At 54.3% G+C, this 69213-nt stretch overlaps 2 protein-coding genes and 2 pseudogenes across 4 annotated transcripts; 1 reads left to right on the top strand and 3 right to left on the bottom strand.

Moving 5' to 3' along the window:
- Positions 1–1650: 1650 nt before the first annotated feature.
- On the top strand, positions 1651–7484 carry LOC306670018 (DDB1- and CUL4-associated factor 8-like; annotated as a pseudogene). Its single transcript, XR_013766768.1, has 2 exons — positions 1651–2517; positions 4295–7484. The product of XR_013766768.1 is annotated as a DDB1- and CUL4-associated factor 8-like (transcript).
- Positions 7485–16507: 9023 nt separating this feature from the next.
- MRFAP1 (Morf4 family associated protein 1) lies at positions 16508–18239 on the bottom strand. The gene is made up of 2 exons (XM_079153630.1): positions 17670–18239; positions 16508–17541 (listed from the first exon to the last, which is right to left on the bottom strand). Exon 1 carries the CDS (start codon positions 18057–18059, stop codon positions 17676–17678), a length of 384 nt encoding a protein of 127 aa, XP_079009756.1. The 5' UTR covers positions 18060–18239; the 3' UTR covers positions 16508–17541; positions 17670–17675.
- Positions 18240–20121: 1882 nt separating this feature from the next.
- Positions 20122–24431, bottom strand: LOC306669295 (cullin-3-like; annotated as a pseudogene). Its single transcript has 2 exons — positions 24410–24431; positions 20122–23249 (listed from the first exon to the last, which is right to left on the bottom strand). The product of its transcript is annotated as a cullin-3-like (transcript).
- A 1468-nt stretch (positions 24432–25899) lies between these two features.
- MAN2B2 (mannosidase alpha class 2B member 2) lies at positions 25900–62333 on the bottom strand. Its single transcript, XM_079153625.1, has 19 exons — positions 61902–62333; positions 59464–59610; positions 57369–57474; positions 47341–47513; positions 45912–46027; positions 45294–45471; positions 44284–44482; positions 40641–40831; positions 39596–39755; positions 38043–38209; positions 35448–35707; positions 32978–33169; positions 32358–32610; positions 31808–31918; positions 31503–31716; positions 29192–29329; positions 27733–27845; positions 27079–27196; positions 25900–26184 (listed from the first exon to the last, which is right to left on the bottom strand). Exons 1-19 carry the CDS (start codon positions 62040–62042, stop codon positions 26087–26089), a joined length of 3075 nt encoding a protein of 1024 aa, XP_079009751.1. The 5' UTR covers positions 62043–62333; the 3' UTR covers positions 25900–26086.
- Positions 62334–69213: the final 6880 nt, after the last annotated feature.

The raw sequence follows: 69213 nt of genomic DNA, 5'->3' as shown, positions 1-69213 counted from the left end.
GAAAGCGGGGGATCAAGTACTACGTAGCTGTGAGTCAGGGGCCATCTCCCAGCCCCCATGCACCAGTTCTGGCCGAATGATATTTCATTGAGGGTAGCAGGAGACTGGCCTCAATGGATAACAAGGGAGCCGCAGCCCTTCTGCCCTCTGCCTTCCTGGCAGCGGCTACGGAGAGGCAGCAGCCCTTTGCAACTCTGTGGGTGGCTGAGCCCACGGGAGGTTTCTGCTGCTTGTTCCTGAGAACATTCCAAACGTGATGTTTTCTTAGCGGCTGCGGTGACCAATCACCACAAACCAGGCGACCGAACACGACAGAAATTGTTCTCTCACAGCTCTGGAGGCCCGAAGTCTAAAATCAAGGTGTCAGGGGGCCAGTCTCTTCACGGGCTCTGGCAGGGGGATCCGCTCCTGGACCCACCCCGAAACTGTGAGGCGTTTGGGCCCTCCTTGCCTTGCAGCTGCCTCCTTCCTGGTCTCTGCCTTGGTCACGTGGCCATCTTCCCCAAGTCTTTTCAGAAAGACACCAGTCACACTGGATTAGGAGCCCATCCTTGAGGTCCAGCATAACCTTATCTGAACTCATTACATCTGCAATGACCCCATTTCCAAAGAAGGAGACATTACCAATGTTCAAAAAGAAGATTCCACCTTCCAAGAACGTAGATTTCTAACTTGAAAATCAGAGATCCAACCACACTGGAAGTCCACCTGCCAGCGCTGGGCAGCCAAACTCCTGCTGGACCTTCCTGGGGCATTTGGGTTCCTCCAGCTCCTGTCTGGCTCTGGGTTCAGTGAAGCAAATATCTGTGGGAATTCTCCTACTGGACGCTGGGGGTATTGGAGAGAATCAAGTGTGCCCATCTCTTAGGGGACCAATCAGCAAGCTCAGGTGCAGGTAAGAGGGTGGAGTTGGGAGCAGCAACACATAGCTTGGGGGTGCTAATGAGCGCAGCAGGAAGACTCCACCGCAGGGCTGGATGGGAGAAGCTGGCTTGGGCCTGGGGTCAACATGGGGTCACAGAGCCTGCTTCCTGGAATTGAGTTTGGGAGGTGCAGAGGTTCTGGAAGCCAAGGGGAGACCCGCCTCCCTGGACTCTGACCATCTCTCACCCACAAAGCGCCCCCAGCACCGGTTTCACAGGGGTGTTGTGCAGAGCACTAACAAGATGCAGGCAGAGCTGCCTGAGTTGCAGCGATGGTGGCCCAGACCACCTGCGAGCACCCGCCCTGCCTGCCAGCCTGACCACCGTGCTTCTTTTCTTTCCACAGACCCCCAAGAGATGGGACTAGCGAGAAAAGGAGCCTGAAGGTTTCGAAGACAGCTGAACATTTTACCTTTACTCTTTATTTTAAAATTTAAATTTTTAAAAAGTACTTGGAAGTGTAAAGAACAAAAACAAAAAAAAAAAAAATGGAGCCTGATCTTACCCAAATAACTTCTGTTGTCTTTAATAAATAAACTGGCGCCTGAGCAGGTTAAGAAAATTCAACCACTGGAAGTCACCGGGGGAAACCCCACCCCTTGTCCCGCTCACCGCGGCCCGGCCCGCCCACGCCCCGCCCACGCCCCGCCCCATCCTCAGCCCCGCCCGATTTCAGCCCTACACTATCAACTCCTCCCAGCCCCGCCCCATCATCGGCCACGCCCAGTCTCAGCCCCACCAGCCTCAACCTGCGGAGCGCCTCAACGTGCCCCTTGCGGGGCGGCAACCCAGTGTGTGCGCATGTCCCCTTGCAGGCTGTGGGGGCCAGCTTTCTGCCTCAGCACCCATGAGCCTCGGCTTCCTCTCCTGGCCCCATTGGCGAGGGCCGTCCTCCCCAATGGCGCCAGCCTCGCAGCCCTGCCCTGCAGGTGCCCGTTTCCCTCTGATAGACTTCGGTGACTGACAGTTGAGGCGCCGCCCCGGTGGGCGGCTGTGTGGCTAAGAGCGCTGATCTGAGTGCGGAGTTCAGCTTGCACCTAGGACTGTGGAGTGAAGAATAAGCCCGGACGGCCGACTACCCGGGCACCTCAAGGGTGTCACGGTGGCCATGGGAGCAAGACCGAAGATGGACTGCATTTTTCTGCAGCTTCTGTTTAGTGGGGGAGGTCTCAGGGCATCTCTGCAACCAGGAATTTTGTGCTGCCCAGTGAGGCTCAGGCCAGACACGGGACCAACGTGGAAGTGCCAGAGTGACTGGATCACAGTTAAATTCCCAGACTCAGAAAGGTCCAGGACATCTGTCCTCAAAGTGCGGCTTGAGGCAGACTACAGTTGTCCAGGAGGCGGCCACTTCACATGAGCCCAAACCCAGTGGAATGCCCTGCTCCAAGGTACCTAAGGGACACAACAGTTTGAACGTCATTTTAGAGACAGTTGCTTGTTTGAAGCCACAGGGCGGTGTGCAGCAGGGCTGGTGTCCCTTCTGGGGAGTCAGATCTTCCTCCACGAGCACCTTCCCTTGCTCTGGGCGCAGATGCGGATCCTGGCTGCTGAGAGAAGAGGAGGAGGATCCCGGGGAGCAGCTGGTGGTGTAGTGAGCTCTGCATCAAATGAACACTCTGCAGGTTTTTCAGGGGTTTTTCTCCCTCTCTCTCTCTCTCTCCCTCTCTCTCTCTCTCTCTCTCTCTTAGTACTGGGGATTGAACCCGGGAGTGCTTTATCACTAAGTCACATTCTGGATACTTTGTTTTTTATTTTGAGATAAGACCTCTCTAGATTGCTAAGGCTGTCCTTGAACTTTGCAATCCTCCTGCCTCAGCCTCCTGAGAGGCTGGGATTACAGGCATGCATCATGGAACCCAGCAGTCTGTCTCTTCACTGCAAACAGGCTTGCCTTAGCAGACATAATACATGGGGTTGCAGACCCTCGCTTGCTTCCTGCCCCTGCCCTTGTCCATGTGACAGTACTGTATAATCACCCAAGGTCTGGCCTCTGTGCACAGTCAGGAAAGGGACCTTGGAGGCTGGGGCTCCCCAAAGGGGTGCAGACCTCAGTCCTCAACGCTGGCAAGCCCAGCCCTGTTTCTTTTGTTCCGGGTGGCTCCTGGTTGTCCATTGGTTAAGCCATGACATAAGACACATTTGTATTTCTGATGCGATAAATAAAGAGTATAGATTTGGGGGTGGGAAGTGGGTGTCTGAAGTTGGTGGCAAATGCAGCATAATGGTCACAGCAGGCTGGGGGTGCGATGACAGAGGCAGGTCAGGTGTCCACTTCCCTCTGTACATCCCCAGTTCCTCTCCCCACCACAAACCTGAGTGCTGTGGACCTGCTCAGACTGTTTCCCCATCGCTCTGCTTCTCTAAGGTTTTCAAACCACCCTTAACTTCCAAGGCCCTGGCACCTTGTCCAGCAGTGAGGCCTCACTTGGGAGCTTATCAGAAACCAGCTGCTTAGGCACTGGCCCAGAACCTGCAGTTAAGCAAGACCAGGGGTTCAGGTGCACTTGAAGTTTGGATAGCACCGTGTGAAGGGCTGTGCACAGAGCGACTTCTTTGGCCGTTGGTATTTCATTTCACAAGTTAAGAAGTATTTTTCCACCAAACATCAAAGAAGCTGCCCATTGAGAATGCGTCAGGACCTCCCTCAGCGTGAGCCGCTGCCCACACCTCCAGACACACAGACTGCAGGCGCAACCTCCACCCTGCTCCCCGCCCCTGCCCAGCCACATTCCCGGACGAGGCTGGGCTCTGGCCATGTGGGCCCTGACCCGCTCCTTAGCTCTTTCCTCTGCCTGTGCTCACGCTTCTGCCAAGCAGGTCCCCTGGTCTGAAAAGCTTCCTCCCACTATCTGGTCCTGGATGCTGCTGCCAAACCTGAGGCATCCCTGTCTTTGCCTGCCTGCAATGGTGGCCCAGTTTGTTTGACACATGCTACAGCCATCCTAGATTCAGGCTCAGGCCACAAGCCTCAGAACCTCATTGAGCAGTCCTGTGCCCAGGCCCAGGTGACACTTTCCCAGCCCCGTCTGCACGCACCAAAGATGCCCACATCCTAATCCCTGGCTGGGCTCTGTGATTGCGTCGAGTTGCATATATTTTATAATTATGAATACATCATATATTGCATGGCAAAAGGGAATATGTCGAAGCAGTTAAAATTAAGGATCTTTCTGGGCATGGCCCTTGCCCAGCATGCACAAGGCCCTGGGTTCAATCCCTAGTACCAGGAAAAATAAAAATGAAATTAAGGGTCTTGGGTGGGGATGCTTGCCGAGCATGTGGGAGACCCTGGGTTCCATCCCCCCAACCACAGAAAAATTCATTTATTGCTTTTTTAAAATTTTACAGAAATAACCTGCATCATACAGGTGGACCAATCTAATCACAGAGCCCTTAAGAGCAGAGAGCTCTTGGAATCGAGTCAGAGAGAGAAAAAGGAAGACAGAAGAAAGCAGGCTCTTCCAAGTATGAGATGGCTGGACCCGCGCCCACTGACGCAGGTCCAGAGGATGTGGACCCTAGCTTCACAGCTTGTTGGTTGACTGGTTGGTTCTGGACAAATCCAAAACATAAGAAGGATATGATAAACCACTGCTGGTTCTGAGATTCAGGTAACCCCATGCAAAGACCAGAGTGGCCTCTAGGAGTGGACAGTGGTCCCTTGCTGATGGTCAGCTACCTGCATCCTACAGCCACCTGCATCCTACAGTCACAGGATCTGCGTTCTGCTGACAACCTGAGCGAGTGGGGAAGCAGTTGCCTCCCACAGCCTCCCCTGAGAGCCCAGAAGCCCAAGCCCCTGATTTGGGCCACATGAGACCCAGAGTGGAGACGCCTGCTGATCCCACTGGTGCTTCTGACTGTCAAATCTGCGATAATACCGTTGTGTTGTTTTGTGCTGCAGGGTTGTGGTAAGTGATTATGTTTGCAGTAGAAATGAGTGAAGGAAGGGTCTGGTTGAGGTGGGCTTGAAGTGTATGTGCAGAACATTTAAAGGTGTTTAGGAGAGAGGCGGTGTCCTTATCTTTCTAAGTGTGGGAGAAAGTGCGTCCAGTCCTGGAAGACTTCCCTGGAGAATCTCCCCTGGGCTCTTTTTATACAGCGTAAACTCTTTCTCCAGAGTGTGTGTTGCAAATATCTTCTCCCAGTTGAGGCTGACTACCTTTTTAAAAGTAGACTTTTTCTTAGATGTTTTAGGTTTATAGAAAGACTGAGAAGATAGTATTCTATTTTTTTTCATGATCAATATTTTACTTGAAATTCTGTGGCAAAATATGCACAACCTAAAGCTACCGTTTGGACCTGAGTGCGTAGTTCAAGGCTTTGAGCAATGAACACCGCTGTGCCACATCACCACCATCCAGTTCCAGAATGTTCCGTCTTCCCAAACAGAAGCCTGTCCCCATTAAACACGAGTTCCCTGTCCCCCCCCCCCCGCCCCCCAGCCCTGGCAGCTGCCATTCCACTTTCTGGCTCTAGTTTTTTAAAAATTCAAGGTGAAATTCATGTAATATACCACGAACCACTTTAAAGTGTAAGTTTCTGTGCTTTTTAAATTTTTAAAAAAATTTTAGTTGTAGATGGACACAACACCTTTATTTTACTTATTTATGTGGTGCTGAGAATCAAACCCAGTGCCCTGCATGTGCAGGCCAAGCGGTCTGCCACAAGCCCTGGCCCCAGCCCAGATCCCGCGCAGTTTAGTGTAATGACAATGTTCTGCAGCCGCCAGCTCCCTCTCGCCGCGACACTTTTTCATCACCCCGTGAGAATATCTGTCACCCAACAATCTTCTCATCACACTTAGAACCTGGAAGCCCCCTGGCATCTCAGAGGAGGGGTCGGGCAGGGAGGCGGGAGAGAGCGGAGTGTGAAACCGACTGAAGATGGCCGTGACAGCCGCGAGGTTGTGTCCCCATCCGCGTCAGCACTGAGTGAAGGAGCAGACCCAGAAAGTCCACGCGACACCTTGGATTTCCACCCGGAGGAGGACTTTGGCCGCTTTGTCAGCAGTGAGGAGAGCCTGCTCCCTCACCACTCAGAGGAAGACGGGGAGGCAGAGGCGGGAGTGGAGAAGAACAGCTTCAGGTACGCGCACAGCACAGCAAGGACAACGTGAGGGTGAGGACGGGCCCTGGAGAGACGTCGCCCGCCGGGAGCGGCCGCTGGTCCAGGTGCTGCTTTTGTACATGAGGCCCGTGGGCCGGGAATCTCTGCGCAGCGTTCGGCTTACAGTACGGTCTTGAAGGCCATTTAGGTTGTGTGAACACTGCGCATTGTAATCAGTGTGGCACCTGGTTGGCTAGGGGTAGCGATGACCTGACGGTGATAGTGAGGGACGCTGCCAGTACTGGACTTTGAGAGTGGCTACAATAACGCCTTCCAGGCTAAGTTCCTTCCTGGTTGTGCTGGTTCCATCCTGGTGGGTGTTCCCATGATGGCCAGGTGTGGGTAGCAGAACTATCTGCTCCAACACGTGGGAAGAACATTAAATGAGTGGCCAGACACGGGAGCTTCACATGTTGGCTCTGGAGCCAGACTCCCCTTTTAAGTTCCTAACTTCAGGTGAAGATGCCGTTGCTTTTACCCTTGATCTCAGACAAGGGCAGCCAGCTTCAAAAGAGGAGAGGGATCCCAGTGAGTCCCGTTTGCAGTGGGTGGACGGGACCAGTTTGTAAGGGTTAGTGAGATGAGAACAGTGGAGCACCGAGAAATTCCGTCCTCATCACGGGTCAGCTGTGATTCCAAAATCAGTGTCGGCAGTCCTGTGTGCAGCCCTGATGGCACAGGGCTCTGCGTGAGCTGCAGTGAAGATATTCACCTCTGCAGCTCCTCCGACAGTGACGGAGCTCAGGTCAGGAGATGTAAGGGCCACAGAAATGATGCCACAGTGAGAGGTGTGGTTTCTATGGCCCCAGAAGCGAGTTTTTGGGGAGCGGCAGTGACTGGGGCACATCTTTCTCTGGGAGAAAGCATCTTGCCAGATCACTCAGTTCATGTGGGAGACAAGGGAGGTGCAGTCAACTATCTCGAAGCCTGACCTCACCTACCTGTGATGGCAACCAGTGGCCTGGACCACGATGCCACCATCTGGGCACCGGCAGCTACAGCTTCCACCCAGCTTACCGGGTTAAAGAATGTGCTTAAGCAGAACCAGCAAAAGGAGCTGCAGGTCACTAGCGCCACCCTGACCTGTTTGACAGTCCCATGCTTTGGTTCTTCCTGAGTCACCTACACAGGTGGATCATCACCAGCACTGGGGAGTCCTGGCCTTGGGGGTATGAATGCAGACTTCCTTGAGTCTCCCAGCACCTCCCATACATCTAGGAAGAATGGTGTGACTGAGGGCAGGGCCGGCCACCCTGAGAGGTTCACCCGTCCAGCTAGCGCACCTCAGTAGCTGAAGTATAGGCTGGCCTTCGTCTTCTGTTCTCCATGAGACATTCTAGAAAACATTTTTATTACTTCCTTCTCTCCGCGTTGCTTGCGCACATCTTCCTCTCCTTTTTTTACTCTTCTCTTTACCCGGGGTCCTTGTGTGAGTAAATTAGTTATGTCTGTCTCCTAATTCTGGTATCTATTCTCTTGTTTCTGACACTCTAGAAACTGCCAGTTTTAAATCTCCCCTGCTGCCTCTTCCTCTTCTCGCAAGCGGACTAGTCACATTGCTTAGGAACCCCATCTTAATTAACTCACTTAACTTTAATCACTTCTCACAGAGGTTGCATCTCTGTTGTGGTCTAGATGTGAGGTGTCCCCCAAAAGCTCACTGTTTGTGAGACAATGCAAGAAAGTCCAGTGGCAAAGTGATTGGGTCATGAGAGCCCGAACCTGACCAGCGCGTCGATCCCCTGACCAATGGGGACTAACCGGGTGGTGACTGGTAGGTGGGGTGTGGCTGGAGGAGGGCACTGGGGGTGTGCCTTTGGGTATGTATTTTGTCCCTGGCGAGCGGAGCTGTCTCTGGGTCTTGGATGACATGTCCTGAGCCGCTTTCCTGTGCCACTCCCTCTAACACCGTGTTCTACCTCCCCCTGGGCTACAGCCATGGAGTCGGCTGTCTCTAGGACCTCTGAAACGGCCAGCACCAAATAAACTTTTCCTTCTCTAAAATCGTGCTTGTCAGACCCTTTGGTCACAGCAACGCCAAGCTGACTAAAACAATTTCCAAATCCAGTTAGGGCTTCAACGGGAGTTTGGTGAAGACACAGTCCAGTTCATAATGTGACATGCAAGGTGTCACACCAGGCTGGGGGTAGCTCAGTGGGAGTGTCTGCCTCACAAGGGGGAGTCTCTGGGTTCCATCTTCACCACGGGGGGAAAAAGAGGAACTATACAAATGTGGCCTTTTGTGTCTGGGTTCCTAGTGTGTGTGCGCAGGGTGCTGGGGGTACCCAGCGCCGCACACGTGGCAGGCACGGGCTCCACCACTGAGCCCTGTCCTGAGCCCTTACTACAGTATGCTTGGGCTCATCAGCTTGTGGCGTGTGACTTACGTGGCTGAAAGGGGTTCCGTGGTATGGGTATTTCACAGTTTGTTTTTGCAATCACCCATCAGTGGCCTTGGGGTTGGTGCTATCCTTGCACTATGGTGAAAAGTGTTGCTATAAACATTTGCCTAGCATGTGTGAAGCACTGGGTTCGATTCTCAGTACCACATATAAATAAAATAAAATGAAAGTCCACTGACAACTAAAAAAAAATAAAAAATAAAGTATCATAAAAAACTAGTCTTCATTAAAAAAATTCATGTATAAGATTTTAGTTGGTGAAGACAAAATATCAACTCTTCTTTTATGCTTTGTTGTTTTGGCCTTAAGAAATCCTTTCCTACCCTGAGGTCATAACATTTTTCCTTTATAGTATGAAATACTTAGTCCTTAGATTTTCCTATTTGTGGCTAACCATCTGGAGATGATTCTCGAGCTGTTTGGGGTGGGGCCCTAATTGCAGGGTCCCCCCCACGTACAGCTGGTGGTCCCCATGCCACACATGGACTCTCCTCCACGGCCCTGGGCTGCAGCGCAGCACCAGTCGGTGCTTCGAGCCTCTGCGTGTGACACGTGTGTCGGGTCACCCGTGCTGTGGTTGGTCTCCGTCTCCTGGCCACTGCTGCACTGACTGAGTTCCCACTCGCTCCACAGAGGGCTGGTGCTCCCGACGGTGTGGAAGTGCCCCAGCTGGCTCCCTCTCAGGGGAGTTCTGGTTCTGCCGAGGAGACTTCGTCGGGGCTGCGGACTCCTTAGACTAGCCTGCAGTGTCGTCAGATGAGGGTCGGCCTCTCAGGAAGGAAGCGAGTGCGACGGTTGCCCTCAACTCAGACGCCGGGAGCAGGTTCTGTGACGCAGACTTTATTCAGGAAGTGCAGTAGTTTATATATGGAGTGAGAACCAATCATTTTAACGTGACAGCCAGGCCACTGCTCAGGTTACACGTTTACAATACCATACTAAAGGGAAGAGCAGACTTCTCCCAAGAGGCACCGGGTCATCACAGAGTGTGCTCATGTGACATGAAGGGAGCCCAGTCCATACCTTGGATCCATGCTGGTACGCCCCAGGATTCTCCTCATGCAGGACCACGATGCCCATCCAGTCTACTCAGTGTTCTCAGTGCGTCTTCTGTGATTTCACGCATAAGGATGTTTCACACATTACGATTTATACACATACTCTCCCAGCCACCCCTGGAGCTGGGCCTAATGGCGTCCCTCCAAGACTCATCATGTTCACCTGGAACCTCTGTATGTGGCATTGAAAACAGAGGTGATCATGTGCTGGGTGAGGGTGAGCCCCAGTGACTGGTGTTCTCCTGCGAAGGCCATGTGCGAGGCCACTAGACTGAAGATCCGCCACACAAGGAAAGCCAAGGATTTCCTCTTTGATTCTGGTGAAGAGAGACACTCCTGACTTTATGTGCTGGTTTTGTCTCTAGAGACCTTGAAATGCTAGAAGCTCTGTTGTTAATACTGGTGATCTGTCTCAGATTTTTGGACTCAATGGCATTTTAAAAAACAGGCCATGACTGGAATGCAATGGCGGTGCTGGCAGTGGTTCTAAAACACCCACAGATTCTTTGCTACTCCTCTCCTCCACACGAGCTGATCTCCTCTCCTGGAGTGCGGCTGGACTTGCCAACAGTGCCACCGGATACCGCGCTGTGCAACGCGGCCTCCGTGTGGGCGCTCTCTGGTTCTCTTGGGTCACTTCCTCTGCAGGGGCCATAGTTACTGGGTTGGGAGTTCCTCGGAAAGCTCCGAGTGGCAAGAAGTCCATGTGGGACAGCCCTCTACAGCTTCCTTTCAGAAAGAACAGGGAACACACAGTCTATGAGAGTCATCAAAGGCCACTGGGCAGGAAGAGCAGAAGCCCTGGAGGGCCCTGAGCACCTGGTCCTCTTTCTAGGGGACCTGCTTTGCCTCTTCCTCAGGTGGCCTGCCATGCCCCGCAAGGCTCTTCTTCATTTATTTTCTTCCCCGGCCACATACGAAGCCCACCTGGGAGGTGTGCCCCTGCGGGGTGGTGCAGCTTCTGAGGCCTGCTGCCTGCGTCCTGCGGTGTGGGCAAGGCTCCGCACTGCCCTGGGGTAGAATGGCCACAGGTTTCAACACACCCGGCTTGGAATTTTCTTTGGCAATAAAATGTTTTCAAAATCCTAGGATGCCTCCTGTCCACTCCCAACATCGCAGAAACTGTAACAGAAAATATCCAATTCCTCTGCTGCTTGATAAGGCCAGGGACTCGAGAGATAGGGTGGCAGAAGAGCGAGCTTCATTCAGTGGAGAATGGAGGAGGGGGCTTTGCTCACAAATTAGCTTTTTGCACCAGGGAGTGGAGGAATTAAAGAGATCCAGGACAGGAGTCATGAGGGAGGGAGCTGGGCTCCCAAAGGGAGCAGTGTCTGAGTCTTTCCTGGGAATAGGCAGAGGTCCCCTGGGAACTCAGGTGCTACCTCTTTTGGCTCCTTCTGTGGTCAAGTGTTTCGGATCATGGTGGCTGGTAGGTGCCTTTAGCCCAAAAGTTCAGGCCGAAAAGCAGAGAGACCTTATATGAAGACATCTTCCTCCTGTTCTGGTTGCCCTACTGGATATTTGCAGCTCAAGTGAAGAGTCAATGTTTTTAGTAAAAGTGGCCTCAGGTCCCTGAATGACCCAGGCCACCATTACCAGCATGACCCACACAGCAGAGTTGGCAGAGGTGGCAGAGATATCCTCGATAGTGAACTAGTGGGAGACAATGTATTGTCCAGCTGTGTGACCTCCAAAATTAGTGATTTTTAAGTCAGCTAAAAGCAAGGGAAGCTAGAGCGTTTATTTAGGCTTCTCCTTAGTGACATAATCACACCCAAATCTCATGAAGTCTTTGGATTAGTTCCTGGTCTCTGCTCTGTCCTTGCCCTACTCTCTCAACTTGGGGACGTCCCAGTGGAACAAGCAATGGCTTTGATGGAAGGGGAAGGTCCTCATCTGGTCTTGCTGGCTTGGTGGGGGCCCACCAGCTGGGAGGGAAGTCCGAGGGAGCTGCTCAGGCTCTAGCCTCTGCCCCTCCCGAGGTGGCTTCTGGTGCCATATTCCATAATCGCTTTGACTTGGGTGCAGAACACCTGCAATTTCCAAATCTTTGAGGCCCAGAGTGACCATGCTGGTGGTCTCTCAGACCTGTCATAGAAACTACTGTGCGGTGTGTTGAGTGGCGTCCTCTGGCTACAGCGTCTTTGGCTCTTCCATGTCGGTTATGCCAAGGCCATGCCCACCCGTCAGGGGGACCAAAGGACTGAGCTTGCTGTGCACGTCACTGTTGTTTCTCCCACTGAGGAGAAAGAAGATCCCGATGCCGTCCTTACGACAAGTGTCCAGCAAGGCTCTCCACTCCTCTGGCCCCACGCCTGTTTCTGGCCTTTCAGAGATTGTGAGCCACTGCGAGACTGGCCCGATTCTTGGAGGAACCCTGCCCTCCACCCCTCCTCGCCCCTTGCTGTTTGGTCCTCAGGCCTGTGAAGGGAAAGCCACGCATTTTCCCACGTCCTTGTGGGCCAGCTGGGAGCTGGGTCAGGGTTCTATGCCATGCCTTGCCCTCCTCCTGCCACATGGGTTCCTCTGGGCACTTGCTGACCATCTTCCAGCCTCCCTACCACACCCACCCGGACTCCATCTTTCTCTGCCGACTTTGCAACGTGCTGTCCTGCCACTGCCCCAGTAAGTCATGCTCACAGGACCACTGGTCCCACACCGGGGCTTCACATCCTAGGCACTCCTCCACTCCCTGCCACTCACTCCCAGGGAGACTTGGGGCTTGTCACTGCCTTGAACCTGCCTGATCTCCACAAGCACTAGACTTGCTTCTTTTCTGACCACATTGCATCCTTCCAGGGGTCATTTCCACTATAGTCACCAACACGTTTTTAATTCCCTGACCCTCCTGTTCATAGCAGCTCTTTCTCCATCTTGCTTTCCTGCTCATCATTTCCCCAAGTACATAGCCCACCACTGCAAAAACATCCTTGCCCAAACTCTTCTTGTGTTGGCTCAGCTTTTCATTGCTGTGACAAAATACTTGAGAAAATCAGCTTAGAGGGAAGGTTTATTTTGGCTCACAATTTCAGAAGTTTCATTCCATTGTCAGCTGGCTCCATTGTTTCTGGGTCTGAGGTGAGACAGACCATCACGGTGAAGGGGCATGGCAGAGGAAAGCTGTTCACCTCATGGTGGCCCAGAGGGAGGGAGAGAGGGAGGGGTTGGGTACAGGATGTAGTTCCCAAGAGTACATCCCCAAGGACCCACTCCCTTCACTAGGGCTCATCTCCTATACTTTCCACCTTCCGAGTCCATTCAGTTGAGTCCTTCAATGGATGATTCCACTGATGAGGTCAAAGGCCTCATATCCAATCACTTCCCAAGAACTCCACCTCTGAATATTGCCACTTAGGGACTGAGCCTTCAACACGAGCCTTTGGGGGACATTACAGTTCCCAAACATGGTACTTTGACCCCCCTTTTTCTCTCTTCACTCCTCTCTGGTAAAAATGCAGCCCTGACGAACCCAGGTGACCTATCATTGGTCAGCATCATGCAGCAGAGTGCCTCTGGGGCCATCAACAGGGCTGCAGGACAGCCAGGGCTTGGAGAAGGGTGGCCTCAGCTGTGAGAGCTGGTGAAGGATGTTTTCTGAAGAGGCAAAGAAGATGGATGAGTTTGGGAATAACAGAATGGTGTATCCTGTGAGCCAAGGATTAGTGAGTTTGAAGAAGGGGGGAGTATTCTGGGGACCTGGGTAGAGTGACATTTTGGGGAGCAACTGAAGCAAGCCCTGGGTGGTTTTAGTGGATTTACCTGGCCACAGTTGTAAACCAGGATAGCAAACCACTCATCTGCGGAGACGGCAGAAACCTAAGCTGCTCCATGTTTGAGGTCTGTATGGGAGGGGGTGGTCAGAGCCAGGGATTGACTGGGCTTCCTGCCCTACCCCCTGGAGTCATTAGAGGGCGGAGAAAAGAGAACTTGAGTGAGACAGGAGGTATTTATTGGACCCAGGCGGGTGGGAGGAATAAGACACAACAGAGGATATAGGTCTCAGGAGAAAGGTTGGCCTTTTCCTGGCCTTTGGGCCAGGAAAGGAAAAAGGCATCTTTTTAGTCACTTTAGTCTAGGTTGTTCTTTTAACAATCCCCAAACCTCAGGGGTTTAAAACCACTAGTTTTTCCTCATTTTGCTACAGCTTTATCATAGGTTTTTGGGGCTTACCAAAGGCACACAAGCTGACATACAACCACCATTCCAACTGTTGCTGTTCCCCGTGGCAGAAGGGACAGAGTGGACAGAGTGCTCTGCAGGCCAACTTGAAGGTTCTGACTTGAATATGACAGGTATCATGGGCCAGTCAGTCGCATGGCCCCACTCAAACACAAGGGAGCCAGGCAGTACAATCTACTGTGTGCCCAGAATGTCAAGAACTGGAACTTATTTGGTGAAAGCACTAATGATCCCTACAGCAATTTAATGCAGAACAGCTTCCGTTCTAGAAGTCATACGGAATGCCAGGGCTGCAAAGAACCCGAGACAGGCCATGTCAGCCAAGATCCCCGAGAGCAGGCAGGTTGAAGGGTGGCCAGGTCTCCCCACTCCTGTCTCTGGCACTGCCCTGAGGCTTTACCTTCAGCAGGATCCACGGCTCTGGGTTAGACACCTGTCAGTGTTTTTTTGTCCCTGAGAGTTGTGCCACGGCTGTTCCAGTCCTGGCATGCCTGTCAGAAATAAACCTGCTTTGTTCCAAGGGGCCTTGGCAGCTCGTCACGGCCTCCTTGGCTCTCCGCTGACCAAGCGTGGACCTGCAGGGTTCACGCTCTCCACACTGCCTGCTTCTCCTCGGCTTGTCACACACCTGTCCCAGATGCCTTTCCTGATCTTCACATTAGGTGAGGGGACACCCTGTGCTCCCTCAGCCCGTGTCTTCTCTAGCAGCACTGGTTTTTTCTTTCCCCTTTCTGCAGTGCTGGGAATCGAACTCAGAGCCTCGAGCTGTCAAGGCAAGCGCTCTACAAGCTGAGCTGTATCCCCAGCCCCTCTGAGGGCACTCTGATGAGGACACGCCACACCTGACACTGATTACTGAGCAGGTAAGTCCCAGCCTGAGATGGCCTCTGCAGTCAGGAGTCCAGGAACCCCAAGAGGCCTTCTGCACAGCTATCCACAAAGGACAGAGCCTAAGGCTCGTGATGACATGGATCTACCGTAAAAACTTGAGGCAGGGCTGGGCTTGTGGTTAAGCGGCAGAGCGCTTGCCTAGCACGCGTGGGGCACTGGGTTCAATCCCCAGCACCACATAAAAATAAACAAATAAAGGTATTGTGTCCGTCTACAATAAGAAAACATTTAAAAAAAAAACCCAAAACTTGTGGCGATCCTATCCAGATACGACTTAATGATTACACAGACATAAGACTGCCTGTTGGTGGATTCCTCATTGGTTTACTTAGAAAGTGCTAGATTCGATTGATCCTTTTTTTTTTTTTGGCAGCACTGGGGATCAAACACAGGGCCTTGCACATGCTAAGCAAGTGCGCCCTCACTAACCCCCCAACTGCTAGCAACTTGGGAGGATGGACTTCAGGAATTGGGGGATGTTGGCTGTGCTGCAATTGTGACCAGAAATATAAGGAAGAGAAACTAAGGAGTCATGGAAAGAATTCAGACAGGAGCTCAAACTTTGGTGTAAGAACACCTGTACAATGAATACCATGTAATCTTAAAAAAATAACCTGGGGATGCAAGTCAAAGTGTGTGGCTCTGCACACACAAGGCCCTGGTCCATCTCTAGCCCTGCAGGAGGGAAAACAGACACTGACAGGTTGCACAGTATAAATGTCTGGGAGTTACACACACACACACACACACACACACACACACACACACACACAGAGTCCTGTACTGTCAGGTTACTGGTCAAAGGTTGTCATTTAGGTGAACTGAGAAGCAGGGGAGAGAGGATGGATCACTCTTTTATCCTAAATAGTGTGTCATTATTATCCACTAAAAAAAGAATCAACTACCCAATGCAATGTGGTGTCCTGAACAGAAAAGGGCATTAGTAGAAAACTGGTAAAATAAGAATAAATGCTACCTTTTGAAATGGTCAGGAAAATAAAAAAAAGAATAAAGTCTGCAGTCCCTTAGTAGTACATCAATTTCTGGTTATGACAGTGTACCAAATATAGCTTTTAGGTGGTCGTTTCTCCATCCATAATTCCACTGGGCCCAGTTCTGCCCACTACAGAAACACGCCGAGCAAAAACACTCTGGATCTCTGGCATTTTCTTACACTGTTCCCTGTGACTGGCAGGTCTACCGTTCTTCCTCATCTTGGAAGCTAAGTTCACCAATTACTTGCTCTGGACAGGTTTTCTTGGACACTCCCTCAGTACTCTCCTTAGATATAGTAATAGAGCTGTGACACCCAACTTAGATTTGTTTACCAACTAGGTCCCCCAGGGTCCCCAGGAAGCAGACTTCCTGCTGCTAGTTTCCTAGATGAAAACAGAATGCAGGTTAAGTTCTTTAGGAACCAACACCTGTGGAAGGTAAGGAATGTAACACTGGGCTGTGATGCAGTCCTAACCAAAGCTTCAGGAGACCTCACTGGAGTTCTGAAGCAGAGAGAAATTCATATCGCCACAAACTGGGAGGAGAGTCCACGCAGGAGCTGGGGCCTGACTACAGCAGCTGTTCTGCAGAGGCACTTCTCACGGAGGGCCAACCTTAGCAGACGGCTGTCAGCAACACTTGAACAGCTAAGAGAATCAGTCCTTCACTTCTGAAGGAGGGGGGATGACGATCCATTATCACGCTGTACATCAGTCCCACTCCACTATATTTTATCACTACATTCCCAGTGCAAAGACTACAGCCTGGACCACAGGATTACATGAAGCGCCTTCCTACACCAAGAGCCATCTGTGTTTTTCCTCACCCTGGTCCCTAAGAGCACACAACTGAACCTCCCTTTGACCCGCAGCTCGCTGAGAGCCTAGAAGACCATAGGATGCTCGCCCCCAATCAGGAACGAGGACAGTCAAGAAAAAAGACTTAATTTTTAAAGAAAAAAAATTCGTTAAGAAGTTTCTAGGTACTCTCTTTTCAAGCAAATGAACACTTTTATTAACATGGTAAGGTTGTTTGTTTTTTTTAAACATGGTAGGGTTTTGACCTCAAATATTTACCAGGCCTGCTACTCAAATAAACTAACAGCTGGACAACATATGAACCTTGAAGATGCCTCTTCCCTGTCCAGTTCAGTCCAATGCAGAAAGTTCCAGGCTTTCCTTCCCAGCCCCTGAAGGGTCTTTGCAAATATCTTTCATTTTATGTCCAGAATTCCCTAAAATACATAAAGGTATTACATCAACCCATACAGAAAACTGAGATCTCACCTCCTACTCTAGGTTCCATGGCAAATAGAATTGAGTTGGGTTGTTCACACAAACCCACGAGACAGGTTACATCTAGATAGTGTACCACATAAAATTTAAACTTTGAACAAAATACATCTCTCTGCCTTTGGTCTCACACAGAAATTAAAGTCCCCCAATACAAACAATGCTATCCTTCACCCGTTCTCCAGATTCATCAGTCCTAGCCAGATCAGGCCCGTGGGCACTCCCAGTTCAAGTCCGGTCCCTTCTTCAGCAGTTGCTGCATGGAGTGGTCTTCTGGAGTCCAGGCGGCTCCTTCAGCACCTCCCGTCTGGAGAACTCCACTGGGTCTCATGCGTCGCACACAGACCCACAGTTCCAGGGAGCTATCAGGTCACACTAGAAAGAGCAAAGCACCTCGACATTTAGAAACAACCACCAAAGCCCAGGAACAAACGTGACTGCCGCAGGAGCTCACCATCTAGCCTAATTCCTGTATGCGAGAGCTTTTTCCAAACAAAAGTTACTTCCCCAAACAAAAACAAATAACGATCAAAACTCATATTGAGGTCATCAACCACAGACCGGCGGAAACGTAGTGTGAGTGAGGACAGTGTGGACAGAGGAAAGGGGCAACAGAAGGCGCTCTGGTTTCAGCTTCTCCAGGGTGTCAGCCAGTCTCCATCTCCGGACCGAACCGCTGGCCGGAAACCTGCAGCACAGACGGGAGAGACGCGTCAGGGAGGGGCGCACAAAGCGGCCGGCGGACGCCCCCCGCGGGGCCCGCCCCCCGCGCCCAGGGCGGCCTCCCCACCGCGCCCACGTGGCCGCGCCGCTCACCGCGCGTCACGCCGACTCGCCCTTCTCTATCCGCCGCACCAGCGCCACCAGCATCTCTGCCATCTTGGCCAGCTCCTTGGCCTTCTCCTCCGCCTTCTCGCAGCGCGGGGCCGCCCTGGGCGCCGCGCCGCCGTCCGCGCCCTGCAGGTGGTTCAGCGCGCTCTCCTCCGAGGCCTCCACCTGCGTCTTGATCTGGATGAGCATATTGTCCATCTCCCACAGCTTGCCGCGGTTGCGCGCCTGCGCCCGGCCGCGCTCGCGGGTCAGCGCCGCGATGTCCTCGCGCATCTCGTTGATGACCGGCAGCAGGAACTGCTCGAAGTCCTCCTCGGGCTCCAGCACCTCCACCTCCTCGGGCTCGGCCAGCTCCACCACGTCCAGGGGCCGCATCTCGCGCTCGGGCCGCGCTGCCGACGTCTGCGGGGGCAAGGTGGACGCTCGCGGCGCTCAGCCACGCAGCCGCAGGGCGGGCTGTGCAACTTTGGCCCTTTTAAAACTTTTCCCCTCAGAGCAGCCACGGAAACGGCGACTCGAGAGCGAGAGGCGGCGAACAAAATGGAGTCCTGGCCGTCAACCAGCGCTCTGCGCGTTGCGTCCCCTTTCACGACTCGGCCACGCCTCGCTTTACGGTCACGCTGCGAGGTGCGGGGGCGCGCACGTCCGCAAAGGGGCGTGGCGAGCCCCGCCGCGGCCGCGCGCTAGCCGGCACGCACGAGCACGCACGAGCACGCACGCAGCCCTCCTCCCGCTTGCCTCACCCGAGCTCCGCCCCGTTCTGTCCAGTCCTGCAGGTGTGGGCTTCTGCCGGGTCCGCCTGCGGCCGCGTTTCTCTGGCGCGGAAGTTTACAGTGAAAACGCGGTTTTCCTGTACTGGACGCTCGGGGCCCCTTCCTCCTGGACTCGGCCGTTGAAGTGCGCCTGGGTCTCCCCGGGGCTTGCAGTCTGCGCCTGGGGGTCTTTTCTCCCCGCCGACCCGCACCCTCGCCCAGCGGGGCGCCCTTCCGCGGCTGCCCCGCTTCGGCCTCGCTTCGGCAACACAGAGCCACACGTGAACTGTGACCTAGCTGGTGTTTTGACCAGGACCCCCAGCAGCGATGGGAGCTGAGGAATCCGGCTTCCGAGCTTGGCTGGCTCTCCAGTTAACAGATGAAGTTGCAGTTCTGAGTGCAGCACAGCTGGGGGCTAAAAGTCATGACAGTACTTTGCACGCAGAAAGCACACACGTGTGAAGTGCATCTCTTTTCTTTAGGCCTTTGTCAGATTTTGTTTTGTTTTGTTTTTGAGCGGGGACGGTCCTGGGGTTCCTGGAGGTTGAATCCAGGGGTGCTCTATCACTGAGCCACGTCCCCAGCCCTATTTTTTTTGTGGTTCCAGTGTCTTGCTGAGAAGTTGAGGGCCTTTCCGACGCTGATGGGGAACTTGGAATCCTCTTGCCTCAGCCTCCAGAGTCACTGGGATTACAGGGCAGTGCCACCACGCCTGGCTTCAAATTCGTTACACTTTTGTTGCTCTTGTAAAAATCCAGCTTTTGGGCTTTCTTTCTTTCTTTTTTTAATTTTTAGTTGTGAATGGACACAATACCTTTATTTATTTTTATATGGTGCTGAGACATATAGTATATGTCTCACATATACTAGGCAAGTACCTTACTGCTGAGCCACAACCCCAGGCCCTGGGCTTTCTTCATGTGTCAGTAGCACCTGTCTCAATTTTCTAAAAAATAAGAATTAATGGCCCAGATGACCATGAGATCCCATTACACACTTATTAACATAGTCAAAATGAGAAATATTAACAACACTCAACACTGGTGAGGATGTGGCTCAACAGAAACTCTTATTCCTTGCTGGTAGGAACGCAAGATGGCACAGGCACACCCAAAGACAGTGTGGTAGTTTATTATTATCATTTTGTGTGCCGGAAATTGAACCAGAGACCCATACCAGCTTGGCAAGTGCTTTACCACTGAGCTACATCCCCAGGACTGGTAGTTTCTTTTTAAAACTAAAGAGACTCTTACTATGTGATTCTGCAGTCACACTGTGATATTTTTTCAACTGGGTTGAGCTGGTTTGTTCTGACAAAAACTTGTACATAGATGTTTATGCCAGCTTTATTCATAACTGCCCAACTCAGAAGCAAGTGGCCTTTAGCAGGTGAATGGATAACCTTTATTCCAGATATTGGAATATTATTCAGTGCTAAAAGGAAATCAGTTATCAAGCCATGAATGATATTGAGGAAACTTCAGTGCACCTAAGTAAAGGAAGCCGATACGTATGATTCCAAATACTATCGAGACAGCAGGAAGCTCAGTGGTTGCTCCTGGAGGAAAGGATGTCCAGGCAGAGCATGGAGGATGCTCAGGGCAGTGAAACTACTGTGTACAAGACTATCGTGGTGGACACGTGTCTGAACCCACAGAATGTGTACCACCAAGAGTGAACCCTAAGGTGAAGGCAAGGCTGGGTGACAAGGGTGTGGCAGCATAGTTTCATTGATTGTACAAATGCTGTGCTCTGCTCAGAGATGTCGGTGGTGGTGTAGGAACTCTGTGCTTGCGGCTTGGTTTTGCTGCAAACCTAAACCTACTCTAAAATAGAAAGCTGATTTAAAGCGGGATGAGGGGCAGATGGCTCACACCCTGCCAGTGAACTGAGAAACGTTGCCTCTTCTCTGGGATGAGATGAGGTGGGTCCCCTCAGCCAGGTACTTTCATGCTGGGCATAAAATACCAGGTGGCCGATGTTCAGTAGGGACCAGATCGCCAGCATTTCTTTATTTTCTCTGTTAGTGGTTTCTGTTCTTTAATATCTCCTTCTTTCTTACTTTATTTGGTTTATTTGACTTCTCCGGTGAAACTCATGAATGCTGTTGTTTCTGATTAACATTTAAGATCTCAGGTTCTCATCAGGTATGACTTCAGCTGTATCACACAACATTTCCTTTTCCTTTTTTGTTTTCTTTCATGGTACTAGGGATGGAACCCAGGGCCTCACACATGCTGGACAAGTGCTGGACCCTGAGATGTATCCCCAATCCCCTCACCCTACATTTGTTTTTGCATTTTCATTATTATTTATTTCTAGGTGCACTTATTCCCATGGTAATTTTTTATCCATAAATTATTAGAACTTTTAAAAATGTTTTTCAACCACCTGAGAGCTGTTTATGCTCTTTTTTTTTATTTTCTAAAGTTTTGTTTTATTTTTTCCTGTTTTTATACGGTATTGAAAACAAAATGCAGCACATTCACATTTTCCCGAGGAACTGTAAAGGTGATCTACAGGGATAAATGTTGTAAAGCCTGCAGCTCAATCAACTGATGTTGAAAACTCTCAAAGGGAATAGAGGCTCGATCTGAATGGTCTAGAACACGTACTGTAATTTAATATGAGATGGTCGTCTTAATATTAATGATTTAAAAGATGTGATGAGTACAGTCCAAGAATAAATCAAATTTCTGAACACATTTTATGCTACATATGTGTATAGTTTGCGATCCTTAGGTGTTCGTGCCAAATATTCTCTCTCAATACGTCCTTCAATGCGTTTCTTAGTAATTGGACTTTAATTGCTGAGTCACCTTTGCTGCTAAAACATCGTGCTGCACCTTCTTTCTAGATTTTATGACCGCACTGTAGCAGCTTCTATCTCATGTTTTCTGTCATCATCTACTTTCTGCCTTGTTTCTTTCTGAGTTTGATTCACCTTGTTTGGCAGCAACTGTTTGAATCTTGACTCTCTGTAGTTTGGATGTGAACTGATCAATAACTGAAAATATGTGACCATTTTCTACTTCCTTTGACTTGGGCTCTTTTGTAAGAACCCACTGTGTTGGTTTGCCACAGGCGAGGGACTGCAGGGCTCTTGCCAGCTTTCTTTCAGGGATATCTGTCTGTCGTTGAATTTCCTCAAATGTGTACTTTTCTCTTTTATCAAAGAGCATTCATGTGGTCATCTGGAAAGTGGAAACTTGCAATATATGCTTCCATGTATTTGAGCCCGTTACTTGTGCACCTTCAACACCAACTTCAGATCCATCTTCCTTTTTAACTGGACCATAAAAGGTGGCATTGAGATCTGCAGAGCCCATGATGCTAGAGCGCAAACTGTCAACCACTGTGCTTGGCTAAGTAGAACCTCTCAAATATCTCAAAAGCACGTCTTGGTGCTGGTGGGATGTTGCACTTTGGTGTGGCTGACTGAGTGGGCCAATATCCAGTCGTAAGCACCCGGACTGTGAGATCAACACCACCTACAGATACCCCAGTTGCCCGTAGATGTTGCCTGAATTCATCCATTGTTGTGTTTGAGACGCTCATGTCCCTGAACATTCCTTCCAGTTTTGAAGTGAACTGACATCCACATTCAGTCTTTAATTTAGATATCATATTTTTTTCCAGAGTCATCAGAAACACTTTTATTTGTGAGAACTCTCCGTGCCAGGTGTTGTTTATAATAACGTTCAAATACATCTTTTTCTTGCGTAAACCTAAAAAGGACCACTGCCTTATCCAATACTGTTTCTACTTCTTGTTCTCTTAGCTGTTTGACTCCCTTTTTCAGCTTATCATCAATAAATAATGAGAGGTATTCAGGAGACCTGGAGTTGAGGTTGAGAAAATACTCTAAATCACCAGCAATGGTCTGTTTAAAGAGCCTGTCATTATCGAATGATTCCTGAAGGAAGCGATCAAATCTACTCTTCAGGTCCAATAAGCCTTGAATATAGTCAACTGGATTCTTTCCTTCTCCTTCTTCAGAAACAAGGGCTCTACCTTGCTCCTGAAAGTAAGAACTCATACATTCACACATCATCTTCAAACCATTTGGCACACGACTAAAATAACTTGTACATGCAAGCAAGGTCTTCTGTCTTTCCATTTTTCTACATACGTACTAGCCCAGAATTCTCCATTTTTACTATAGTCTTCATGTGCTTGGAAATGAGTTCTCTCTCAACTACCTTTACCATGGGCTCTTCGGTTAATTTGCCAAGGCAGTGAGTGCATCACACGTCTATTTCTTCATTAATTCTAGCTTTTGCTTCCTTTATATATACTGAAGCACTGTTTTCTGCTAAAAATTCCTGGCAATCCATCTTAAAAAATTCTGCAGACATTTCCAAAAACGGAGCCTCAAAATCTTCTTCATAGCCAGGTCTTCCCTCAAGACCTAAACTCATTAGCATCTGGCAAGCATTTCTTACTGCGCCTGTCTACCACTTCTCCTTTCCGCCCTCTTGCGGTCATGTGCAATAGGTCATGTGTTTGCCGAAGACGACCCCCAACTTATCTCCAAAAATAATCAATCCCAAATTGCAGACATTCTCTAGGTTCTTCTGTTGCACATACACGCGGTCCATATACATCAGTATGTCTCCAGTCGTCACCATAGCTGTGTGATGACCATTCCACGCTTGGTGTGGTGTTTGAAGGTTGTTATTCCGCGAATCTGGTACGTCTGCTCGCGCCTCGTTCGTGAGCTGCGCGGTGACAACCTCGCGGAGCGTCTCCACGCTTAGCAAAAGCACCGTCCGTGCACGGGGCAGAGCTCCTCGGAGCTCAGCCCGCTCTCCTTCTCACGCTGCTCCACAAGGTCCCAAAGGCTGTTTCCGCACGTTTCATCCACGCGCTTGGCGTCCTCCCGGCTGCCCGTGCCTTTGCTCAGGTTCCCCTTGGTGCTCGTCCCCTCCCGGGCGGCTTCGGGTCGCGCTCCGCAGCGCGGTGGCACGTGTCAGGCGGGCGGTGGGGCGGCGGCTCGGCTGGGGGCTGCGCGGTCCCCTCGGGCCGGCCCGCCTCCCTTCCTCGCGCTCTCGAACGTCCTCCTCCCCCGCCTCGGCGACGTTCGTGCTTTACTGATTTCTGACTTAATCGCAGTCTGCCTAGAAATGGAGTTTGGTTTCATGCTGTCCTCTGAACTTCGTTAACATTTTCTAGTGACAGGCAACCCAGCCCACTTCGACGGCATTCTCCAACAATTTTTTTTGGTGCTAGGGATAACAACCCCGGGCTTTGTGCATGTCGGGCTCTACCACCAGGCTACCCCTCCAACCCCATGGAAGTGAAATGGATCCATCTGACCTCCTTTGGAGGCCACACCAGGAGCCGCACGCATTAGAAGGCCTGCGAATAAAGAGAAGGGCCTGTGCCCGTCATACCCAGAGGACATTCTCCTGTGAGCACGGTGTGCGAGCTGTTCTTCACTGCCATATGTGTGATTGACAGAGCTGGGTACTCCTTTCAATCATCTGATCTTTCTAGTGTTCTGAAGTGCCTGGCACCTCTTAAAAGCAGAGGCAGTAACAACATATTTTGTAGATATCTTGCTAAAATTCACAGGAAACATCGTTTGGGGGAAAATGGCCATGCCCCCTCATTTGTGCGTGGGTCTGGGAGAAGAGGCCCAAGGAGCCTGATATCCGTGGCTGGCGGGAGGAGCAGCCCTCCGTGTCCTGTGCTGCTTTGCTTTGCTGTGAACACTGTAATAAGGGATGAGTGTGTCTGGTCCTTCTAGATGTTCAGGAAACGGCCAGTGCATGACAGCACACCAAGAGCACTGTGTGTTCAGAGCCCAGGGCTCTTCCTGAACTCACTTGTGCACCCGAGGGAGCTTGTTAGAACCCCGTAAGCATCACAGACGCCCGCACCCAGCCACTGGCTGACCCAGGAGGGAGTGCTCCTTCGCAGAAGCCACTTCAGATTACAACCTCGCTGCGTGTGCAGTTTATTCTGTACCTCTGCCCAGCGGGACACCCATGGCCCCAGTGGAAGCCTGTGGTCTTTCTAAATGTTGAGAAGGCCACAGCGCGTGGTGGAAGTGGGCTACGTCAAGCCCCTTTGCAGGTGTTCTGTGGTTTTACAGGAGTGTTGCACTGGGAATTGTGAACTCTCTGAGGTGCTGGAGAGTGGGCCGTCCTGGGTGGTGGTCGGCGGAGCAGGGGGCAGGATGCAGAGGCCCGCAATGGTCTAGCCATCTGTCAATGTGGTACTCAAGCATAAATAAGTCGTGATGCCCCAGGTATGCTTAAAGTAGAGGTGGTGACGTAATCCCTGTACAAAGGTCCTTAGGTTGGTTGTTAGGAAGGGCTGTCTCCTGGAAGTGGCCTTGTCAACTGCCTCTGGGAGCTAGACTAGTGCCATGCTCCATGGCTGGAACGAATGGTCAAAGGGGAGCAGGGCAAGGTGTGGAGGGGTCCTTGCTGGGACCTCTGCAGCTCACAGCTGGTTTTAGATTGTACCCGAAGGTCTGGTGCTTTGATATAAACTACCTGTGATTGTTGTGGACCCAGGTGGTTCTTTATTTTGAAGCATCTAGGTTTTGTGGATGTCCTGCACTGACACGTGGTAAAAAGTGAGCGAGTGGGTTAGCTGATTTGTACATATCTGTCACGGTTGATGGAAGAGATATGCCTCGGATATGGAATTGTTTGGCCAGCTCTGGGCAGCCCGCGTCAGGACTTGTTCAGTGGGCAGCACCAGAGGGTGGAAGGACATGCCCAGGGAGAGGTGTGCGCAGGTGTGTCCGGGTTTACTTTTTTTCTTCTTCTTTGGTGCTGGGGTGGCACCCAGCCAGGTGAGTGCTCTGCCCCTGAGGTCCACCCTGGCCCTGTGGGCAGCGCTCTGGCTGCACTCTGGGATGTCAAGCAGGTCAGTGGCACCGACCTTGCTGACATGTCAACAGTGTAGATGAAGCAGTGAACTTCCTTGAAACTGCGCCTCCTGTGCCCTGATGTGCACCTCATCTTCAGTGGAGTGTGATGCCATGCAGTATGTCACTGTAGCTCTGCCAGTCCTTTTATCTCAAGGTCTTTGCCATTTTTTGTCTTTTGTAAATTTTTGTTCCTGAGAAAGGCAAGATTACATTTTTTTCCCTGGACTGAATTTGCAAAGCGTATTCTTGGTTATCAAAATCTGTAGCTTTGGTATGTTGAGTTGGTAAATATTCACATTGTAGGGAGGCAAGACATGCACTGCCAGCTTGACCACATGAAACCGCACGTGGTGTGTGTTGGGCCTGGAAGGACACGCAGCTGTAAGCCACTCGTGCATGTGGATGACTTTGTTCTTTGGGATTTTCCATTTCCTATAATGCATGCAACCTTTTTTTTTTTTTTTTTTTTTAAATAAAGGTTATTTAAAAAACAAAAGAAATTAAAAGAAAGAAAGAAAACATCCTTCGTGTGTGAATGAGAGGCAGGGGCTGGCTTGAGCACTGGAGGGAGAACTGACTTTGTAATATAAATTTTATTAAAAAAAATAAGAGAGAAAATCCCAGATGGGACCATTTTCTGCCGCCAGCCTGTGGGCTCACAGCTCGTTCCCCGACCCCAGGCCCTGTTCACCGCTCTTCTGTGGGCCTGCTCCATCACAGGAAGTCCGGGCTGGGCCGTCGTGCAACCAGGGCCATCTACCTCACTGCTGCTGAAAATCGATGAAGAACGTGCGGATCTCCTTGGGGTGGACAGTGACCGTGGAGCCTTTTTTCAGTCTTGAGGGAGAGGTGAAAGGGCCTGGGGGAGCACAGAGTGTGTCCAGCCCGGCACTTCTTCCTAGACTCCCCCACAACCTGCGGCTGCCTGCATCTGTGGTGGCTCACATGGTGACAATGGTCCTTGGCTGCCTGTGCCTGCCTGTCCTCACACAGTGGGTCTCCCCACCTCTCCCTCTCCTGAGGCGTGGCCCACAGTGGAGTGTGTCATCAGGCTGGTCCTGACCTGTGGGCAGGTTTCCCCACAGGGTGTTGTACTCAGCGCCCGCAGGCTTTCTAACTGGGGCCGTCTGGTGGAACCTGGCCACTGGGGGGCGAACCCATCCTCCCCACCAAAGACTCAATGTCCACTCTGCATGTGGCACCATGCTGTGTACAGTGGACAAGAGGAGATGCCCAGGACAGAGGAAGCACTTGGGACCAAGAGAGCAGCAGAGCCACCGCCCAGCCGGGGGAGGGGGGAGGCCAGCAGGGGTTGTCAGAAAGCAAGGACAGGCGCCTTCTAAGGTGGGGGGAAGAGATGGCAAAGTCAGAGGCACAAAGCTGCCTGGCCCGCGGGAGCTACTGGGAAGCAGAGTGGGGCACAGAATGGCCACGACAACAGGGTCAACTCTGGCAGAACCCCTGGGGCACACTCAGGAGCTCGGGGCTCTTGCCCAGGACACGCAGTCTGTGTATGTGTGCGTTTCTCTCTCTCTCTCTCTTTCACACACACGCTCATGTGTGTGCCTGCATGTGGAGACTGATCCAAGCCTTTCTTGACCTATTCTGGTAGATCAGGGAGGCTGCAGATTCAGAGGGGAAAGGGCCCTTGAGGCCCCCCAGTCACGAGGGCAGATGGCTGGATCTGCACGGGTCTGTCCAGCTCCCGAGCCTGGCAGGGACCTAGATGGAACTAAGGCAGGGGTTCCCACACCTCTCTGGTGGCCAGTCTTCGTCCTCCAGCTCCAGCGCTGCAGCGAATGTGCATCCCAGGTCCCTGTGAGTGAGCGCTCCTTGACCACTACCACGGGCCCCAGCCCCCTCAGTATGGCCTGCAGGGACAGGAGCAGAGTGAGAGGTTGGCCCCACAGACATTCCAGATTGGAGCAGAGTAGAGAGCCAGAGCAGCAGTAGGGGTGGCCGTGCCTTGCTAGACACGCCTGCTTCAGCTCTTGACTCTGCAAGGCAGGGATCATCAGCCTGGGAGGGGCAGGTGGTGCCCGTGTGGACTGGGAGTCTTCGGGCGCCAGGTGCTCGGGCACACATCCTTGCTGCAGAACCTCTCCACAGCCTTTTGGCCTGACAGACGAGGGGAGAGGCTGGGGGGTGGTCACCCCTGGACCCTCTAGGTCATCTTCAAAGGAAGTCTGCCACCATCTGCTTGGTTTCTGATTATGCAGATGGTGTCTGTGCTGTAAAAGATCATGTAAGGAAGCGACGGACGACCTGCTAGGATAACTGACAAAGCCCAGAGGCCTTCAGGGAGGAGCAGGTGGGGTGAGCCCATGGGGGTCCTCACTCAGGGCCTAAGACTTTCCTGGGGAGGCCTGCCACAGTGGTCTGAGGGGAAGGGCAAGGGGGCAGTTACCTTCAGATCCACAGTCACTGGCTGAGACAGGGCTGGGTCCTCCCCCACCTCATACAGGTGGTGTAGCCGTAGCAGGACACGATGCAGGTCTGCTTGGGCCTCCCTTTGGTGGCCTTTAAGCACAGAGGTGGCAGTGAGGACCCCCAGTAGCCAACCTCAAGGCCCTCGTCTGTCCCAGGTGCTTCACACTTGACTGATTCCACATCCTCAAGCCTCCCTGAGAGGTAGCAGCTTGGTCCCCACTTCACAGAAGCAGCCAAGGCTCGGAGAGCAGCCCCTTGCCCAGGGCCATGCAGCTGGAGTGCAGGGAAGGGAGGACTCCAGGCCAGCCTGAGCCAATCCAGGTCTCCTGGCTGTCACTCAGGGGCGGAGGCCAGCGTCCTCATTCCCACTGAGGTCATCACTGGGCTGTCCTCACGTGCTGCCATCCTTTCCTGCCCTACCCCTGAGGCAAGGTGCAGCCACACCACCCAGAGTGGTGGGAGCAAGCTGTCACTTTTCCCACCACAGTGATGAGGAGGCAGGTGCTATAATAATACCTCTATGTCAGTGAGAAGGGCCTTCCACTGACCCCCATGGAACATGGGGAAGCAATGAATTCATGCTGCACCAAGTCAGGAGAGCTGGGGGCTCCTTGCTACCACAGCACTACCTGGTCACCCTGACTGATACGGTGGTCTTGTTCGCCGCAGCGTCCAGGGATCTCGAGTCCACCCTGGCCGCCCCCCACAGGGAGGCTCTCTTGCTGACGCTCATGTCTTGCAGATGAGAGGAGCAAGGCTCAGGTCAAGCCTGAGTCCAAGGCCCTGGGAAGAGGGCCCAGCTGACTAAGAGACCCCGGCTCATGGAGCCAAGCCCTGCGGCCACCCTGCTGCTGAGTCAGACTTTGAGTTGGAGCTGAGGTATTGAGATCCGACAAAGCTCATCTCGGGGCTCAGAGCTTGCTGGGTTTTAGACATGCCTGTAGGAATGGCTGCCCCAAATCTAAGAAGTTTGTAAAATGGCTTTTACGTATGCTCTTGGTGCAGCGGCTAAGAATCTGAGTTCCAGAGTCATACAGCAACCCCCACCTCCTGCCCTGGACAGCGGGGTGCTGTAGGAGCCCACTTTACAGGCAGTTGCAGCTACCTGGTTCCCTCAAATAGCAAATGGGGATGGACCAAGGCCTTCAGACAGGTGGGGAATGGCCAGAGTCACCCAGCAAGCTGGGCAAATGGGCTCCAGGCCAGGACCAGCCACACCATTTTGGGACCTGGCCACTTTCTGGAAGATGGATCCTGTGTAGCCCTGAGGGTTGGGCAGGATGAGGATAGCTGTCTCTGTGGGTCTCGCCCCAGATAAGGGACCAGTGACCCCACAGAGCGGTGAGAGTCTGAGGTGAGCCTCTGTCTGGCGATGGGCTGAGGGGCCTGGCAGTCTTGGAGAAGAGTGGGTCTGCACCCGCTGGTGGCTGCCTCACCTTTCTGAAGATTGCGCATGTGCCTGGCGTGGACTGTGCTGTAGTTCCAGCCAGGGATGCTCAGGATCTGCAGGTGCAGGTTTGGGGGCAGTGTCACAGCCTCCTGCTCCAGGGGTCCTGGCAGCTTTGGGGCAGATCCTGCAGGCAGGCAGAGAAAGAGGAGGGGGTCTCAGGACCAGCTCCTCCTCCAGGCATTCACAACTCCCCCGTGGCGTTCCCCTGGCCCTCTCAGCCCAGCACTCACCACCCCCCCTCCCCCGTGTGGGCCCACGCCGGTCAGCCGGCCTGCTGGTCCTGGCGCCCCGGCTTCTCCACGCCTTGCCCGTGCTCCCGCAGGTCCTCCCTCAAACCCAAATGCTGGGGCCACAGAGCTCAGGGCGGCTCTTCAGGGTCCCTAGCCCTGCCGTTCAGACAGACGAGACTGAGTCCGGAGAGCTCCAGGCAGCTCTGCCTTCTACTCCAGGTCTGGGAAGCCAGTTCCTCCCTGTCCTGCTGTCTGCGCTGCCTGGAGGCCACTCAAGCTGCCAGCTTTGTACCCCAGGCCTCACAGACTGGTCCAGGCCTGGGCCACCTCACCCGAGCAGGACCATCAGAAGTGGGCCAGCTGCACTTGAGATGGGAATCGGGGTGGTGCTGTGGAACCTGTATGTCCCCAAAGGCCATGTGTTGAAGGCCTGGTCACCAGCTTGTGCTCTTGGGAGGGAGGGAGGGAACTCACTGCAGCAGGCCCTTGATGGGGATGCTGAACCCCAGCCCCTCTTCTATTTCCCAGCCTCCATGAGGTGAGCTGACATCCTCCACCTCAGCCTCCAGACATTATGTGTTGTGCTGCCCAAAAGCAACAGGGACAAGCAACCAGGGACTAGAACCTCTGAAACCAGAGCCAAGATGACCTTTTCTCCTTGAAATTGATTTTCTCAGGGATTTTGTTGCCGTGATGGAAAGCAGACTACCACGGGAGCAAGGGAACAGGTGCTCTCTGAGCACAGCCAGGAGCTTTTACGGCATGTCCCGGCTGGGAGGACAAAGGCTGCTCAGACAGTGACAGGGGCTGGGGGATAGCTTCATGCAGCGCCTGGCCTGAAGGCCCACAACACCCCTGCCTTCCTGAGGTTATGTGGGCCTCAGAGAACGTTCCCCTGTGGCTCAGCCACTTCAAGTTGCTATTCTCTCCTTTGCACCAACAGAGACCAGAGTGGGGCAGGCAGGACAGGGCTTCCTCAGGCACACCACATCTCCTCTGTAGCAAAGGCCCCCGTCCCTAGGCAGGAATCACCGTCACTGCTAGGGCAATCAGAACCCTGTCCTGGGACTTGGAAGCAAGGGAACTAGTGAGAGCTGGGTGCACAGGTCAGAGGTAGTCCAGAAAGGAAGCCATGAATTAATTAAGGAGCTTGCCCAGGCTCTGCCCCAGCAGCTGCCCCTTCAGTGTCTGCTGTCTCCAGGTACAGAACCCCAGCTATGTCCCTGGAGTGGTGCCTGACCTCCAGCTTGTGCTCCAAACACAAGGCAGCAGCCCTGACGGCACGTCCCTCCTCCTGCCCTGAGAAAACTCCTGGACAGGGCTGCATCGGACCTACCCACAGCCTGGAGCACACCGTAGGTGCTCAGTAAGTGCACGCTGCAAGAGCGGGTAACAGCCCGCCTGACTGCAGAGGCCCTGGAAGGTTCTGGCCTTGAACTGAAGGAGGAAGCACTTGCAAGCACAGCCTATCGACACCTGTGCGAGTGGGCAGGAGAATAGTTCCAGGATTCTGAGGACAGGGCCAGATTGTGGCTGGGTCTTTACTTCTTAAAGCCTGATCCAAGGACCCTCTTCAGTATGATCCTTGTCTAACGTCTCTCACCTTCCGTTGTGTTAATGAAGACACGGAACTGCACGGTGGCTAACCTACAGATCCTCCGCGGAGGTTGAGCACAGCCTTGCAGGCGAGGCTGTGGCCTAGAGGCACTCTCACCTGGAGAGCATGCCTCATGCAGGTTCCTGACCTGGAGACCCACACTCAGACAAAACCTATCTTTTAAATGCTGGGCCCTAGGGCCTGAAGTGACATGGTGACAGGGTCACATTAAGACAGTCAGACACATCAGGAGACAATGGAGGAGAGGACACAAGGGGGAGGTGTACAGTGGAACAGCTGCCAGCCCTAGCTTTGTGCTTACCAGCAGGGTAACCTCGAGTGGGCCGCTGTTTGCCCTCGGTCCCTGAGGTCCCTTCCTGCCCCTGAGCTGCCCAGATCCCTGAGGGCATGAGTCCCTCCCGAGGCCAGGCTGGCCCAATGCCATGTTCGGGGACAGAAGTGATGCGTACTAGGAATGGGCACCCCTCTGTTGGCCAGCTCTCTGACCAGCACGACGGGCCTGTGCTGCAGGGCCAGTGCAATCCTTGGGCGCAGTGCAGTGGTGACTGAGTGGGGCCCCAGCAGGAGCCAGAGCACTGGGTAGACAATCGAGGTGTCGTTCAGCGTGAGGTTGTAGTTCAGGTTCCAGGCCAGGTTGTTCCACAGCCGTCGATGGAGCATGACCTGTGGGAGGGGGTGATGAGAGGGCCTCCTTGTCCTGTGAGTGCTCTTGAGCAGCCCTGAGGGCTGTGGAAGGACAGGCCACCTCTCCTACCTCCACCTGCCCGTTGCCCTGGCTGGAGATGCCGTGTGCGCGGTCCGACAGCAGCACAAGCCTGCTTTTGCTGTCCTCAATGAAGGCCGACTGCACCATGGGGAAGTAATTCTGCAAGGTAAGCACCATGGGAGACTCGGTGAAGTGACCTAGGCCACCGACCAGCCCCCATGGCTCAGCAGCACACAGGGGAGGTGCCTTGACCTGGAGGTCAGTGCACGGGGGTTCAGCTCTCTGCCCTGATGCTCCCTAACCACGTGGCCCAGCTAATATGGCTCCAGGCCCTCAAGACACATCAATGCACCAACCCTCAAAACAACCCACTGACAAAGCACTGATTTTTCAGAAGAGGAAACAGGTAGATAGCAACATCTCTCATGCATATGTGGCAGCACCAGAATCCAGACGCAATCTGACTGGCAGCCTGTGCCCTCACCCCTGTGTAGGCAGGCCTGGGGCAAGGGGGATTAAAGGAACTCTCTCCAGAGGCCTCAGCTGCTTAAGGGGTCAGGCAGAGCGTGACGGGTGCAGCGTGTGGCAACAGGGTTACCCGGGCGATGATGTTGTTCACAAAGGCCTGGTAGGGCCTCCGCTGCATCTGGTAGCCATTGTTGTCTGAATAGAGGAGCTTCTGGTTATTTATGTCACTGCTGGTCCTCAGGATGGCCTCTCGGTTCAGCTCCAGGGGGCCCACTCGGTACTGCTGCTCTATCCGGTGACAGAGCAGCTCTCTGTCCGGGCCTGGAGGCACGTGGGCGAGGCGGGAGTGGATCGCGAAGGTGTGAGCCCGGGCCGTGGCGCTCCTGGAGGAGAAGCGGGTGTGGGAGGTAAAGCCGCGGAGCCCCCACTCCCCTCCTTCCTGCTGGCGGCTGGGTAGAGGGGGGCCTCCTAGGGCCGCGTGCACAACAGCACCACCTGGGACACTGAGAAATGCAACGGGAGGAGCCCGGATCCCTGAAGCCACGGAGCTGCCGTGTGGGCCTGGCCCTAGGAGCCCCTCTCCTGGGCTCGGAGCTGTGTCCAGCCAAATGATCGGCACATGCAAAAGCACACCCAGAGATGCTGCAACCACCAAATGCCAAGGTCTGGGCACTGACAGCCTCTCGCTCACTCATCACTAGTCCATGGGCATTCCCAGGCACCCAGTGGTGGGCACCGGCCGGGAGGCACCTGTAGAAGTACTGCCGGATCTCGGTCGTCAGCTTGCCCCTCACGATCTCCATCCCCACGGCTTTCCAGGCGGGCACTGCGGTCTTGTTGGCAGTGAACATGTAGTTGTCAGAGATGGGGCCCCGCTTCACGTCGCCGTTAACGTGGTACTCCAGAAACTCCTGGGTCATGTGCACCGTCCGGTTGCTTTGTCTGCAGCGAGAGCAAGAGAAAACAGCACCCCTGTCCTGCACAGGGTCTGGAGCCAGGCTGACAGCCCCTATCCAGATGCAGCCAAGAGCCCAGAGCGAGGAGAACCACTGTGAGGAGGCTGTGTAGTGGTCACCAGGACACAGTGAGGTCCACGTAAAGACCCCACCCAGAGCCAGCGGGTCTCTGTGGGCTGCGCTTCAGGCCTCAGAGCACAGCTTCACAGAGGTGGGGCGGGGGCCATCCAGGAGGCCAGCAGGGTCTGGGAGCAGCGCCAGTACAGGAAGGGATTTCTGTCATGCTGACCCTCAGCTGTCCAGCAGGACACCATATTTACTGACCCCATGTCACATCTCACATGCAGGGCTTTCTGTCACCTGGTTAAATTCTCCTGACCCCAAGGCCCCACCCAGGGACGTGAACTGTTAACCTGTTTCACTCCAAGACACATGGAGGCACACAGGCTGGGCCATGTGCCATTGCTTGCCCAAGATGGTGCATTTGGAAGTAGGCCAGTGGGTGTTCAAAGTGAGCTCTGACTCCAAATTCCGTGCCCACTCCTTAGGGTGTTCTGGTTAGGATGGAGGATGTGGGCAGAGTGGGGAGGGGTCCCAGGATCTTACAGATGTATATTTTAATTGCAAATCTACATGTAGCCTAATCAATGACGTGCTTGCGTGTTATTTGTAACTGGGCTTGGCCTTGCCGTGGGCAGGGGATGAACTGCACGGCTCTGCCCACTGTGGGGTTTCTGTGGCGTGGGAAAGGAAGCAAAAGGAGGCATGCTAAGAAGGGTCCCACTGAGACCCCATGAAGAGGAGAAAAAGGAATGACTTCCATCTCTGCAGCAGCTCCTCTGAGCCTCCCAGCTCCCTCGCTCCTCCTCTGAGCAGGTGGCAGGTGCTGGTTCTGCAAGGCTAGGCTGCTGGGCTTCGGGAGTCTAACAAGAACACCCCTGTGCTCACCAGTGTTCAAAAGCAAGGGAGAGACAGGTGGCCAGGCACAGGACGGCGTGGCGTGAGCTCTGGTCCTGGAAAATGCAAGGGTGGGAGGAGGCCTATGTGTGTGACACCTGTGGGTTGGACAAAGGGGACAGCAAGTGGGGCTGCACCGCAGAGGGTGTCTGAGAGGGGCAGGCGGACCGCGCGAGGTGGGGAATGTGCAGACCCCACCGCTCCCAGCCTGGCCTTGCTCCACTCCTGCTGGGCCCCGCCTGCCTCGCCCCTGCTGCCTGCTGTCTGCTGTCGGCTGCTCCAGCTGCCCACATCTGGGAAGGGGCAGTGGAGAGCTGCTGACAGAGCCTTCGCCCTGAACCCCACCAACACTCACCAGCACAGATGCCCCTCCAAGTAAGAATGGTCAGGGGCTGATGAGAACAGGGCTGAGCATGATGGCGGCAAGGGGGGGTCCAGGTGTGAGCAGACGTGTGGTGGGTATGAAGCAGGTGCGTGGGGTCCCTTCCTGCTGAAGTTTGAATTTAAAGGTCCCCCAAAGGCTCGTGTGTTCAAGGCTTGGTCTCCAATATAGCAATGTTCAGAGGCAGGAATCTGGGCAAGTGATTGCTCACGAGGGCTGGAACCGTATTAATGGACCAACCCAACGGGTCAACGCATGGACTCTTGGGAAGTGGTGGAAACTGCAGGAGGTGGGATGTGGCTGAAGAGTGGGTCCTGAGGGGCATCTTTGGGGACTATATCTTGTACCCGGTCCCTCCCCTTCCCCCTCTCTCTGCTGACTGGCTGCCATGAACTGAGTGCCCTTCCTCGGCCACGCCCTTCCGCTGTGATACTCTGCCTCGTCTCAGGCCCAAAGCAATGGAGCTGGCCCACTATGGACCAAAGCCTCTGACTTTGACTCGTGAGCCAAAACAAGTCTTTCCTCCTCTAAGTGGTTTTTCTCAAGTATTTTGTCATAGCAATGAAAACCTGACCAACACACTTCATGTTCTGAAGAGAGTGTGACTATTTCCTGAACAGAGATTCTAAGTTTTAAAAAGTGGATTATGCGAACATATTTTTTTCCCAGGGTGATTCCCTCAATGCCCTTTTTGTCTCTGGGTAACAGGTTTGGAATTAGAAGCCATAAGAAAGGCGTTTTTTTACCTTGACCTAGACTCATACTCCTTGAATTAAAGATCACAAGAGCAGGAAGAGGCCTCACTGCCATTCGGTCCTTCTCTCAGGCAGGTGAGCCAATGGAGACACCAGAAAGGGCCAGGGGACCTGCGGTGTCTGGGCCCTAGCTGCACTTCTGCTGCAGACCAGCAATGGCTGTGCCTCACCTCTCCCAGATGCTGTGCATCAGGTTGGTGTCCTGGTCGAACAGCACAGCATAGCAGTCGTTCACCACAGACACAAGGCGCCTTCTCTGTGGGCTGGTGTGTCTCCTCAGCTTGCGCTTAAACCGGAGCGTGCTGGCCATGGTGGTAGCCTCCTGGGCCTCTGAAGTGGGCATGACCCTGTAGTGCCGGTAACTGAGTCCCGGGATGATGCTCAGAATAAGCAGGTCATACGCGGAGAGGTCCTTTGTCGAGTTCTGGATCTGCAATCAGTGGATGGAGTGGAGGTGGACTTCGGGGCGGGAGGATGCTTGTTCCACGGGTGACCCCTGGCTAGCCCCTTCTGGAAGGCGTGCTCCCCGCCCCCTGAGGCAGTGGTGTCTTCTCATCTCTTGGACCATGCTGAGCTCTCCCCTGTCCTCCCTTGGTTTTGGCTTTATCCCCTGGGACCACCACAAAATATACTGGCCCCTGGAGATCCTTCGGTGGCCGAAGGCGGCTGGCTCTCAGATGCCTGGGGCTTCTCTTACTCAGGGTCATCCCCCAGCTCCTCAGTCCTCTATCTGCCGAGTGAATGATGATCTGACCTTGACCTCTGACCTGTCCTGGAACCTGAGACCCACACATGCAGCTTCCTGCTAGATGCCTCCCCTGGAAGTCTGTGGCTGCGCTCACAGCCACCCCTCCGCCCTGCCTGCTCCCCTCTGCCTTCCCCAGCCAGCACCCTGCTGTGGCCCTTCTAGCTCCACCCACAGCCACTGTCCAGGCCACCAGGCTCCACCTGTTCTCTTCCAAGGACTCGGCCTCTTGCTCTCCCTTCCCTGTGGCCTCTGCATGGTGAGAGCTGCCACAGACCCTCCCTGGCAATAGCCCGGATGTCCCCAAACCCACTCCTGTCCCCACCATCTACCACAGCACCAGGGGAGCGTTTAAGACTCCTCAGCTCTACCTCGGGAAGGGGGTCCTCAGTCCCAGCAAGATGCAGCCCCCACTTCCTGGGAAGGGCCAATCCCCATGCTCGTCTCCACGGAGAACCACCTCCTTTCAGGTCAACCCTCCTGGCCTCTGCCCAGCTCCAAGGTAACTGACTGGGGTGGGGGTGTTGAAGGGGTCCTCTGAGCCCCTGGAAAAGCCCCCTGGCTTAGCTTGCTTTTAGCTGACTTTACAAATCACTCATTCTGGAGGTCAAACAGTTGAACTATTCATTATTCATCTCCCCTGATGATAATGGCTGCCTAGGTGACCTCTCAGGGCTCCAAGCCTGCTTTTGCTGAAGGTGCTGACCCTTCACTTGGGGCCTGTGAAGCGTCTGGTGGGCAGCTGGAACAGGGTGGGAAAGCCTGGCCGCTCTGCCCTCAGGCTGCTCTGCCTCCTTTGTGGCCGTAACCCTGGGTCAGGTTCCTGCTCAGCTCTGCCTGTGCCGGGTGCTCACTGAAGGCGCACCGTCCAGGTCTGGTAGCCCAGGCCCATACGCCTGAAAGCGACTGACCTCCCCCACTTCAAGGCAGAAGACACCAAGGCAGCAGTAACTGACATTTCCAGGGTCTCCAGGCCCTCATGATGAGCAGGCCACCACCCAGGCACCTCCTTCTCCAGCCAGAGGTCCTCTCCTGTCCTTAGCCCCTCCCCTCGCCTTGCTGGACACTTGCTGAGGGGAACTGGGTTTTGTGAGCACGCCAGCTGGCCATCTTCTCTTTTCCAGGCATCGTGAATCAATCTTTTTCCTGCCCCAACAACTTGTCCTTGATTCACTGACCCCTTTTCAAGAGCCATGAGTAAAGGGCTTGGGCTGGGATCACCCAGCCTGCTCTGCAGCTGAGGCATGCAGTTCCCAAGCCCCCGGGGAGGCCTCCTGGGGGCAAGTAGCAAGCCCAGGATTGGCCTGGCCTTTACCCCAGACGATTCACCTGATCCTGCAGGGACATGCCCCGGGCCACCCCAGGCAGAGGGGCCCCAGCCCAGGCACCTGCATCGCTTCCCCCCACAGCTACCACTGGCCACATGCTCTTCGCGTCTTATTTTCCTTCTCCCCTGTCCCACCCACTAGGATGTGAGCCCCTGACAGACAGCAGGGATTCTGTCCCTTGGTTATCAGTGTTCCTGCACCTAGAAAGGGTCTGACAGGCGGCAGGAGCTCCAGGAATTCCTGCTGAGAGCAGAGCCTCTCCAGGGGCCCTGCACTTGGTGGGGTGGCACGGGGGTAGCAAGTGCTCAGTCTGCTCCAACCGTCCCTTCCTCCTCAGGGACCCTCCACTTGCTCCTGAACCACCCTCCACACCATAACTGCATCTATGTCCCTTGGTGGGTTGGGCCCCACTCACCAGGGCCCTGGGAGTTGGAGAGTGTGGAGTGGCTGGGTGATGTCAGCCCCTCTGCTTCCTCCCCAGGCAGGCTGGATGGGAGGGCTTCTGGACCAGGGCAGCTCCAGGCAGTGGAAGGAGGCACAGATGGCACGTCGTGTAGGACGTGTGGGTGGGTGGCAGGGGCAGCTCTGGTAACCCCCTTTAAGACCCAGGCCTTTCTGCATGTGCAAGTGGGACACAGATCATCAGCAAGCGGCCAGCTGCAAATGCCTCCTGCAGGGTCCCATGTCCATACCTGTGCGGGCACCGGGCGGCCCATTTCGTCTGTGACGCTGACTCTGGGGTAGTGGACAGTCAGGGTGATGATGGTGGTGACGGTCCAGGCCAGGGGGTTGTAGACTGAGGCGGAGTACCCAGCAGGCCTCGGGCTGCCCCCTGGCTCATTCCACATCTCTGGGTGCTCTGGGTACATGGGAAACAGGCAGGTGAGACCCAGCCCTCCGAGACCCCAGGGAGAAGCAGGTGAACAGCTTGGCCAATGTGGCTCAGCACAGACCCTGACCAGGAGTGTCCCTCTGGTGGCTGAGGGTTCACTGCCTCACAATCTCTCCTTTTCCACCCACTTTACTGATGAGGAAACAGACCAGAGAAGTATAGTCGCTGGCCCACAGTGACCCATTTTCCAAGGCCTGGACCAAAGCTTTGAGTACTTGTCATTGTGAGGAAACAGAATTCTCTGGAGCCTGGCCTGGCATCTGAGGGCCCTGCACTGAACAGTCTGGCCTCCCGACTGTTCCATCCTGCCATCTCCTGTGCTGGAAGTTCCTGGGTCCCTGAACACTCCACCCGCTCTGTGGTCTCCCTCCCTCTGCTGGGGCAGCCTTCTGTCTTCTCTCCTGTGAGTGTCTGGGGGGCACTGGAGTGGCAGCCTGTCAACTGTGCTACCTAGCAGTGACGTCAAAGCCCAGCTCACAGAGGCCTGTCTGTGCCTCTCTCCCAGCACGGATGCCCCCAGTGTGGGGCCTTGTCCATGCCAGTCCTGGTCCCCCGAGCCTTCCAGATCTGCAGGTGGGAAGGGCAAGGGCAGGGCTGGAGGAGAGCAGGGCCCAGACACCACAGGGGCAGAGGGAAGGTTGGGGGAGTATCAAGAAGTGCAGCGTGACCACAGTGAGGTCTGGGGCGGGGGATAAGAAAGCCTCATATCTATGTAGGGAGACCAGCTTGTCCCCATTACCCCGGACTTTTCTGGTTTGAAACCCCTAGTCCTGGGTGAATCGGTACACTGGTCACCGTACACACGTGAAACCTTGTGAACAGGAGGCAGGTCCCACAGCCCCCAGGAAGTGATCTGCAGCCCAGCTGAGCTCAGGCGGGTGCTGGGAACCAAGATGGGGCCAAGGACACTGGTGTCTTCCCTGTAAGGTGGGGCAGCATGGGTTAAGGTTCTGACCCCATGCTGCTCCTTCCTACCTCTGTGGCCCTGAGCTAGTAAATAACCCATCTCCGTTTCCCAGCTCTGAGGACCCTCAGGTCCTGTCTTACAGAGATCTGGCAAGACGTCATAACTACATACACACGAGAGACATACTGAGCTGAGTAAGTGCTCAAAATACTCCTCAAGGCTTATCTGCTTAGTCCCTTTTCCAATTGCATCAGCCCTTCCTCATCCCTTGGATGAAGAAACCAAGGCTTGGTGCACTGCAGCCACTGCTGAGGTCAAGGTCACGCCACCAGTCGGGTTCGCAGGGGCTGCGGACTCAGAGTGAAACTTAGTCATTCAGGCCCCCTCCACCCCTTCTGGGCTTTTCCTCAGAGTGCGGCCTCGGCTCCCTGTGGGGGCCGGCTTACCTGTGTCAGCTGCCCGGGCTACCACTGTAAGCTGGAGCCTGTCCAGGGCAATAGAGGACATCAGCTTGCGCACTCCCAGCATCCCCGTGGCCAGGTGCTCCACGTACATGTCTCTCACCTTGGGGGACTCTGTTCCGGTGATGGCATCGTGGTGCTGGACCTGTGGCACCCCGAGTCAGATTGGAGGAAGAAGGGGATCAGGGCCTGCCCCTGCCAGGCACCTGTAAGGGGCTGGGTCTTGTGCCAGTGGGAAGGTGGGCATCCCTCCCATCTTACAGAAGAGGAAACCGAGGCAGGAGACTGAAGAACTTGCCCACATTTCCTGACCAAGTTCTCCATCTTGGGCAGAGAGACTTCTGGAAAGGACTCAGCTGGACTGTGCTCTGTCCTGCCCTGTGTGTAGCTGGTCTGTTCCAGGCACACTTCACACAACGTGACATTTATGCACCTCTGCGCCGAGGCAGGGGCAGGGCTGTGTCCTACAGAAGGGAAGTGGGGGCTCTGGCCTGCTGCTCTGGTGGACTTTAAGGGCAGTCGTCTTCTTCCCAGCACGTGACCAGCTCTGCCAGCTGTTCCCTTCGGGTAACTAAAGAAGCCACGTCCAGTGTGGCCCTTTTGTGGATGGGTGACCATGGACATGCTACAAGGCCCCCTGGGCCTCACTCTTCCTATCTGTGGACACGTGGACAGGGAAGGCCAGGGACAGCCACAGTGCCAAGTGGGTGAAGCCTACTGTCACGATAGCCCGCCACCTCTCAGATGTTCTCGCTGACCTCACAGTGCGGCAGGACTGGCTGACACGACTGCCATTCTACTCTGTCCTTTATTCCTCTTGAAAAAAGCAGATTCGAAGCTTAATGAAGCCACCAGCTGGGTGCCAGGGGACCTTGTGCCCAGCCTGGGTCCAGCTTCATGGTGCACAACGCAGTGACAGGGGACTATGGCTTTTCTCATCTGTAAAGTGGGTCCCTGAGAGCCTGGGCAAGGAGGATTTGCTAGGACAGGGTCACAGTCCCACTTCCGTGGCCGAGAAGCATGGCATTACCTCCGAGACGGCCCAGCGGAGCTGCTGGAGCTGCTGCAGGGCCCAGACAGGGTCCAGAGTCCCATGGGGCACTGGCCACAGGTAGCGTGTGAACATGGACTCCCCGGCATACAGCAAGGCACTGGCGCGCCGGGCCATCCCCTTGAGCACACTGCGCGAGGTGTAGAAGCCCGTCCAGGTCGCAAATGGATCTGGGAGACCAGGGCAGATGGTGAGTGTGAAGTCCCTGTCCTGTGAAGCCCACTAAGTCCTTGCTCTGACAAGCTGAGGAAGCTGGGATCAGGGAGGCAGGTGTGCCTGGGTTGCCTAGGCAACCGGGGCAGCTGGTGACCCCAGACTGTGGCTCCCAGTCCGGGCTCTTCCCCAAGCCAGACTGAGAGCTGCTCAGGGAGTCCTGGACAGAGGCTGGGGCAGGGCAGGAGTGTCAGGGCAGGCTGGGGACAGGGTGCTGGAGTACCAAGATCAGTGACAAGAGCACACCTGGGAAACCTCGGGGAAGGAAGAGAGTGAGATGAGGGGTCAGCTGGGCAGGACACAGCCCAGGAGGGCCTTGAGTGCTGGCAGAGGGCTTTGTGAGACTCTGTGCCACCGGGAGTCCTGGGATAGGCCTGCACTTCAGCAGGGTCCCTCCAGCACCCAGGGAGGGTGGATGGGGTGGTGTGGGAGCCTAGCCATCCAGGTGGCTGGTGTCAGGATTCCAGACAAAGGGGTGCGGCCAGGCCCCAGAGGAGGCAAGGCCAAGCACCCCGGCAGGCTGTCTCAGAAGGTGGTTCACGGTTCCCTGAGCTCTCTGCCTCCTCGCAGATACCCTGGTTTGCCCTGTGCTTCTTCCCTTCTCTTTCCCACAGACCTGGGCCAGCCCCTGGTGGGTGGCCACATGACCCTGAGGAAAGGCCACAGACTGTGGAGTCAGATAGACAGGTTCCCCAGAGCTCCACGGGAAACTGATGAGTGCCTGGGGCTGAGGGCTGGGGGCCAGGATTCCTGATCAGCAACTTCGCTGCTCAAGCACTAATCAGGGCAAATGGCTTTGACGTGGCCACGCCCACCTCACTGCTAGCCACGCCCCCACACCCTCCTGCTTCTCTCCAACCGCCCCCGTATTGAGGTATCCCCGCCCACAGAACATATCCACACCCATTTCCCCAGTAGCCACTCCCACATTATCCCCACCCACAATGATAGCCACACCCACACCACCCCGCCCACATCATTTCTGCCCACCTCAATTGTAGACATGCCCACACCCTCCCCACGTGTAGCTGTACCCCTCAATAGCTTGGTGCAAACCAGAGGGTCCTGACAGCCATGCAGCCCACCCCATCACCACGCAGCCTGAGACGGAGGCCCAGAGGGGCAGGCCTAACCCAGGTCATGGATGACTGGGCAGCAGCCAGGTGCCCTGCAGCCAGAGTCCATCTGTGTTTTCTTTGAAAGAGAAAGAAATGGGGAGAAGGGAGCTGGCCACCAGTGAGCTTTTGCGTGGGTATCTCCCCTAGTCCTGCAGAAACATCACTTTACCAATGACAACCTCAGAGCTCAAGAGGTGTCTTCACTTGCTGGAGCAACAGCCCATGCTGGGAGTTGTGATGCAAACCCAGGTGTGCTGGGAATCACTGCCCAGGGCCAGCCCTTGCCTCTCATGTGGCTGGGAGGCCCCTGATAGGCCTAGCTCAAGGTGCCCAGGCCGCATGGTGGCCACTCAGCCAGTGGATGCCCCCAGGTTTCCTCAGCTCCCTGGCTGGACAGCCAGAGAGCTGTGGGAATGCCTCTCCTTTCCTGTCTCCTTTCCAAAGCAGCCTCTTGAATCAGTCAGTCTGAGCATGGAAGTCAGTGCTAGGCAAGGCTTGCTGGGAGGAAGGACTGCGTTTGGTCCCTGAGCTGTCCTCCCTCATGTGGCCCAGCCACCTTCCTACCCAGCCTGCCTGGGCTGCTCCAACTGTGCACAGGACCACAAGGCCCTTGGAAGGCTGTGACATCGTATGCAACAAATGTTATAGATGGCAGCATTTGGTCAAAGCCGTCCCCCTGTGGAGGCCCGAGGCAGGGTCTGGGAGTAGACTGGAGAGAGCAATTTCTACTGTCCCAAGCTAGGCAGAGGAGCCCTGCAGGGAGCCACGAGTAGGGTGCACATGGGGTGAGGGTGAGGTGCGGGGTGTGGGGCCAGTCTGGACAGGGTGCTCATGCTAGCTAGCAGCTCTGCTGTACCCCTGCAGGCCGTGAAGCAGCCTCTAAAGCAGGGTCACGTTCCTAACCTGGCACAAGGGGCTAGTGGTGGCACTGAAGCCAAGTCCTCGTTCTAGAGCAGTGGACGGGTGGGCCAGAGTGTGGCTGGTGAGCAGGGGCTGCAGCTGCTTGGAGCCTGCGGTGCTGGTGTGGGCCTGAGGAGCAGTGGACCAGGGCTGAGGCAAGCCAGGCTTGGACCCATGCAGAAGCCCGCCGCACACAGCGTTGCAGCCTTGAACCCGAGTACCCATGACCTGCTGACCTCAACCTCCCCCTTCTTCAAGAGCAGCAAGAAAATGAACGTAGGGCAGACCCGAATGGGACTGACCAATAGCACTGGTACTTTTCCAAATCCCCATCAGCAAGATCTGGACCAACAGCTTTGATCCAACTGCTATATAAACCCCTGGACTAGGACACCCGAGCGGCAACCCCTATTGGGTCCCCTCTTGCCCTAAGAGAGCTCTGTCTTTTTACTTTGGGCTCTAATAAACGCTACTCTGACACTCACTCATCCTCATCTGTGGATTTCATTTATTGAATTGTCTAGACAAGAACACGGAAAGAAGAAATTGATGGTGAACTGCTGGGTCTGCTGCAGCATGGAACATGGCCTGCCACTAAGAGGCGCAGCACCTCACGCCGCGGTAGTGGAGAAGAACCGGCTTCGTGGCTCTGATCTCAGAGCCGACACTGGCAGGCGCCCGCCCGAATAGCTGCTAACGTGACAACAGGCTTTCTCCGCTGCAGAGGCCTGCAGCTCACACAGAGTATCCGCGGGCTGAAGCGGAGAATCTAGTTTCATCTCCGACTCTGGTGTGAGCGTGATTACTCACGGCTCCCTCTGCTGAGCCCTCCCTGTGTGCTGGGTGGGAGGCTAACAGCTCTTGTCTCATTCAATTGTTACAAGCATGAGAGCGAAGTGTCCCTGTTTTGCTGCAGGGAGGCTTCAGGACTTCACAGCCAGGGAGGAGAGCGTCTTAGGTTGCACGGTGGCCGGCCAGTTCTGGGCCTGAGCACACATGCATGATGCAGAGGAGGCCAGGTCCCCCTGACAGTGATGAAGCAATTAAAAGAAGCAAGCCTGGGGCTGTTGGGACCCTTGGAGTCCCCTAACCCAGACTTAGTGTCTGGAGGAAAGGATGCCTGAGGAGGTGTATGCAGGGCTCAGGCAGGAAGAGCGGGTGGGGAGTGTGCCCCCTGCAGGGGCACTGCAAGGGCAGAGGTGGCACACTTCTGGGTGTGGGCGGGGTGGGAGCTGAGCCAGGGAGCCAGGCCGTGTGGGGGAAGCAGGTGGGCCAGCCTGCCTCAGTGCCCCGCCCAGGGCCTGTCTGGCACCCCTGTGGGCACTGAGGTGTGTGGACGTCCTGTGGCCGCCCTGGCACTGAACTGCTACCCCAGGCCGCAGGGCTAGTACCTGAGGAATAGGGCAGGAAGTCATGGTGGTTGTAGACGGGCCAGGAGACGTTGAGGGCGTGCAGGGTGCGGAAGTAATCGCTCAGCGTGGCGTACTGCACCGAGACGCCCAGCTCCTGGGACAGGCTGTTGATGTGGTCCAGCAGCGGGTCCATGTTGGAGAACTGCACTGAGGCGTTGAAGAACTGCTTGTCGCATCCCTGCAGGGGACACGGGAGCAGTGCTCGGCCCTCAGGGCAGAGACCTCGCCAGGAAGGTGGGCTGTGCTGCCTCCCTGGAGCCAACAGGGCTACAGGCTCCCACAGCTGGCACCCCTGGGTGTCTGAGGCCCACAGTAGTGCTACTCACCGACACGGCCAACCGTAATGTGGTAGCTACCAACAGTGCTGACCAGAGCCAGGGCTCACGCTGCCTTATGCGCCTTCAGGAAAGGCAGCCACAGGCAGCCTGACACGAAATCTGACCCCAGCTGCCCTGCTAAAGAGCTGTGTGGCCTCAGGACAAGTTCTTGACCTTTCTGAGCCTCAGTTCCCTCAACTGCAAAACGGGACGGCAGCAATGTCTGCCTTCTAGGTTCAGTGGTGCAAACTGGACAGATGAGACAAAAGTGCCCATAGAACAGTGCCTGGCACACAGTAGGTGCTCAATAAAGGCCAGTGACAACGGTATGGTGCCCTGTCTGGCACTGCCTCTTGGATGGAGACTGTGCAGCAGGTACTGTTATTATTCCCATTTTACAGAGGGAACTGGAGGTCAAGCAGGACGGATAGGCCCGGGCCTTGACCCCCGATGCTGCGTGGGCAGGAGCAGGGGCTGCACAGCTGCAGGGTTCTGTCAGGCGGGCTGGGGTGAATGCAGGGTGGAGGAGGAGCTGGAAGGCTGAGGGCCTGAGGTCCACGGGGAAGGAGGACAGGGCCTGGTGCAAGCTGGCGCCGGTCCTGGGCATGGAGGCTGGACTCCACACAGCAGGCCCTGGTCTAGGACGACATCAGGCCCAGGATCCTGTCTTACCCAGGGCCAGAGGACGTAGGGTGTCCGGAACCAGGCGGCCCGCTGCTTCACGTTGGCCACCAGCTCCTTGGCGTAGAGGTCAATGTTGGCTGGGGTGACAGGCTCACTCATGTTGGGATACACCCCATCGGGAGGTGGCTCTGGAAAGACAGCCACACCATTCCAGTAAAACCCGGACCTGCGGGGGGCAGAGAGCAGAGCGGGAGGAGAGGTTTGCCCAATGGGGCTCCAGGCACCAGGCTGGTCACCAGCGCCCACAGCCTGGCCTGCTCCAGCGCAGGAGGAGCCAGCAGCCCCTGCTCCCCACCATGATGACACAACGCATTCGTCTGTTCACTCTTAATGGGGACCCAAAATCTCGGCCGTCAAGACAAATGATATATCAATGCAAAACTTAGAAAAAATCAAAATCAACACAGAAGTCCAAGATGAAGGCGCGTCAGTGGCGAACAATGGCGGGAGGAGTTTCACGGATCTCCCTGTGCCTTGGGCTCCGGGGTGGCTGGGCAGGGCACTGACACCGAGCTGGGACCTGGGGTCCACAAGTGGAAACGCTCAAGACGGCGCTGCCACCTGCGGGGGCCAGACAGGCGGGTCTGGAGGCCGTGGGAGGCCTACCTGCTGGAGAAGGAGAGGTGCGAGGGAGTGCAGTAGCTGAACTGGTCCATGATGTGCGTGAAGATCTGCTGCTGCGCCGAGAGGCTCTTGGACCCTCGCCACACAAACTGCAGCCCCTGCAGGTCCACAGGCAGCAGTGAGGCCAGGGCAGCCGGCGCCCTCCACGCCCCTCTGCCGCCTCTGTCAGGTCCACAGGCCACTCCCGAGCCACGTGGCTGTGGGTCCGCCGCCAGCAGCTGCTCCTTCACCCTCCCTGCTTCTCTCAGGCTTCTCTCTGCCCAGACCTCGGGGATGCTCGTCCCAACTGCATGGGGACACTCCCAGGCACAGGCGCGTCACCTCTCGCGAGCACGCTGTCTACTTCTCAAGGGTTCTGAGGAAGTACTCAGGGCTACGCAGCAGCTGTAAAGTTCTAGTTCTGTTAGGTGCTGGCCTGGGGTCCACACATGAGGCCTGAAGCCCCAGACCAGCACTCAGGGTCGTGTACAGTGAAAGCCTCTGACGTGGGCCGGGCTCTCGGTGCTCAGGAGGGGCCTGACGACCCCTGTGCGGCGGCTTCTGTGAAATGTTCCTTCTCCTGCCCCCTGGAGCCTGCATCTCCTCCTGTGGTCAGCTCTACCACCGCTCTCTAGGGGATCCCGGGAAGGACACGTTGGCCTTTTGGGCCTCGGCTTCCCCATCTGTGAAATGGGTATAATGATTCTACCCATCTGTCATGGGTTGAATAGTTATGCTGAAGTCCAGCCCCCAGTCCCTGAGAGTGTGACCTTAATTGTAAGCAGGGTCTTAATGGAGATAATTGTGTTAGAATGAGGTCGTTAAGGTGGACACAATGGAGTAGGACTGGAGCCCTTATACAAGGGGACATTTGGACGTGCAGCAGAGACACAGGAAGAAAACAGTCTTCGACAAGCCAGGGGAGGGGCCTGTGGCAGCTGCTCCTGCAACCTGGGCCAGATGTCTGCTGTCCAAGCGGCAGCCCGGACTTCACTCCCGCAGCCCCAGCACACAGCAGGCCACCTCCCAGGCTGCCGTGAGCTAACGGAGGGAGGGAGAGTGGAGCCCGTGCCCCCGAGCCCCCTGCCCAGGGAGGTCTGCCTGTCCACTGGTACGCTGCCTCCAGCCCAGGAGGCCTCTGCTGCGCGCCAGCTGAGCACGCCTCTCCTCCTCTGCTTCCTGAGTGTGCTTCGCTGGGTCCCTGCAGGGGCGCTAAGGCCTCGGCCAGCCCCAGGCCCTGCTGAGGGGAGGCAGGGGTCTCTGGACTGGAGGTGCCCAGGTGGGCTAGGCAAGCAGGAAGAGGCAGCCCTGGAGAAGGCGGTGAGCGCCTCGCAGGCCGTCGTGGCAACGCGCCCCTCGCGTTGGTCTGGCCCGTGGCAGTGGCTCACGGAGCTGCACTAAAGCAGGGGTGACGGCATGTGGCACCACGCACCTGGGCCTCCTGCATGGCGTCCTTCAGGTCGTAGTCGATCCGGGAGATGAGGTGGGCGTTGAAGCCCGCCAGGGCAAACAGGGTGGGGGTGGTGGCCGAGGCGCCGAATGGGTCGACGTGCCAGGAGAACTGCGGCCGGATCCCAAAGGTTTCGTAGAGAAACCCGTGTCCTTCTGCAAAGAGAGAATCGCCTCGCTGGCGGCCGGCATGGCGGGCCTCACGCCCCACTCACCAGGCTTGCTGCCAGGCCAAGCAAGGCCCACGGAGGGAGTGCCCAGGGCCAAGCAGGGTCCACGGAGGGAGTGCCCAGGGCCTGGCAGCGTCACCGCCGTCCGTCCTGCACGGCTGACAGGAAACCTCATCTCCTGTCCCTGAAGACCGCCATTCTGCTTTCTGTCCCTGTGGACCTGAGGGCTCCGGGCACCTCCTGAGTGGGGCCCTCAGTGTTTGCCTTTGTGACTGGCCTAGCCCGCTGTCCTCCAGGCCGCCCGGTGGCAGCCGGGTGCCTGCGGGATCTGTCCGTGAGCTTGGACGAAGCTCTGGTGCCGGTGGGACGTCCCCGATGCGGCCTGAAGGGACCTTGTCTAAGGGGGTGGGGGCCAAAAGGCGTCCACACGGCTGCTCCCTGGAGGTGAGGGGAGCCCTGTGGCGGGACCTGGGGGCTCACTTCCAACAAACACAGAAGCGAGCCAAGTGTGAGGGCAGGGCACCCGCTACCAGTCACTCTGCCTTCTCTCATGGGTCCCTCCTCTGGGGACTCCAGCTGCGAGGACCTATGGGGGTCTGAGCCGGACACTGGCTTTCTGTCTGTGGGCAGCCAGCGGTGGGGGCCCTTAAATAAGGACGCGGGAGGCCATTGGCTGCGGCAGTGCTAGCGCCCCGGGGATCTCGTAAGAAACCAGGGCAGACTCGGTGAGCGGACTCTGATCAGGGCGCCCCACATTCCCCTGTGGCTTGCTTCCAGGATCTTCTGAGGAGAGTTCTCCCCACGCGGCCCTCGGCACTGAGCCACTCACAGTATGGCGGTGCCTGGTTCAGGGACTGATGTCTGCACAAAGCGACTCCTCAGTTTCAACGCGCCTCCGTGTGCCTTTTAATAGCAGGGGCTCGGCTACAGCCAGCAACACGTGAGGGTCAACCCTGCTGGGCTTCAGGGAAGGTTTCCCACCTCAATCACACAGTCTTTCAAGTTCTTCCTTTGAGTGCAGAAGGGTGGCAACATGATGCCTGGAGCCATAGTAGCCATATTGTGACCGTGAGGGTAAGGACGAGAGAACCACAGACATGGAGGCGCTGCCTGGCCAGTTCTCAAACCACTCTCCAAGCTGTCCCCAGCTCATCAGCAAACAGTTAACGTCCTTAAGACTCAAGTCACTGTACCTCAGGTTTTCTGGCCCTCCAACAGAAGGCATCCCTGACACATCAAGGAAGAGGCGATCGATGAACGACACTGCTGAACGTCCCTGAAGTATCTCCCCTTTTAGTGACGGAAGTGTACACACCCTCTGAGTCAAGGCAGGGCACACGGTCACCCACCCAACGACTACACTGCCAGGCTCCCCTGCAGACGGTGAAAGCCACTTCTTAACACCTGGCCAACGGCTCCCCAGCTTCCCTGCAGCTAGCAGAGAACACGCGACTAAGTTCTGTTCAATGGAACAGGAGCAGAAACGACGGGCTTCACACACCAGCCTCCCCTGCAGTGACAGACCCTCGTGACTAAGTTCTGGCCAGTGGGAACATGAGCAGAAGGGGCGCTGGCAGGTCTGGGTCACCTCTGCCAGGAAGCTGCCCCCCCCCCATTCCCCTCCTCCGCCTTGCTAGAGTGACATCGCAGAGGGTGAGCCAGCTTCGACTGTGCAGGTGCCCTGGGGACGGCAGAGCCGCCTGGATCCCGAGCCACTGACTGCCCGGCACAGTCTGCAACTGCAGGCTCTTCTCCAGGAGAGAAAGGAGTTCTGCTGGCTGGGGCCACCGTCACTTCGTCTCCACTGGAGCAGCTGAACCGGTATCTCACTAGTAAATGACCAAGTGGAGAGGCCCTGCCACGTGTGGAGGGCAGAGACCCAGGGAGGATGGGAGGTTGGACGTCCACTGCGCCCTGGGCTGCACAGACCTGCAGATGCTCGGCATTGTTCAGGGTGCTTCCTGTACTGCGGGGGAGAAGCGGGAGAGCTGAGGGAGCAGACGCTCCAACAGCACAGGAGAGCGGGGCACTGCTGGGGCTGGGCACGGGAGAGGTCCAGGACAGCAGGCCCGCTTCGCTCCTGCCTGGACGCCTTCCTCCCTCCACTCCGCCTGGCGGTGCCCCGCCTCCTCAGGCCCTCTCAGGGTGGGTGGCTCCTGCTGGCACCTGCCACTTTTCCAGGCCCCTGCTGAGAATCTGCTGGGGAGCCGCTGCCTAGGGAGGGGGCCGAAAGCGTCTGTCCCAGGGGACGCTGCTGCCCACCTCCGACTTTTCCTAACCACGGTGATGCTGGGAACAAATGCTCCCCCTTGATAGAAAAGTCACCTCAAAAACTAAGGTAGTGGTGTTGACATGAGGGCAAAGGACAGGAGAGGGAAGGCAGGACCAGTGAGCCCAGCGGCAGCAGGACAGGTCCTGGTGGAGGGGCCTCCCACCCCAGCTCTGGCAGGGGCCAGGAGCTCCATCCAGAAGACCAGTTCAGGTTGGGGATGGCCACCTGCTCATCTCGCTCTTCCCTTCTGGGGCCCACTTTGCAGCAGGGTCAACGTGGGCAAAAAAAGGGGCCAAAGGAACCTGAGGCAGTGAGGGTGGCCAGCACCTTCACTCCAACACACCTGAGGAGCATGGCCCGTGGTGGGCATGACTCACAGCCTGCAGCATGATGTGCCACCGCTGAAAGAATGGACATTTTTTTAAGCTGTCTGTTTTATCTCAACTCCCTAAGGTTTCCCTCCCAGTAATGGGAACAAAGCCCTTAAAGCTGTTCCAAGAAACAGCCCCAAACAGAGAGTAAAAGAGTAAATTGAGCCTGATAGCCAGATAGTGCTCAAACAGTAGGATTACCAGAAACTATTGACCAGAATCTACAGCCTGTTGTAAAACATTGTGAAACATTTTGTCAGCAAACCCAGACCCCCTTTGAAATTTCCTGGCAGCTTTGTTCCCCCTTTTCCCCCTTTCATGTGTGACCCCTCCCGATGTGTGGTTTCTGCCTTTATAAACCTACAAGATTTTCTGCTAGGGACTCGACTCCTGGAGTTGGGTCCCAGCGCGCTGGAATAAACACCTCTTGCGGTTTGCATCAAGTGACGCCTCCTGCGGTTGATTGGGGTTGCCGTCCATCCATGGGACAGAGTTGGGGGGTTTCCTTTTTGGGGGGCCTTACATTTGGGGGCTCGTCCGGGATAAGATGGCCCCCCCCTCATCCGCGGAGTCGACCTTGGAGGTAAGAAGGGGTACCCCGAAGTTGTCTGTCTTTGTCTTGTGTTTTGTTAGTTGGTCTGGTTCTGTGAGCGCGCTTTCGGTTTCGGTGGCAGCCGTTCGGTGACTCGTGAGAGTGGCCGAACAGTGGCCGGCAGACGTGCCTGGGGGGCCACAGGTTGCAGCCCTGGGGGACGCCCTAAGGGTGGAAGGAGAGCCAGGGACGCCTGGTAGTCTCCGTCGGTAAGGGCGCTGATGGGGTTCAATTGGTGGATCAGAGATTGGCGCCCGTCTGTATCTGGTTCTGTTGTGTGTTTGTGGCGGACAAGGTGGAGGAAGGGTTGGAACAACTGGGGGGTTCTCAGCCCGGGCTACTATCGAGTGGACCCCAAAGGTTCCTTCTCTGGACTCCCCCTCCCGACAGCCCTGAAGGGTAACTTAGCAAAGTAGCTTCAGTCTCAAAAGTAATGAAAAATAAGGTCTCATAATTTTAACATCCAACCTGTCCTGATGAGGTGGCTAAAATGCCTTAGACACAGAGTTTCTGTTAAAACCTGTTAGATCCTTCCAGATCTCAGTCAAGGCTTACATTGAAATATAAATAAAAGAAGCCTAAAGGCTCAGTAGGAGACCGGTCTCAAACCCAGGGAAAGAAAAGGTAAAAAGAGTCTTTAAAACTCCAGCAAAGTAAATGCTATATTTTTAATTATATGTTTTTTTTGAGCTCATGATTTTTTGATCAGTTCTATTTTTTATTCAACTAGAGTTTTTGAACATCTGTTACACTGCAATGGAGATTCACCTATAAAGTTACAAGGGCTTGATTTTGTGTTATTTGTATGTTGTGCTGTCTGATGTCATGTTTTGTCTGTATCAAAACTGAGCGCTCCTAAAATTAAGATTTAAAAATGGATCCAGATACTTTTAATTCACGTGATTTAAAAAAGGTTCAAATTGGGTAAACTAATAAGAGTAAAATGTCTTTGAAAATAACTTGCAAGTCTCTAGGTGGTCAAGCTAATAAAATATTGATGTTAATAAAATGTCTAATATCAATTGTTTCTAGGACTTTTCTTCAACAGGGAAGAGACAGCAAATACTGTTCAGGACACTTGTCTGATATCTTGGTTTTTTTTACAGAATAAGTGAATTAGAGTTAACATGTATGGGATTACTCTAATGTGTTTGTAGAGACATCTGATTAATTTACAAAGTTAAAATGCTAATTGTTAAATAACATCGAGTACTTTTAACTCCTTAAATTCCATGGGGTATCATACTTAAACATTATTGGTGTTTTCATAGGTTGGTAAATAAAAGGGTTTAAACTTGCTTTGTGTCATCACTAAACTAAAAACAAGGTTACTAAGAGTTATGTCCTAACAAGTGCAATTCTATATACAAAGGGTCCCAAAAGTTTCAACTGTGTTTCAATTAGAGTACTATAAACAACAGAATATTTAATCTTATTAAAATAGAGTAATTTATCTAAATTCAGAAATTTCATAAGAGTTGTTTCAGAATGTGAACAAAAAGGGGTCAACGAGTAGGAAAGAGAAAATAAAAGGTTCTGGGTATGGAAATATATTTAGTAAAAGGAGAAAGGAAATGTTTCTGGGTAAGAAAGTGCTTGTGTGATGAAATACATGAGGGTCTAAGTAAGTGCTAAGAAAGTCTGTGTAAGTAAAGGGCAAGTTTCAACAAGTTTGTGTGTAACTAAGTTGGTTATATGTATGTGAGACAGCTAAAACTATTGAAGGTTTTTCCTAAGGTGAAATACTAACGTTCTGATATAAACCAAAGTTTAATCTATATGGTAGAATGACATGGTAAAATGACAAGGATTTGAAACACTAATTTACTCTTTGTGTCTATTAAGTTTTATTCTTTAGAACAATTAGTCTTAAAAATTGGGGTGTATACAATTATGGTTAAACAACTATTATAGAGTATTGTACTTTGTTAGAGTATACGTTTCTCTTTAAAAACTCAATTTGGTAAGATAAAAGTGTCAAGGTATTTGTGAAATGGTCACTAGTTATTAAATGTGTTCATATTTTTCAGGACCACAAGTTTTTAAAGCAAGGAATTTATTAAGCTCTGCTATTCTCCAGATTAAACTTGTCTGTAATGGTAATCTTAAACTTATAAAGAGCAATTTTATTGGGGATTTATTTCTATCATTTAATGTTCTATTATAGGACCTGCTATCAATAGGGTATGTGTAAAATTTGTTACTTTTTACACTGGGATAAAGAATTTCAAATGTAAATGTATTTCTAAACATTAGAGTCTGATTTGTTTAAAGGTTAATATTGTGAAACATGAAAGAAACATGAAAACATTTTGCCACTTAATCACACAAAAGGAAAGTTAAAAGCTCTCTCAGCCTTTCTTTGATTCATGTTTTAGATACTATGTTAAATTGTGTTAATTATAAAGTTTATATAGACTCAGGAAACAGTATATGTAAACTACTTAATGGTATTTAAGGAAAAGAAGCAAAGATCAACATCAGAATTAGAACACTTAAGATCTGTAAAGAGCCACGCCTTACCTGAGATAAGGCTCTGCCTCCCACCTCACTGTGTGTAGAATAGCTCCAAAATAAGCCAGACTTCAGCTTATTTAAAGTTATAGTCAAAAGATTGGTTTTTGTTGTAAAAGTACTGTGATCTCAAATAGGGGATATGATGTGGTTCTCAGTCAAAATTCAAGATAGCTATTATACAAGCTGAATATATTTTTACTCTTGCTAATTTCATTTTGTGAAACTGTTACCTGTTAATGTTTTGCAGAAGTAGCTGCTCCAAGAACAAACAACCTAGGTAACTTGTGATAATAAGCCATCACCTATAGAATAGATAGTGGTAACTTCCAGTACTAATGCAGACTCCAGTTAGATAAAAGGGTAAAAAACTGTAAAGTTATGAACATTAAAGTTAAAGCCCATTACTCTTAATTTATGACTGGTGAGACTGGCTTGCTGGATAATTAAGATCAAACTTAGAAATTGGAGTTAAATACAGAGGTCAAGAAAAGTCCATATTTGGGTCTTGCCCTCAACGTTAGCCTGAACCCAGGGAGTAAGAGAACTTCTCTAAGGAGCGTTGCAACTCTGGGTCACACAACCTCCTGATCAAGGAGATTGTTGAGACTAGAGGATGAAAAATTATCCAGTGCATCTGCTGCAGAGGAGGGTCATGGAAAAGGGGAAACATCCCTTGATGTTTCTAAAGGAAGTCACCTCATCAAGAGACCCTGCCTAATCAAAGTCACTGGTGGAGCTAAGGAGCCGCTCTTAAGTTCTGTACGAGTGACCCCTGTGGGAACTCAGCTGACTCTTTAACAAGACAGGAACCAGGTCAATTTGACCAACTTGATCATAGATACCCAGCAAAACAGTTAAAACCAAAATATAGCCATTCTTGGGCATTTAAAGGAAATAATAATTAAATGTAACTTAAGATGTACACTTGTATTAGCCCACTAGAATAAAGGCTGGAAGCTACAAATGAAAGAAAGATTCTTCAGCAAATGTGCCTGATAACTATCAGAGAAACTGCCAGAGTCAGAAGTTTTTAGTCAGTTTAAGACCTTCCTAAGCTACACAGGTAGACTTAATCTATGTTTGCTAGTATGATTATCTATTTCTAAGTAACAGAAGTATAGAGATCTCTACTAAACACAGGTTATACCAATAAAGGGATATTTTACAAAATCAGATGACATTAAGTAGCTTAACTATATTTTCTGGGGCCATCTATGACAATGTTAAAGTCCCCAAATAAAGGCCTTGTTCTCTCCAGCCTTTGCTAGGCCTAGTTATGGGAACAATTTCTCAGTTCTTTCACCTCCTGGTGAGAGATTAACTTCTGTCATTTTCATGATACTCAGTGGCATGTTTCAGATGCTGCAACATTTACTTTGTGCTAATCTCATTTCAGTACTTATGTCTTTTTGTTCTTCTATCATAGAAGCAGCCGCCCCCAGATGACTTTACAAACTGCTCTTCCCCAACCAGGCTTCTTCCTGGGACCCCTTGATTGACCCGATTTTTAGAAAAGGAACTCCAAGCTGCTTGCCCCACGCCACCCACTTCCAGCTCGAAGAAGCTAGAGCGGTCATCGACCTCCTTCCCCAGCAGCATGGAGTTCCTGAAATTAGAGGGGAAAATGAAGCCAGAATTGGGAACAGGTAGTTAGTGTAGAAATAGGGGATCAGGTCAAATTGAGGAAATGGCCATAAAATCATCTGCCTCTGCAAGTTGGAGACTGCCCCTGGAAGAATGGAATGTCAAGGATCTCCGGAGGCCATTGATTACCAAATTTACGTGCCTTTATCAAGGACTGTTTATCAAGGACTGCAAACAAGGGGCTGCTAATTGGTGGCCCACCCCCTGGGCTCTTGCCTGCCTGAAATCACCTAGTCACCTTCATCAGGGAAAGAGTAAGTGCTGTATAGGTACTAATGCTCAGGCAACAATACCAGTCCCTCCGCCAAGGAAATAGCTTTGGAGAAGAGTATATAGAGACAGAAGTTCCATGATTAGAACTTACCAGAAAAGAAAATGGGGAAATGAAAGAATGGACATTTTTTTAAGCTGTCTGTTTTATCTCAACTCCCTAAGGTTTCCCTCCCAGTAATGGGAACAAAGCCCTTAAAGCTGTTCCAAGAAACAGCCCCAAACAGAGAGTAAAAGAGTAAATTGAGCCTGATAGCCAGATAGTGCTCAAACAGTAGGATTACCAGAAACTATTGACCAGAATCTACAGCCTGTTGTAAAACATTGTGAAACATTTTGTCAGCATACCCAGACCCCCTTTGAAATTTCCTGGCAGCTTTGTTCCCCCTTTTCCCCCTTTCATGTGTGACCCCTCCCGATGTGTGTTTCTGCCTTTATAAACCTACAAGATTTTCTGCTAGGGACTCGACTCCTGGAGTTGGGTCCCAGCGCGCTGGAATAAACACCTCTTGCGGTTTGCATCAAGTGACGCCTCCTGCGGTTGATTGGGGTTGCCGTCCATCCATGGGACAGAGTTGGGGGGTTTCCTTTTTGGGGGGCCTTACACCGCAACTGTGGGTGTGGACGTGAGTACGGGGACAGTGGTGGTCATGGAGGTGACGCGATAGTGGGGTGAGGATGAGGATGAGATGGTGATGGTGGTGATAGCAGCAAGTATAGTGGTGATGACAGTGGTGGTGATAGTGGTGGAGGTGGGTGTGATGGTAGTTATGGTGACGACTGAGGTGGAGGTAATGGGATGATGCTGGTGACAGCGGTGGTGGTGATGTGGTAGTTACAGTGATGATGGTGGTGGTGGCAATTATGGTGGTGGTGGTGGTGATCATGGGGGGGGTGATGGTAGTTATGGTGGTGGTGATAGTAGTTATGGTGATGACTGAGGTGAAGATAATGGTGATGATGCTGGTGATGGTGAGGATGAGAATGAGGATGGTGATGGTGTAATGGCAGTGGTAGTTACAGTGGTGGTGGTGATGGTAGTTCTGGTGGTGGTGATGGTAGTTGTGGTGGTGGTGATGGTAGTTATGGTGTTGGTGATGGTAGTTATGGTGGTATTGGTGATGGTAGTTGTGGTGGTGGTGATGGTAGTTGTGGTGGTGGTGATGGTAGTTATGGTGGTGGTGATGGTAGTTATGGTGGTGTTGGTGATGGTAGTTATGGTGGTGGTGGTGATGGTAGTTGTGGTGGTGGTGATGGTAGTTGTGGTGGTGGTGATGGTAGTTATGGTGGTGGTGATGGTAGTTATGGTGGTGTTGGTGATGGTAGTTATGGTGGTGGTGGTGATGGTAGTTGTGGTGGTGTTGGTGATGGTAGTTATGGTGGTGGTGGTGATGGTAGTTGTGGTGGTGGTGATGGTAGTTGTGGTGGTGGTGATGGTAGTTATGGTGGTATTGGTGATGGTAGTTGTGGTGGTGGTGATGGTAGTTGTGGTGGTGGTGATGGTAGTTGTGGTGGTGGTGATGGTAGTTATGGTGGTGAGGATGAGGATGAGGATGAGGATGAGGATGAGGATGATGCTGGTGATGCTGGTGATGGTGGGGATGATGGTCCTATGGTGCTGATAACCGGGGTGATGGTGTGAAGTCAGCTGAGCATTCTAGAGGACCGCACTTTCCACTTAAAGTCCTTCCTGGGAATAATCCCAACTGAATCGTCATAATGACCCTCTTAGGTGGGCATTACCATCACACTCAACTTATCAATGAGGAATTGGGTTATAATGAGGCTACACCCCATGCCTAAGGCCGCAGGGATGGGACTGAATAGGGTTAGGATGCACCCATGCAACGTGACTATAAAATCCAGGCGCTCTCTCTCTCTCTCTCTCTCTGTTGTAAACGAACACAATGTCTTTATTGTATTCATTTATTTTTATGTGGTGCTGAGGATCAAACCCAGTGCCTCACACAAGCTAGGCAAGCACTCTACGACTGAGCCACAACCCCAGCCCCCAAATCCAGGCTCTTAACCTTGACACTCAACTCGCTTGGACAGGCATGAAGATGCACTAATGAGTCACTGTTCCACTAGGCAGGGTCTCCCACTGAGGGGTAGACACAGCCCAGAACTCTTAGCCCCACTGGAGTCCCTGGGTATAGGCTGGGGTGGCCATACCTGTGAGCTGTAGGATCTGGTCATCAAGGTGGGTCACGGCCTCATCATGCATGACCTGGCCTCCAAGGACAAACTCCAGGCGTCCTTTGTCGAGGAGCTGGTGGACCTTGGCACCAGTGGGCAGAGAGAAACAGTCAGGTTCAAGCCCTAAACTTGGCTGTATCTGTGAAGGCCGTGCCTGCAGCACCTCATTACATTCCTCACCCTGGTTTTCCACAAAAGTAGGACACTGTCCTGGTCTACACTGAGCCTGCTGCATCCAGAGAGCTCCTGGCCCATGGCTGCTATCTGAGATTTCTACCTATATCTATAAATGCACTTTTAGTTTTAAAATAATTTCAAACTTATCAAAAAGTTGTAAGAGCTGGGTTAGTTGGGAGGCTGAGGCAGGAGGACTATATGTTTGAAGCCCGCCTGGGCAACGCAGTGAGATTCTGTCTCAAAATAAAATAAAGAAAGGGCTGGGGATGGGGTTCAGTGGTAAGGCACTTGCTTGGCCAGCAGAAGGCACTGGGGTTCAACGCTCAGTGCAAAAAAAAAAAACTTGCAAGACTCATAGGAGTTAAGGTACATCCTCTGGCCAGTTCACCAATGCTCACAGGCTTTGACCTCTCTGCCTTAATGCTCCAGCTCCAGTACTTCCTGTGTGTTTTTGGAAACACTCAAAATAGCTCAGGAATAGCATGCCTTCCAGGGTGACCCCTTCAGTGGGCTTCAGAACCAACAGGGATAATTGTAACATAACGCTGGAAATCAGGAAATTTAGCATTAACACAACACAACTAGCTCATCCACAGACTTCATGCAAATTTTCCCCATTGTTCCGCTGAGTTCCTGTTCCTGGTGCAAGACTAACCCAGGACAACGTACTGCAGGACACTGTCATTCTCTTGTGGACCCTTTAATTTCAAACAGCTCCGCAGGCTTCCCTTTTTCCTTGTGGAATTGACAACTCTGAGCATGACAGACTAGTTATTTTGCAGACAGTCCCTGAATTTGGGTTTGTCTCACAAATAGCTGACCAATATTTTCGGATAAACAAGTGGACGGGAGGATGGGAAGGTGAATGATCCCAGGAATGTGGGCAGGTGTGGGCCCGAGACTGGGCTGGTTGGTCCTCTAAGGAACAGTTGTGTGGGTCATTCACTCAGGGGAGCCTGCTGCACTGCGCAGGCCCTGGGGTGCTCCCCGAGGGAGACCAAGTCCCTGCCTCCAGGGGGCTTCCAGGAGTGTCCCGCCAAGTCTCCACCAAGACATGCAGGTCACATTCCTCTAAGGAGTTAGATGTGCCACTGAGCGCAGTGTCCACATAAAGACCTGTGAAGCGTCCCTGGTGAGCTCCCAAGTCAGACACACCTGGCTCCAAACCTCACCCGTCACTCAGAAGCTGAGTGACCTGCTGCCTGTCCTCTCTGAACCCGGGCCATCTCTGTATGAAAGCGGGGTAAGGTCCCCACGGCCTGGCACAAGGCAAGTGGCCATCACACGCTGGGTGCCGTGTGACACGGCAGGCCGCCTGCTGAAGAGACACCCCTCCAGTGAGGCCTGAGGACTCCCTGATCCGCCTCTCGGCAAACTGCTCAGCCTCTCTGAAGTTCACGTTCAAGAGACTTATGAACACAGAACGAGCTCCTGAGTACCGATCTGGGTGTCTGTGTCCTGGAGAGGGTGGCCTGGCTCTCTGCACTTGGTGAAGAGGCTGCTGCCGTCCTGACCTCATGAAGGCCACCCAGCCCCGTGCCCTGGGGCCAGACGGGCTGAGACAGGCCGACCACGTACGGGAGAGGTGCAGGCTCAGGAGTGGCCACGCAGCACCAGCCACTGCCTCAGGGAACACGCCCCGCCCTGCCAGAGCCAGAGAACATCCAGAAAGCCCAGATTAAAAAAAAAAAAAACAAACAACCCCCGAAAACAAAAACCCCTAAAAGAAAGAAAGAAACACCCTTTCTTGGCCGTGGCCCTGACCAGGAGCCCTGATCTGCACAGCCCCTGGGGTGTGGTGCACGCAGACTCAGCCCAGGCCTGGGCCAGCACCCACGAGGGAGCCTGCCCCCTCCCCTGGGGCGCCTGGAGATCCCGGCCACCCGGGCGGTACCTGGCGCTTCTGCTCCTCGGAGGCGAGGCCGTCCCACCACAGCCGGAAGAACTCCTGCTCCACTGCAATGAAGCGGCGCTGCGGCCTGCGGGTCAGCTCTGCCACCACCGAGGTGTAGACGTTGGCCGCGTAAGCCCGCATGCTCTCCTGTGGGGGGCATGTGTCACGCCAGCACGCGGAGCTCCTGCGGGGCTCGCCCCAAGAAGCAGGAACACCCAGCAGGGACATCCCCCGTGCGCTGCTCACAAGTCCAGGGTGCCCATCCGTGCCCAGCACAAGGGGTGGGCCTCGGAGAGGGGTGCGCCCCAGCACGTGCGGAACAGGCTCTTGTGGGGTGGGCAGGGGGTCAGGCGGGGGTACCAGGAGACGGGCAAGGACACCTAGTGGGCAGAGGGATGTGCCAGCCCAGTGGGGGACAGACGGCTTGGCAGAGAGGGGTACGTCAGCTGGCCCGAGGATCCACGGGCAGCAGCACAGCCAAGATCCAGCTGCAAGAGGGGTCGTGGCTCAGGGGCCACAAGGGGCCTGCGGGGCTGAAGTAAAGGGGGATGAGGGCAGTGGAGGCTGAACTGAGCAGAGGTGCTTTGGGTTGTCCTCGGGACTTGCTGCCTGATGCCCCCAGGTTGGGCACTCTGAGGGACAGGGCAGCCACGGCTTCCCAGTTGAGTCTCCAGGCCCCACACTGGTGGTGCTGGGGGCAGATAGCCAGTGAGCCCTGGGCAGGAGTTGGGAGGCGTGGGGTTATTCCTGAGTAGCCTCAGGAAACACACCCACCCTCTCTGGTCCTCAGTTTCTTCTGGAAACTGGGAGTGGTGGGTGCCCGTCTCTCCACCCTCAAACTGTCTCCCGTGGGTGGGTGGCATCCCTCACAGGGTGCCAAATGCACCAGGGAGGGGATTTAACATTTGCCATCAGGTCCTCTTCCTGTCTCTCTTTAAAATGTCACCATTTACTTACAACGCCCTTTGTAAGTTATTCTACCTATAATCACGAAGTTTATTTATTTATTTAGGACAATGTGCGGGCATTTGCTGCCAATGTCTACACCTCCGTGGTGGCCCAGGGGCACTGAACCACTGAACCACATCCTCAGGCCTTTTACATTTATTTATTTATTTTTGAGACAAGGTCTAGCTAATTTGCTTAGGGCCTTGCTAAGTTGTTGAGGCTGGCCTTGAACTTGTGATCCTCCTGCCTCAGCCTCCTGAGTTGCTGGGATTACAGGAACAGCCACCACCCTGACACTGAGGGTTTGGCTCATTAACTTAGGCATTTCCTTCCTCACTCCACAAAGGAGCTCAGGAGGCCGGGGTGACAACATGCAATGCCCACCCAAGACCTGAGGACCCAGGGGTGTGGCCCCCTTTCTGTTCATTCATTCTAAAAAACGTACACCTGTTCTGCTGGGCCTGGTGGGGACACAGTGAACACCTGGACAAAGCCCCTGCCCAGAGGGGTGTAAGTTCTAATGGGAACACAATCCACAAGCCAGCAGGCAAAACATGGACCCTTAGATGGTGACAAGGGCAACAGGGCCAATCCTGAGGGAGAAGGAAAGAGGGCCGCCAGGAAGGCCAGACCAGGAAGGAGGGAAGGAAGGGACTGTGCCTGCAGGTTCACAGGAGGAAAGCTTCCTGGGCAGAGAGCACAGCCAGGGCAAAGGCCCTGCGGTAGGACGGGTCTAGCGGTGCTGGAGGAGGCGCAGGGAAGCAGTGGGGCTGGAGTGAGGCAAGCCTTCAGTGCCTAACTTCAGCTGACCACGGCCTGCCTCCGCAGTACAGGCGCAGGCCTAATGGGGGCTGGGCACTTAAGACCCGGATGCTGGTTCCTCTTAGGACTCCGGGGTGGGGGTGGGGGGTCAGGCCAGTGTAGGCCCAGCAGGGAGCTGCGGGGCTGTGCAGGGAGCTGGGTACCCGCCACTTCCAGAGCACACCTGTGTGTAGGGGAGGGGAGGGTGGGCCGCCCGCTCTCACTTTACAGACAGAACCGGGGCTTGGAGAGCAAATCCCCTTGCCCAAGGTCCTGAGCAGAACCAGCAGGTACCACGGTCCGACCCCAGGCCCCGGGCTGGGAGGGGCGGGGGGACGCCGACCAGGCCCCCAATCCCCAGCCTCTTTCCAGCTGTCACCTGACATCGGCCTGCCCGGGAGCCGCCCCTTCCGCTCCAGACTCGCTCGGCGACCCCGATCTGCGCCCGCGCCCGGACCCCACTCCCCTCCCAGCCGGAATGCGGAGCCATCCAGTGTCCCACCCCACTGAGGGGGAAATTGGGGTTCAGAGGCAGGACGTGGCCAGATACGTCGGCGCCTCCGCCAGGCCGAGCCCAGCGGGGCCTGGATCCAGGAGGGCCGCCTGCGCCGGCACCCGGACCGGGACCGGGCGCACCGGCGGAGGGAGGCTGCAGCGCAGCGGCGCGCGTGGAGGGCGCCGCCACCTACCTGGACCGTGTAGACCCAGCCCACGTCCATGTGGCTGTGGGGCACCACGAAGACCCGGATGGGGCCCTCGGCCCGGGACCCCGGCGGCTGCAGCAGCAGCAGCAGCTGCCCGAGCAGCGGCAGCCAGCGCTGCGGCCCCATCCCGGGCGGCAGGGACAGTGCTCTCGGCGGCCGGCCGGCGGGGGCGGCGCCGGCGACTTCCGGGTGCGCGGCCGCCCCGGGCCGGGCGGGGTGCGGAGGCGGCGCGGGCCGGCGGGTAGGGGCGCGCGCCCCCGCCGGTTAGCGCCCCGCCGCGCGCGCCGCCCGGGGCCCCCCACCCCCGCGGGCCTGGGGACCGACGTGTGGCCCGGGGGCTGAAGACCGGGCCTCGGGGACGGGGCGGACTGGTCCCGGGTCACGCAGCTGGTGGAGGGGCGGGCGCTGCGAGTGAGCTCTGGGGCGCGGGTGACCCGGGGCGGCGCTTAGCCGCGGCCTCTGGAGTGGAGCCCGGAGCTCGCGGGGCGCGAGTGCGAATCGGGCGAGGCCCGCGGGGCGGAGCCCGAGGCCCGGGCTCGCCGTGCAGGTTCCGAGTCGGCTCCCCGGACCTGGAGCGCCGACAGCACTGTGCAGTCCGTCGCGGAGCTGACCCGCGGGTCCCTCGGTACCTTCTCCCGACCCGGACCGAGAGGAAAACCGGCCTGAGAGTGGTTTTGCTCAACGGGAGGATTTTTCGTGATGTTTTAGGATCCGATTGCTTCGTCTGTTGCGCTCCTGGTAACTGCTCGGCCTTACACAATGTGATTCTCCACACACGCACACACACTCACGCCGGCCTTCCCATGAGGGAATTTATGGAGATTTTTCATCAAAAACAGAAGAAAACAGCCCTGAGATGTGATGATTAATATGCTGAGTCGCCAGCGAAGGAGAACTGAAAATGCCCTCGTGGGTCACTCTCTGTGCTCCGGATTTTGTGAATAACTATGCCTTGCCCAGGTGAGCTGATGGTCCCTCTCTAGCGCCTCCCTCTGCAAAGTTCCTTGCTTTCTCTTAGGTTGGTTAGTCTGTGTCTCACAGTGACCCGCCCTTAAGTTACTGTCTGCAATCATGTCAAGGACTCTCCTGGCCTGAGTTGAAGTCCTCCTGTTTGGGGACCTTCTCAAGACTCGTCCGGCTGACAAGAAGAAACACTTCCTACCTCCCGCCTGCCTGTCAGAGTTGCTGAGGTCACATGGTGCAGCCTGGTAGGCAAGAGCGTCCATGACATCTGTCCCCCAGAGCAGGCCTGTGGATGGGGTTCCTGACTAGGCACCAAACAGCTGGGGCCCTGATGGGAATTTGTAGTGGGTCTGAGCTTGGCTCTGGACTCTCGTTGGAGTGGTGTCCTGCCCTTCATTCAGCAGGTACACCCCGAGAACGTGTCCTCTGTCTTATCCACCTCCTTGGGCCCTCTGCATCCTAGCCAGGTCAGACCGTCCGACCCCACGTGGATAGCACTCACCGTGCCAGTCACAGCCTTCCAGGACTCAGCTGGACCACGCTGCCCAGCCTCCTCCGTTTAAGTGTGGCCACAGGACTACGTGTTAGCCAGTGGGGGGGGGGGGCTGCTGCACGTCCAGGCCAGCCCCAGCTCTTCCTCACGGCTGTCCCAGTGCGCACTCGGAGAACCTCAGGGGAGGGAATAGCTGTGGATGGAGGCTCCCAAGAACCACCTGGAACCTCAAGGCGCTCAACCGAGTGTGACGAATGTGACGTATGTGACGTGAGGGAGAGCTAAGCCTTTATTGTGTCGAGTCCCGGGCTTGTTGATAGGGCAGTGGAAGCCCTCGTTTCATGGACTCTGCTTAGCACAAACGGGGAGGACGAAACACCCCAGCTGCACTTGCTTTCAGTCGACCTTGAAATTTGATTCTGGGGGTTCCACAGCTGAGCAGCGTCTTAGTCTCCCACAAGCTCTGCACGACCCCGCTGCCGTGTGAGTCACAATAACAGCAGCTGCCTAGATGACCTCTCAGGGCTCCGAGCCTGCTTTTGCTGAAGCCACTGACCCTTCACTTGGGCCGGCAAAGTGACAGGCATCTGGAACAGGACGGGAAAGCCTGGCCCCTCTGCCTTCAGGCTGGATCTGCCTTCTTTGTGGCCGTAACCTTTTGGACAGGTTCTTGCTCAACTCTGCCCGTAGATGGGATGCTCATTTAAGGCAGGCTGTCCAGGTCTGCTATGCCTGGAAATTACCTGATCTCTCCTCCCCTTCAAGGCAGAAGACACCAAGATGCGAGTAAGACCTTTCCGGCCACCTTGGGATGGTGTGCCTTCCAGCCACCGGGTTTTACAGACCACGGAGCAGCACCTACGGGTCTCTAACATGGTCCTTTCCTATCCCAGCCTGCCTTCCGGTGCCTGAGGATAGATGGAGCTCAAACGTAGGCTTAGGAAAGATGGTCTTTACTGGCAATAGCCTGCCATCCTCTTGGTTTGCTGGTTTCCCAAATAAATGTTTTTCCTTGCCCCTAAAACTTGCTGAGTCATGGCTTGGGTCTGGAATGTCCCTCAAAGGTGCATGTGTTGAAACTTGATCCTCATGTTCAGAGGTGGGAATTTTGGATCATTAAGGCTTTGACCTCATCAGTGGATTTGTCCATCTGGTGGATTCATAATCTGAGTGGATTATTGAGGGAGGTGGTGGACAGTGTAGGCGGGTGGGGCATGGCTGGAGGAGGTAGGTCACCAGGGGCATGTCCTGGGGGCCCTTTCTGCCCCTGACTCCTTCGTCAGACGCCTTCTCTGTCCCTCTGCTTCCTGATGCTATGAGCTGAGCAGCTCTTCTCTATGCCCTCTGCTCTGGAGCAGTGGACTAGCTGACCATGCACTGAAACCATGACCAGAACAAACCCTTCCACCTTTAAGTTGTAGTGATAGGGTGTGATCTCGAGGTTCCTTCTGTGGGGAGATAAGGTCTCCATCCTCTCCTGTCCAATCTGGAGCTTGTTATCAACAGAACGCAGTGACTTCCAGGACTCCAGAAAACAGAAGGACGCGCCTGCCCTTTTTAGTGACCCACTGGGGCGTGGAGCCTGGCGTCACCGTCCATGAGGAATCCCAGACCAGCCCCCTGTTTTAGTCAGCTATGTCACTGCTGTGACTAACAGGATGTGACCAGCACAATTATAGAGGAGAAAGGTTTACTCGAGGGCTCACGGTTTCAGAGGTCTCAGTCCATAGACAGCAGGCTCCATTCCTCGGGGCTTGACGAGGCAGGACATCGTGGTGGAAGAGTGGCAGAGGGAAGCAGCTCACGTGGTGGTCAGAAAGCAGGGAGACTCCACTCGCCACACCCCAGTGCCCACCTCCTCCAGCCAATCCCACCACTTCACTGATTGGGTTAAGACTCTTACCACCAATCATATCTCCTCTGAAGCTTCCTGCATGGTCTCACACATGAGATTTTGGGGGACACCTCACGTCCAAACCGCAGCATCCCCAAATGAGAGCCCGAGAGCCGGTGGAGAGAGCTGTGGCGTGGGGCCACTCTGACTGTGCCACGCTTCTTCCAGTGTGCTCGGTCCCAGCCCTGTGGGGTTTCCTTCCTTGTACTTTCCTCGGGGGCTTTGCGCTCGCTCTTCTAGCTGCAGCTAGCCCCTTGGGTGGACTGACGCTCAAGCCCCCTCCCCATTACCCACCCGAGTTCCCTGTGCTCTCCCCCAGCACCTGTGTTAGACTAGCTAGCTCACCTGGCAGGGTACCCAGGTCCTCACCCCACGGGGACTGAGCCTGGAGGTCAGGCCTCTCTTGAGCTACAGCTTCTCCCTTACATGTTACTGTCCAAAGCAGAAAGATAATCCAAAGACGCCCAGGTGGCTGCCAAAGGCGTCTGCTCTGCTTCCACGAGGGACAGGGGCCCTGCTTCCTCTGACTACCCCTGCTGACTGGTGTGCTTCTCTTCCTGCTAGCCCCTGGACAGGTAGCCATGTCACCTGGTGGAGGTATCCCCTGTTGGAAAGCAGAACCTCCCACGCTGCAGGGTCCACCCTGGTATGGACAAGAAGCACAAATTCCCGAGTAGGTCACTAGCAGTGGGAATAAATCAGTCCATTCCCATCTCCATCCCTTGGTTCTTAGACCCTGGATTTTGCCCCCTGGGGCCTGTACCCTGGCCACTGATGTTTGGTGAAAATCTGCCCTGGAGAGTGATGCCCAGCTTCATGGTGGCATCTCCAAACTGGTCTTCAGCTGAGCAACTTCTGGGGGAGACTGCATGTAACAGGACACTGGGCAGGATGGCCAATGCCTGCTGCTATTCCTCTCTGGCTGCAGCGGGATCTCTTGGCCCAGGTGACATCGCATCCTTCCTTGGAGCTGTCACTCTGTGGGAAGCCAGCAGCCATGTCATGAGGACACTCAAGCAGCCGTGGGGAGGCCCCAGTAGAGGGGACCTGAGTCACTAACCCACTGGCCCAGGGGTGCCTCTTGGAAGCAGTCTGCTGGGCCCTGGCCCTGCAATCCTATACGACATCTTGACTGTGACCTCAGGAGAGACTGGGAGCCAGAAGCACCAGCTAGGTGCTTCTGATGTGTCACCTAAACACACTGTGATGACCATATGCATTTGTGTTTAAGTCACACCCTTCAAGATACGTGGGTGCTCTTTCCCCAGGGTTTGGCTACCTGAGCAAATGTCTATAAGCCGCCCTGGACTGGGGAATGGCACATGCCCTTGCAGTGGTGGGGGCAGGTCTTCTCCCCAGGACACGTTCCCCCTCTGACCAGCCCAGGTCTGAATACTGGGCAAGGGACCACGGCCTTGAACTGGGCGGCTGCCTCAGCCCCAAGCCATGTCGCGTGTCGCCTAGTCAGCCCTGTTGCTCCTGGCTTTGGAGGCAGAGGGAGTTCGGGTTCTCCGCTTGGAGCTACCAATTCTTTGGCGACAGGCAGGGAAAGACGGAGGGGAGTGATTGTCACTGCATGAGGAGCAGGAGAGGCCTCTGCGAGGCCCAGGTGGGGCCTGATCACGAAGAAGGGTCCCCGAGAAGAGCGGGCGAAGTCTCAGTTGGGCCTTTCTCAGGGGGTGGTCCTGGGTTTCCTCGCCGCACGGCCGCAGAACCGCCCAGCTCCTCTCTGAAAGGACAGAGCTTCCTCCTGCCTTAACCCGGGAGATCTGATGGCTGCCCTGAGTCGACCCCACAACCCAGACCAACTTCTGTAGCTGGGTCACGAAGACCCCTGGCTGAGGACATCCAGAGACAGCAAGGTAGAACCAGGGCTGCATCCCAAGGCACTGTGGGCCATGTAGCGGGGAGCAGCTGGGGTCGGAGTCAGGGGACTGGATTGCTGGCCCAGCGGTCAGTGGACCATCCAACCCAGGCCCACATCAGAAACTGTGGTCCCAGGGCCAGTTGTCCCAGGGGTGGGAAGTCGATGGGGAGGCTCAGGGGTCACTTGGCATGGGGAGAGAAGGCAGAAGGATGAGAGAAGAAAGCGAGTCTGTGGGCGAAGCCGCAGGGGCTGGGGCAGCCCACGGGGGCTCTGGGATGGCCCTTCTGAGCTGTCCCGATGGCAACAAGCCTGGCTTCCTTCCCCTGCAAAGACCAGTCAGTGGAGGTGGTTTGTCCAGGGAAACGCTTTTTAAAAACTATTTTCATTTATTGTTGGCAGTGTTGTGGATGGAACTGCGCCCTCGAGCATGCTGGGTAAGCGCTCTAGCACTGAGCCACACCCAGCTCCTGGAAGCGTGTTTTCTGAGCATGGCGGTGGCCTTGGGCAGGCAGCTCTGTAGCAAAGGACAGTCCTGGAGAGGGACTCGGCAGAGCCCCATCAGCTGCAGCCCCTCCTAACCCTGGTGGGGTGAGGGCTTCAGTTCCATGATCCTCAGGTCCGCTCCCCAAGGTTGGAGACAGGACACCGGCCCTGCCATGGGTAACGTGGGGAGGGGAAGCTCCCTCCCCAAGGGGGACTGGCTTCTCTGATGAGAGAAAATAATAAGGTCCAGTGCAACGTTGGAACAGAAAACGAGACCACACGCACTGCGCAGACGTCTGGCTGCGCTGGTGCGTCCACTGGGGCTCGGGCAGCGCTGGCTGGGCAGGACCATTTCCTTCAGCAGGGTTGTCCGAGGCCCTGTTGCCTGCCTCCATTTCTCAGGCAGCAAAGGAAAAATAGGTGCTAAGCAGAACAGAAAGATCCCGCTCCACAGAGCCCACATCCTGCAGGAGGCGGGAACAAGCAGACACATCGCCCTGGGGCAGGGTGTTGGGCGAGGGCCATCCAGCTGCCGAGGGCGGCCTCCATGGCCGGGGCTTTCCCTCCTCTGTGCCTCCTGGGTCTGTGACCCTGCTGTGGCTGGGGCCGGGGGAGGGTGGCCACAGCGTGTGGGCAGGCTCTGTGACATCCTCTGGTGACGGTCCCTCACCGCAGGGGCGTGCTACACTTGGGAACATTCCCTCCTGGACACGCTTTGGCCAGCCCAGCCCCAGGAGGCTGCTTCAGGTTGGCTGTTTCTTTGGTCAGTAGACATGGATCGCTGGGAAAGAACTCGGCCAATGGTCCTCCCCTCAGGGGAGACACCCCAGACGCTCACGTCTGCATGGAAGCACCGTGGAAACGCAGCATGCAATGTCCCCAGTCCCCAGCGTCACCCACGGGCTCTGTGCCTCGACCCTGACCACCGTACATGGAGGGGCACAGCACGGCACTCTGTGGACCGCACTCTGATCTGTGGACCCATTCCAGATGACCAGGAGCAACCTGGCCGGGGTCCAGCCCGAGCAGGGGTCGTGCTGGTCACAGGTGATGGAGGAGGCGTAGGCCACGTGGAGGACAAAGCAACACAAACTCAAGGAATGGAGGCTAAGTTCTAAATTTTATTTTTCCCAGCCAGCTATTTATACATTAAAAGGTAGGCAGTTACACATGTTTTTTCAGAACAGAAGAAGATCACAAGGAGAAAAACAAAAATATTTTATGTGATCATTACTAGACTAGACAATGAAATATTCTAATTATTCTAGTAATTGTTTACTTGTGATAACCTATAACTAACAATAAGACATATTAATATTTACCTAATCATGAAGGTCAAAGCAAGCTCAGTAGAGTTGAATAAACACCAGTCGTGTGACTACTGCTGTAGTTAATAAATGCTAGACATTTTAAGCTAACAAATATATGATATCACCTTATACTGTGTGAACTTAACACTGAGGAACACTTTATTTCTTCTGTTCCTGTTATTCCTTCCTGATGGGGCTGGAATTATTTGCCTACGTGTTTCAGGTCATCTGAGAGTAGCCAACAGGGGATCGGCAGCTGGAATCTGTTTCTGTATTTTCTCATGGCA

Source organism: Sciurus vulgaris (assembly GCF_902686455.1).
Source record: "Sciurus vulgaris genome assembly, chromosome: 9".
NCBI classification, from domain to species: Eukaryota; Metazoa; Chordata; class Mammalia; order Rodentia; family Sciuridae; genus Sciurus; species Sciurus vulgaris.
This window is presented reverse-complemented; position numbering and strand designations above follow the sequence as displayed.

What these genes read in the sequence shown, in the direction of transcription:
- MRFAP1 (XM_079153630.1), bottom strand. Translation starts at nt 18,059, where the DNA reads ATGCGGCCCCTGGACGTGGTGGAGCTGGCCGAGCCCGAGGAGGTGGAG.
- MAN2B2 (XM_079153625.1), bottom strand. Translation starts at nt 62,042, where the DNA reads ATGGGGCCGCAGCGCTGGCTGCCGCTGCTCGGGCAGCTGCTGCTGCTG. An exon ending in CACCTCTCCTTCTCCAGCAG is followed by an intron (nt 45,472 to 45,911) that starts GTAGGCCTCCCA and finishes TGCCCCCCGCAG; the next exon opens with GTCCGGGTTTTACTGGAATG. An exon ending in CTTCCTGCCCTATTCCTCAG is followed by an intron (nt 40,832 to 44,283) that starts GTACTAGCCCTG and finishes CTGGTCTCCCAG; the next exon opens with ATCCATTTGCGACCTGGACG.